Source organism: Papaver somniferum, chromosome 1 (genome assembly GCF_003573695.1).
Source record: "Papaver somniferum cultivar HN1 chromosome 1, ASM357369v1, whole genome shotgun sequence".
Lineage (NCBI taxonomy): Eukaryota > Viridiplantae > Streptophyta > Magnoliopsida > Ranunculales > Papaveraceae > Papaver > Papaver somniferum.
The window spans coordinates 23,157,808-23,229,896 of record NC_039358.1 but is presented as its reverse complement, the minus strand read 5'-3'; the positions used below and the strand labels follow the sequence as shown (position 1 = coordinate 23,229,896).

The following is a 72,089-nucleotide window of genomic DNA, read 5'->3' as shown; positions in this document are numbered from 1 at the left end:
TTTTGACAAAAACAGGTGTTATCAACACAAGTATCCAGAAAATACCAAGAACTTATAGCTTACATTCCGAAAGCAAGTTCCACATTCTGATACAAGTCATAAAACAACCACACCTTCAGAGAACCATTTTGACCTCAACACCTTCTTCGCTTCCCTCCCTAAGATCAACCCTTCTTCTTTATTTTGTGACAGAAGCAAGACTGGAACAACCATTTCTTGGTTTAGGCCAGAATTGTACAGATTGACCTCTCTAATCTAAAGTACTCACGTGCAGTGCATTTTTTTAGAGTTTAGATTTGTTTCTCGGCAGCACACCCAAATTTACCATTTCCAGCAGAATCAGTTTTTACCCCAAAACACTAGTACATAAACGATAACACAATAAGCTATATTTTCTAGACTCTTCATTGGTATTTAGACCCTTGAATTGGTCATCAACTGTATGCACGATCTCTTTAGAAAAAATATCCTCATTGAGAAGATCACAAACATGTGATTTCACGAGAACAAGGTCAGCCAACTCAGTTCGTAACATGTTTAGACCTTTTAGTATTTCAACAAGTTCCAGCTTTGCTTCCTCAATTTTTTCAACAAATTCATAAACAACATTAGCAGAGATCATCTCTTCACGCTCAACATCTTGATGATCATAGGCGAAACAACAATTCACAACAGGAAGATCTTCAGATGATTCAACCACTTCGTCATCAACCAGAGTTCTCCTCTTTCCTCTTGTTTCAACACCACCGCTAATTACTTCTTCCATACTTTCCAGGATTCGTAACATAGAAGACACGCTTTGTTGCGGAACTCCTTGGATGAGAATTTCTCATCACAAGTTAGGGTATATAAACAAGTTTGTAAGAGGTATTCTCCGGGATGAGGGTCAGTTCGTGACCTTACCTAGAAAATGGGGTTTTTATATGGAAACCCTAAAGGACAGGTTATTGCCTAGGGTACGCAACTGATGTCCCTAATTAATTTAAAACAAGGATTTTTTCAAGGAGAAAAAAAATCTTTAGAGAGAACGAAATATTTTTCAGTACTGCAATTTTCTACCTTTTTCTATGATATATATTCCTTCTTGAATATAAAACAAGGGTTATTTGGTTTTTGGTACCTGGGTTTTGACCAAAACCTGGGTTTGGTCTAACATTTGTCTAGCCTTTGTGTTTGGTCTAAAGACCAACGTTGACTAGTTAGATGTTGAATTCTAGTTAGTAATTAAAAAAAGGGAAAATTAGGCTAACGCCCCACTCATGGATTACCCATAATATGAGTCCCTTAATTAAAAGAAGTTTAAATATAGGCCTCAAGTTATCAAAAGACATCCATACCCTTACATATATTGTGAAGCCCCTATTGAATAAAATTTAAATTGAAGCCCAAAATTATTAAAATATAGTAACCATGATGTCACGACCGTCTTTATCACCGACCGCCACCACCACTCCGACGACCACCACCACCTCCGACAACCGCCGTCGCCCACAACCACCACCAACCGTCGTCGGCAGGTACCACAACCAGCATCAACCACCACCAACCGCCGTCGGCGGCACGACCACCACCAACCACCACCACCGTCTCCGACCACCACCACCGGCCACCGCCTCCCACCATCAACATATAGATGCGTAATCATAAGTTACACATGCACATGAAATGTGTATCCAGAAGTTACACATCAAAAAAAATAGACATCAATAAGAAAGCATACAAAAAATACATGTATTACTTTAATATTATATGAGACAAATCATTGCCAAATGACCTAAAATATGAGGATGACGGAGCTGACGAGATCATCAAGGTTTGAAGCTAATAGAGTACAGACAAATGGCTGGGATCTAGAATTTTAAGCTATTAGTGTTAGAGCACTGCTCGGTCGAACTCGCATGCGTTTCTATCTCAAGCATGTTTGTCAATGTTAGTGATCAAAACTATACGTCTTGATTTCTAGTCTACTTATAACTAAGTCTCGGACTAGGATAGAAAGTGTAGTTGTGCTAAAGACTCCATGGCGATCATCATACAAAGACGAATAACTACTCAAGGAACTGGTGGAACTTCATCGACTAAAAGGTATGTGGAGACTTGAACTTATCTGTCACTCAAAAGTCTATCTACTCTATCTCCTTTCTTGAGACAAAAGTCGTTTTGCTATATAGACTTAGATTATACACATTTGCTATTTCGAGCCGAGTTTATCTCGCTTATCTATTTCTCGAAATACATGTTGGCAAGCTTTCGCATTGGCCAAGTTCATCTTTACTAGTGGCGAAAGTCATGTTAAGTTTCAATTACTTGAAAATGGCTTTGACGAAAAATGGTTTGTGAACAACAACTATATAACGTCCTCTAAAAATGTTTCAATGATTGAAATGAGAGTTTAGATTATATAACCATGGTTGGATATAAGAATTGTGTGGTAACTCATACATGATAAATCCTTATTCCTTGAACCAAAGTATGCGTACTTTGCTGCTCAGGAAAACCGGAACTAGAGTCCGCGTACCCAGTCCGCGTACTGTCAGAGGTTCTCATCCCGAGAATTTCTGCTGGAGTTTGTGAATTGAAAACAAACTTATTCCGGGTACTTAATTCCACGTACTTAAGTTGGTTATTTTCTAAAAACGATTATTCGTGAACTTAAACTTATATAAACTAAGGAATGCAAGTTCGCAAACCGTGGCTATAAAGTTCATGAATCGATTCGAGTGAATCAAACCGTTTTTGTTTCAATTATGTCTATTATAAAGATCTAAGCAATTGAAAAACTCTCTAACTAGTTCATTTGATTCATTTGAACTAGTTGTGGTACGGAAGAATATGGTTGATATGAAAGTGCTCATATGGCTAACCATTTGGTTAACTATTGTTGAACCAACTAGATGTACATGTTTGGGTACGGTTACACAAAACTAGATAAACGTGCATTTCATTTGTGTGTAACAAGCTAAGTTTCGATCCAACGGTCGAAAGATATTAGCTTGAATCTAATCAGGTTTTCATCTAACAGTGAATATTGAATGCTTTGTTACTGAGCTAACATTGATTGCAAACCCTGATTTGAAAGACTATATAAGGGAGAACTCTAGCAACTGGGAAACCTAATCCCCACACCTCCTGTGTGATACCAGTTGTAAGAGCTAGAGTCGATTCTCCTTTAACCTTATGTTTCTATCGAGACCCTGTAGGCTAACGACTTGAGGACTTCATTGGGATTGTTAAGCCAGACCGATACTACTTTCTCATAGTTGTGTGATCTGATCTTGTTGTTTCTATCGTACTAAGTACAATAGTAAGGATTGGCTTGAGATTGATATCTCCGATAGGCAAGATATAAAAGAAGTCACAAACATCTTCGTCTCATCGTTTGTGATTCCGCAATATCTTCTTTCGCTAGTCGATTAAGATTATTGTGAGGTGATTGATAATACTAGGCTGTTCTTCGGGAATATAAGTACGGGTTATCAATTGGTTCATGTTCACCTTGATTTATCAAAATACGGAACAAAACTCGTAGGTATTTCTGTGGGAGACAGATTTATCTATTCTCGTAGACTTTTCTGTGTAATACGGATTTGTTTATTAAATTCTTCGACTTTGGGTCGTAGCAACTCTTAGTTGTGGGTGAGATCAGCTAAGGGAATCAAGTGCGTAGTGTCCTGCTGGGATCCGAGACGTAAGGAGCGCAACTGTACCTTGGATCAGTGTGAGATTGATTGGGGTTCAACTACAGTCCAGACCTAAGTTAGTTTGTAGTAGGCTAGTGTCTGTAGCGGCTTAATACAATGTGTGTTCAATCTGGACTAGGTCCCGGGGTTTTTCTGCATTTGCGGTTTCCTCGTTAACAAAACTTCTAGTGTCTGTTTTATTGCTTTTCCGCATTATATTTTGTTATATAATTGAAATATCACAGGTTGTGCATTAAATCAATCAATTGGGAAATCCAACCTCTGGTTGTTGATTGAAATTGATTGATACTTGAACGTTGGTCTTTGGTACCGTTCAAGTGATTTCTCTTGTATTCAATCAGACTCGCAAATTTCTATTTGCTTGAGTAAGTATTGAATCGAGAAAGAGAGATATAACTCTTTGAAAAAGTGGGGGTACAACAACCACACCCAATATTTCGCTTAGCAATCTGTATGGAAAACTCCAATATACTTTCTATTGATCAACTAGACAGTCAGACTCAATCTAGATAAAAATTATATCAAAGAGTTTATATCTCAATCTCTCGATTTGATATATACTCAAGCAAATATAAATATGCGAGTCTTTATCAAATACTAGAGAGATAACTTGGATGGTACCAAAGACCAATATCCAAGTGTCAATCAATTTAAATCAACAACCAAAAGGTCGGATATTCTAATTGATTGAACAACGCACAACCTGTGATATTTCAATTATATAACAAAATATAATGCGGAAAAGAAATAACACGGACACCAGAATTTTGTTAACGAGGAAACCGCAAATGCAGAAAAACCCCGGGACCTAGTCCAGATTGAACACACACTGTATTAAGCCGCTACAGACACTAGCCTACTCCAAATTAACTTCGGTCTGGACTGTAGTTGAACCCCAATCAATCTCACACTGATCCAAGGTACAGTTATGCTCCTACGTCTCTGATCCTAGCAGGATACTACGTACTTGATTCCCTTAGCTGACCTCACCCACAACTAAGAATTTCTACGACCAAAAGTCAAAGAATTTAATAAACAAATCTGTATCACACAGAAAAGTCTACGGTAATAGATAAATCCGTCTTCCACGAATATACCTACGAGTTTTGTTCCGTCTTTTGATAAATCAAGGTGAAAAGGAACCAATTGATAAACCAAACTTATATTCCCGAAGAACAGCCTAGCATTATCAATCACCTCACAAGAATCTTAATCGACGCAGCGGAAAAATATATTGTGGAATCACAAACGATGAGACGAAGTGTTTGTGATTACTTTTATATCTTGCCGATCGGAGATATCAATATGAAGCCAATTATTACAATTGTACTCGTATGATAGAAACAGCAAGATCAGATCACACAACTACGAGAAAGTAGTATCGGTATGGATTCACAATCCCAATGAAGTCTTTAAGTCGTTAACCTGGTTTAGAAGAAGAAACCAAAGGTTAAAGGAGAATCGACTCTAGCTTAGCACAACTAGTATCACACAGAAGGTGTGGGGATTAGGTTTCCCAGTTGCTAGAATTCCCCTTATATAGTTTTTCAAATCAAGGTTTGCAATCAATGTTAGCTTGGTAACGAAGCATTCAATATTCACCGTTAGATGAAAACCTGATTAGATTCAAGCTAATATCTTTCAACCGTTAGATCGAAAACTAGCTTGTTATGCACAAATGAAATGCACGTTTCTAGGCATGTGTAACCGTTCCATGGTGAGCGTCGTTCACTCAACAAAATAATAAGATATTTCCCACTAATTAAATAATAATATAGCGGTAGTAAGGATCGTTCCCGCGAAGAGTAATGCAATTGATATGTTATCTAAATCAGCGAATATATAATAGAAGGATAAAAAGGATAATAAGATAAAGATGATGAAGAAATCCTTCGCCGTTACTAACCGTTAACTCAACATTGTACCCGTTTATCTCTTGTTAGAATCAATTGTCACCAATCGTAGAATAGCAGGTACGCTTAGCTATCCTCAAAACTCCTTGTATCACCGGATACGGAAACGCTCGACTACCGGATTCTATTCAAAAGAACCACCTTGAGGTTCGCTTACAAGATGCAATTCCCCGAACACATTAAGATTTATGAATTTAGGTTTGATCCCAGCAGTTAAACTCGGTACGCTCGGTCCACTTACTGGTATTGTCTTTACTCGCAATTGCTCCACAGAATCCCTCCGCAAGGTCTTGCGATTTCTACTTATGTAGGAGGTAAGCGACAATTACGGATCGACTCAACTCTCTACTAGCATTAGAATGATTGATAAACTAATCTAGTAGGCCACCCAAACCCATCTAAGAATCAATCATAAACCTTCGATATAGTAAAAACAATCCACAATGATTAACTTTAAAACTTGAAACAAACTTGTAAATAATTGAGCTTTACAATTAGAACTTTGAATTCATCCTTAACAATAAAAAGAATATAGAAAAGAGATAGTTCTCCCCCCTAAGGGGGAGAAAAACGGTGAGTAGAAGATATCCAAAATTGTCTCTAAGCTTCCCTATATATAGAGTTTTGTAACCTCTTCTCGAAGAAACTAGGAAACCTAGCTAAGATAGGAAATTACACCTCCTTAAGATTGTGTCCTGTGCATCACACCCCGTGCAAAGTAGTCGCCAAAACTCTGGCCAAATTTCCAAACACAACTCACGGCTAAGGCTGGTCACGTCTAAATTCTACAAGCTAAACAACTGGGCTCACGTCATCCAAGTCCAGATCATTTTCTCGTTATTGGCTTGTCAGTTCCGTGGTTTTGACAGCCTATTCTCAGTTCCATCTTTCTCTCTCGTCTCTGGTCAACTCGAGCGTGACTGCCACTATCTTGCCGTGACTGAACCCTCAACACCTTTTACTGTCCAACTTGAGTTTATCATCATAACAACAACCTTCCTTGTTCCAGCTGCTATATTCGGCCTTCCCCTTTCACCGATCTTCATCTCGAGCTCGTCATCTATCTCCAACATCGTTCGTTTTCAGTCACAACATGATCACTAAATCATCTCCACAGACCACCAGCCCGTAAGTCCATCTTCTCATCGATGTCTTCATCTCGAGAACCAATTACCTGCTCAAGTTCGCCTCCAGCTTTCCCGGTTCTCACAGCGTCACTGACATCTTTATTCTTTCTCCTTCGAGCATTAACCTTGGCAGCAACATTCCATTAACCACCAACTCCATTAATAGCTTCAACCAAACTCACAGAAAACTCCATCAGTCACTCGAGCTTCATTTCATTCGTTCTCGGTCACAGCCATCATGCAGTCTTTACTGTCAAACCTCCCTTACTCCAGAATCCATTAAACCATCACAGGCTCAACCTTCTACTCATCGTCACCATCATCAAAAACCTGTGTCGTTCAGGACTTTTTACGAACACTTACAGCACCAACTCGGTCACTTCCTCTGCTGATTCTTTCTTTACTGAATTCTCGATTGAGATTTCAAATTCAGCAAAACCCATTCATCCTAACCTTTCACAGACGCATATAAGCTTACTAATCTCCTTCATTCATCTTCAACAATTGACGGAAGCAACTCCATTAATCACTGGCAACCAATCAACCCAACTCAGTTCTCAGCTCCATCGAGAATAACAACATCCATTATTATCACTTCTGATCACTACTGACCACCATACACAGCGAGTTCCACCATCACCCATCCTTCTCAGTTCGTAACCATCTTCATCTCTCGGCATTGGCAGCAGTTCGACTCAGTGTTCATCACTTCCATCTCATCTTGTTCTCATATTCGACCCAACAGACCGCAACTCCATCGACTACCAGCAACACCTCCATCTCTGCCAAGATCCATTCTCGAGCTCTATCATTAGTCACTGCTCTGTCTTCTGAAACTTGATTACCGTTGCACTACCATCTCCCAAAGACCACGAACTTTTAGCAGCTCCCATTCAATTAACATTTCGTGTCTGCCCTGAGTAGAAACTCGGGTGCCTATAACAGTTCTGTAGGTTTTCTAGTTTTCAACAACTTCGGCTTGCTTCAAATGCCTCCAGATTCTTCGTATGACGTCAGATTGACTCCATTCTTTCACCATTGTCTTCACCTTTTCGTGCTCTTCGAGATGATATCAAGGACTCCTAGATAATTCTGCCTCTTTTATGGCCAATTGGATGATTTCTTGTTCTTTTCGGGAATAAGCTCCAAAATTCCCATAAAATATAAAAGAAAGCTAATAATACAATTTCACACGAAACTAGCTAAGAAAGCATTATCAATCGATACTTAAAGAGGTCTTTTTAAACACCTATCATACCCAAACTTGGACATTTGTTGGTTCAACAATAGTCAACCAAATGGTTAGCCATATGATCACATTCATATCAACCATATTCTTCTTCACCATAACTAGTTCAAGTGACTCAAATGAACTAGTTAGAGAGTTGTTCAATTGCAAGGAAATCTTATGTAACTACACAAGACACAATCGAAGCAAAAACGATTTGATTCACTCGAATCAGTTCATGAACTATATAGCCACGGTTTGGAATTTGCATTCCTTAGTTTATATAAGAATAAGTTCACAAACATCGTTTTTAGATATAACCTACTCAAGTTCGCGGACTGGGTTCGCGGACTTAAGTTCCCGGACGGAGTTCACAAAATCCAGCAGGAATTCTCGGGACGAGAACTTCTGCCAGTTCGCGGAATTGGCTCACGCCACCATGCCGGTTCTCTTGATCAACAAAGTTCGCAAACTTCGGTTCAAGGAATAAGGACTTATACATATATGTGTTTCCACAACATTGCTTATATCCTCCAATGGTTATATAATCTAAACTCTCATTTCAATCATTGAAACATTCTTAGAGGACGTTGATATTCTATAGTTGTTATTCACAAACTATTTTTCGCCAAAGTAAGCAATTTTCAAAGTGATTGAAACTTGTCATGACTTTCGTCACTAGGTAAAGATGAACTTGGCTAAAGCGAAAACTTACCAACACATATTTCGAGAAATAGATAGGCGAGATAAACTCGGCTCGAAATAGCAAATGTGTATAATCTAAGTCTATATAGCAAAACGACTTTTGTCTCAGATAGGAGATAAATAGACTTTTGAGTGATAGATAAGTTCAAGTCTCCACATACCTTTTAGTCGATGAATATCCACCGGTTCCTTGAGTAGTCCTTCGTCTTGTATGATGATTTCCATGGAGTTCTTGAGCTCAACTACACTTTCTATCCTAGTCCGAGACCTTAGCTATAGTAGACTAGAAATCAAGACTTATAGTTTTGATCACTAACATTGACAAACATGCTTGAGATAGCAACACATGCGAGTTCGACCGAGCAATGCTCTAACAATCTCCCCCTTTGTTAATTTTAGTAACAAAACTATCAATACATATGGAATATAAAAAATAAATAAATTAACTTTTGTAACTCCTATTCCATACGCCTAATCTTCAACATTACTTGAAATCTTCGTCACTTCCAAGTACTCCAATGATCCCAAAGGTTGTAAGTTCAGCATCATCGTTGTTGAAAATCCATAGCTATAACAACGAGAAAACAAGAGTTCTCAATCATTGTTATACAGTGTCATAGTATCATTACACAACGTCAAAGTTCAATTGTATCACAACTTCAACAACAATACTATGGTGATATGTATCACTCCCCCTTAGTCGATACTCTATCTCACATGGAAACCACTCCCCATTACATAATGATCCGAAAACCATATGTATTTGTAGTGTGAACTACATATTAATTCTCCCCCTTTTTGTCAATAAAATTGGCAAAGGTACAAGAACGGGATCCTAACGAAATTTCCGAAAGAGACATTTCTTGACCAAAAGAAAGAAAAAATATATCATCTTATTTAGATGCAATCATAAAGCCGAAGATAAATGCGTTCATCAAGGAGAAAGATACAAGATAACCCCTATAATATTCCACAGTCGCACTCCCCATAAAGATTTGGAAATTAAGCACAAGTTCAATTAAGAACTCTCCCCCATAAAATGTCATTCCCGAAAGAACAACAAGAGCTACCTTAATTTCGAAAGAAAAGAAGGATTTCTTTGGACATAACAAATCACATACAAGTATGGATTTGAATCCAAAAAAGAATCAATTAAACTAACCACAAGAGAACCCATGATTAATTTAACCGAAAAATGCTCAAACATAAGTGAACTTATGGAGACTCAAAAACATACAATTAGATTAATCACATTTGATGAGTTTAATCATAAAGATTAATACTGCAAAAATCATCTTCCCAACAAATTTAGAATTTAAACCAATAAATATAAAAACATGAAGATGAAAACGTTGGACATAGCTGTGTGCAATCACAATAATGGCTATTCCAAACTCTAGTTATTCTTCTAACAAAAACAAGAAAAAAGAAGATTTACTAGGCAATAAGACCTTTGAAGAATTCTTTATCGTCCCCGAACTCCTTGTCGTCAACAGCCATTGGGACATAAGGTTAACTAAGGTAGGAGTTTATATCAATAAACCTTCTCGGTTGATGTTGTCGAACCAGGGCCTTCTGAATCTCATGAGTCTTATACACAAAAGCCTTTATTTGTTGAATCTCCTTTCGCATCTCCTTCAAATCTTCAAGAACACCATAAAACTTCTGAGAGTTTGAAGGAACTGCTCTTGGCTTCCTCACATTCCTTCCTTTTCTTTTCAAGGTAGGAGATAACGGAGATTTCTCTTTTTCCTTCATGATTGATGGCTTAACAATCATATTAACGTCTTTTCCATCAGAAGACATCATGCTTGGAGTATCCATAACGTATGGGTTTGTGAGAGGAAATCACAAATTGAACTCCACAAGTAGTTTTGAGATAAAAAGAGGTTTTGAGGAAGGAAAAAGAAATGTAGGGTTTCGAAACCTTTAAACAGGTTCGTACACGTCCAACTCACAACCCTATAAATAGTAGAATTGTCGATAATAACCCTCCTTTGTTGATAGACAGGGAAGAACAAAAACTAAGAAAAGAAGAAAGAAAACTTTTCCTAAATCCTGAGAGGTACAAAATCATTGTCTCTTTTGATCAGGCACATGAGACAAGAATTCCAAAACAATACAATCAAGTTGCGTTGTGGTGAACAACAATTTGTCCACCATTTTCCTCTTGAGAGGAATCCACAGACCTCTGTCTATCAAAACGATTCGACCATACTCTCTTCTCTAATGGCCTTGGTTTATCCTTGGAAACTAACTTCTTAGACGAAGATAAAATCCTACATAGCTCAGCGGTCTTCTGAGCAAGTGTAAGCTTATTTGCTAATTGATTTGCTCTTCGTTGAAGTTTGTTGACGTGCCTCAATTGGTGTTTGTACTTGTAACACTTTGAAAGTTCATGACCTTTTAAAGAACAATACGAGGACATCAAACTAGGATAAAATTCAGGCTTCTGAGATGTGCACGCAGCTAGACACATGGTGGAACCTGAAACATTACAAACAGAGTTTCCAAGAAATGGGTCAATTTTTTCTTCCAGATTAGTTGGGTTCTCTTCTGAAAGAATATTGAGATTGATGTATGTATTGCCGCAATTATCAAAATCAATATTTTCACCAAGAAGTGCAACACTTGATTTCTCGTCTTCATTGGAATCATAGTTTCAGACATTTCATCAAGAGTTGCAGCAAGACCTTTGTTCCCGGTGTATTTTCTATGATTTGGGCACTCGTTTGCAAAATGACCAAGTCCCTTACACTTAAAGCACTGAGCATATCCTCATCATCAGTTTCATCTGTTTCCCTGTTTTTACGAGGAATATGATTATGAGGTTTAACTGATGCTTTAGGCTTATCTCTAGAGAACCGTTTACTTCTCTTCAACAGAAGATCCCTAAACTGTCTTGTGATCATCGAGACTGACTTGTCAAGATCTTCATCTGATGAATCTGTCTCACAGTGATCATCTTCAGAGATATACACTTTTTTACTCTTATCAAGTAATTTAGTGTCCTTTTGTGCTTTGAACGCAACATCCTTAGTTTTGGATGAATGTTCGTGATCAAAGATCTTAAGCTTCCCAACCGGCGTATTTCTGGAGACATTATCAAGGTTATTTCCCTCAACGATGTCATGCTTCTTAGAGTCGTACCTAGATGGCAACGATCTAAGAATTTTCATCACAATGTCCTTTTCAGGAATAGTCTTACCCAATGCAAAAGATGCATTAACAATTTCAGACACTTTGTGATTAAACTCATCAAATGTTTCTTCATATGGCATACAAAGGTTTTCCCAATCGGAATTAAGGTTTTGAAGCCTAGCTCCCTTTTGACTGAAGTTACCTTCGAATACGGTTTCTAAGATATCCCACGCATCTTTAGACCTCGTGCAATTTGACACATGGTGCTGAAGATTTCGGGTAATGGCATGTATAATGGCATTCAAACCGTTAGAATTTTGCTTTGCAGCATTTATCTCGGCAGGGGTGTATTCACCAATAGGCTTGGGAACGTTTACATCTCCAACTGACACGACGAGAGCATTATAGCCATTAACAACATATACCCATGATTGAAAATCACGTGCTTGAAGAAAAGCTCGCATCGCAATTTTCCACCATAAGTAATTAGAGCCATCGAAGACTGATGGTACGTTAATTGACATAACACCGCTGTCCGTAGAGTCAGATCGCTACAAACACAGACTTGTGAGGTCTTGAACGTGTTTGCCTGCTCTGATACCAATTGAAAAAGTGGGGGGGGGGGGGGTACAACAACCACACCCTCCAATATACTTTCTAGAGAATCAACTAGACAGTTAGACTCAATCTAGATAAAAAGTATATCAAAGAGTTTATATCTCAATCTCTCGATTTGATATATACTCAAGCAAATAAAAATCTGCGAGTCTTTATCAAATACTAGAGAGATAACTTGGATGGCACCAAAGACCAATATCCAAGTGTCAGTCAATTTAAATCAACAACCAAAAGGACGGATATTCTAATTGATTGAACAACACACAACCTGTGATATTTCAATTATATAACAAAATATAATACGGAAAAGAAACAACACAGACACCAGAATTTTGTTAACAAGGATACTGCAAATGCAGAAACACCCCGGGACCTACTACAGATTGAACACACACTGTATTAAGCCGCTACAGACACTAACATACTCCAAATTAACTTCGGTCTAGACTGTAGTTGAACCACAATCAATCTCACACTGATCCAAGGTACAATTATCCTCCTACGTCTCTGATCCTAGCAGGATACTACGTACTTGATTCCCTTAGCTGATCTCACCCACAACTAAGAGTTGCTACTACCCATAGTCGAAGACTTTAATAAACAAATATGTATCACACAGAAAAGTCTACGGTAGTAGATAAATCCGTCTCCCACGAATATACCTACGAGTTTTGTTCCGTCTTTTGATAAATCAAGGTGAACATGAACCAATTGATAAACCAGACTTATATTCCCGAAGAACAACCTAGTATTATCAATCATCTCGCAATAATATTAATCGACGCAGCGAAAAAAGATATTGTGGAATCACAAACGATGGGACGAAGTGTTTGTGACTACTTTTATATCTTGCATATCGGAGATATCAATCTCAAGCCAATTATTACAATTGTACTCGTACGATAGAAACAGCAAGATCAGATCACACAACTACGAGAAAGTAGTATCAGTCTGGTTTCACAAACCCTAATGAAGTCTTTAAGTCGTTAACCTAGTTTAGAAGAAGAAACCAAAGGTTAAAGGAGAATCAACTCTAGTTTAGCACAACTAGTATCACACAGAAGGTGTGGGGATTAGGTTTCCCAGTTGCTAGAGTTCTCCCTTATATAGTCTTTCAAATCAGGGTTTGCAATCAATGTTAGCTTGGTAACAAAGTATTCAATATTCACCGTTAGATGAAAACCTAATTAGATTCAAGCTAATATCTTTCAACCGCTAGATAGAAAACTAGCTTGTTACACACAAATGAAATGCACGTTTCTAGGCTTGTGTAACTGTACCCAAACTTGCACATTTGTTGGTTCAACAATAGTCATTTAAATGGTTAGCCATATGATCACTTTCATATCAACCATATACTTCTTCACCATAACTAGTTCAAGTGACTCAAATGAACTAATTAGAGAGTTCTTCAATTGCAAGGAAATCTTATGTAACTACACAAGACACAATCGAACCAAAAACGATTTGATTCACTCGAATCAGTTCATGAACTATATAGCCACGGTTTGCAATTTGCATTCCTTAGTTTATATAAGAATAAGTTCACAAACATCGTTTTTAGATATAACCTACTCAAGTTCGCGGACTGGGTTCGCGAACTTAAGTTTCCGGAAGGATTTCACAAACTCCAGCAGAAATTCTCGATACGAGAACTTCCGCCAGTTCGCGGACTTGGCTCACACTACCATGCCAGTTCTCTTGATCAAAAAAATTCGCAAACTTCGGTTCAAGGAATAAGGACTTATACATATATGTGTTTCCACAACAATGCTTATATCCTCCAATGATTATATAATCTAAACTCTCATTTCAATCATTGAAATATTCTTAGAGGACGTTGATATTCTATAGTTGTTATTCACAAACTATTTTTCGCCAAAGTAAGCAATTTTCAAAGTGATTGAAACTTGTCATGACTTTCGTCACTAGGTAAAGATGAACTTGGCTAAAACGAAAACTTACCAACACATATTTCGAGAAATAGATAGGCGAGATAAACTCGGCTCGAAATAGCAAATGTGTATAATCTAAGTTTATATAGCAAAACGACTTTTGTATCAAGATAGGAGATAAATAGACTTTTGAGTGATAGATAAGTTCAAGTCTCCACATACCTTTTAGTCGATGAAGATCCACCGGTTCCTTGAGTAGTCCTTCGTCTTGTATGATGATTTCCATGGAGTTTTGAGCTCAACTACACTTTCTATCCTAGTCCGAGACCTTAGCTATAGTAGACTAGAAATAAAGACTTATAGTTTTGATCACTAACATTGACAAACATGCTTGAGATAGAAACGCATGCGAGTTCGACCGAGCAATGCTCTAACACTCTTTGATATACTTTTATTAAGATTGAGTCTGACTGTCTAGTTGATTCTCTTAAAAGTATATTGGAGTTAGTCCATACAGGTTGATAATCGAAATATTGGGTGTGGTTGTTAGACCCCCGCTTTTTCAATTGGTATCAGAGCAGGCAAACACTATAAACCTAATAAGTTTGTGTTTGATTGATCCTTAAAAATTTCCCTATGGGAAATTTCTTTGGAAAACTCGCTCTTGGCATCTGTAACGCACGCCAGAGCTCCTTAAAGATTGTTCAAAAATTATTATGGACTAAACCTCTGGTTTCTCATGATAATCTCTGTTCATCTAAGATCTTGGAAAACTTAGATGATAAGGAACAATCTAAAGGAAAAATTAAAAAGAAGGAAAGATTGAGAAAACGTTCGTTGCGCTCACTCTCACTAGATTAACTCTTAATCTTTTTGAGAAATACTATTGTAAGACCCTAAGTATTTCTCGGGTTTAACTAGACCCATTGATCATCGATCGAATTATGCACTTAAAGTGCCTAGAACTCTGATACTCAAGTGTCTTTGACACTTTTCACAAGCCTTAATAATAAATAATGGTGCCTTAATAGAAATATCTGCCCTTATTGAAAACCTAGGTGCCATAATAAGCTGGCATGCATTAAGACACGTCAGACACATACATATTACACACATGTCTAATAGAGAGGGCATTAAGGGTATTTAAGTAATTGACTTTAGTTGTTAAAAAAAATAAAATCAGATGAGCTCATTCTTTTCATCATTCTTCTTCTCCTCTTTTCTTACTAAAATCCTTTAGGAAGAACATTAGAAAATTCATTCATGAAAGTAAAGAAGTTATCTCAATTTGGTCCTTTGAATTATTGTTGGAGGGGAATTAAAGGTAGGGATCATCTTCTCTTGATTGTATCAAGTTGATTTTCATCCAAATGATATTCTTCACTGTTTTGAAGAAATTAAATACTAATTTTGGTATTTTACTTGATCTAGAACTTTGGGTAAATTATAATGAACATCAATTTCATGTATAGATGTTTTGACTCAAGTGTTTTGAAATTAGGGTTCTTCATGTAATTTTAGGGGTTTCATTATAAATAATGTGCTTCTGCAAATATATGAATTGGGTCCTTCAATTTCTTGCTTAATTTGTGTTTTACAAGCTCTTGGTAAGAAATTTCGTGATTTGATTCAACTTTGTGAGCCCTAGAAACTTTTTTTTAGTTTTAATTATATTTTTATATTCAGCCGTTGGAATATGATAAAATTTTAGTAGGTTGTTAGAGCAAGTTTTATGGTGGAATACAACCTATTCCAAGTGTGGAAAAACCATGGAATGTCAAGTCTAATGGCTTCCAAGTTGGGGTTTTCCACAGAAAATCCAAGCAAGGTTCCACCGTTTCGTGGAATCCATCTGAACCCAATAAGAATAGCGTTAAACTCTATTCTTAATAGCGCTAAGAAAACGCTATTAAGAATAGCGTTTTTTTTTTGTCCGTAGATTTAGGATGAGTTGTTGAAATCTAACGGCTGAGAAAAAAACTCTATTCTTAATAGCGTTTTCACTATTCCACCACTACACTTGCATTTCCATCCACGGTTCCAAATGCTGAGGTGGCGTGGAAGATGGAAGATGGAACTCTTCCACCATAAGACTTGCTCTTATTACTTATGTCATAGAGATACCATAAAAAATTTATGAAAATCAGGTTTTGTTTACTACTGCATAGATCATATAATCCAGGACTGCATTCTACAGATTTTGAATATTGAACAGCTGACTGATCTTAGTGTTTCTCATAATCCGTATATCGGATAAAGCTGAAATTTTGATATATTATTTGCTACTGTGTATGTAACTTACTGTAAAATTTTCATAAATTTCTGACCACTTTAGGCACCCCAAAGTGTGGGAGAACCGTGACTGAATTCTGTGTGCTGATACTGAAAGCAGTCATGTTGTAATGCGTTTATCTTTTTGATCAACCGTTAGAATGTGCTTATTTTTGGTTATGTTGTGGTTACCTAAGTTATAAGGTGACTGTAAAAATTACAGAACAATCCAATAACATTAGATACTGAAAATGTTGAATATACTGGGACTGCTTTCTGTACAAAGAAAATCTTCTGCAGCCCCGCCGTCCTTCATTATCTATTTAGGTGATCATCGGATTGAGATAAAACTTTCATAGTTTGTTTATATGTTATAATAGTGTTCATTGGCATTCTTCGAGCGACGGGACCTTATCTATTCAACTGATTCGTCTAATTGGTGGGTAAATTATGTTTTCATTTATGGTTATTCTTTTATATGGAACACATGTTTCAATCATGTTTGTCATGGAAATCCAAATTCGTCTTAAGTCTACTGTGTTCAATGAAATGATTTCCTATCCCCTTGAATATAGTTATTTGTATAATTGATTATGCCAAGGTCGAAGGGTCGACATTTATCATAAAGGAGTTGACTATCCTGTTACTATACAAGTGATGTATGTGTGCAGTTACGACATGCACAAAGAATGCTTATTGATATTGTTGTGCTGATAATCATTCGGTGGGTTTATCTGATGTGGATATTATGAATTTCAAATGGGGAACAAATTTACATTAGGATTTAGGATACCAGATTTATCCAATGAATATATATGTGGTCCTTATGAATTGTGTTCAAGATTTAACATGGAATTCTCATAAGGGGAGTTTTGGAAAGCGAAGATAGTATATGTGAAGCAAATAGTTAGTTTTGAGGTGACGGCATAATTTATGATGCTAAACAGTAGTAAAATTTGAGATGAAAACTATGTACTATCTATTGCTCTTATGTTAGAGGATTCAAGGAAATGTGTAGTCATCCGTCATAATGGCATGCCCATTTTGCATTGGCCTCACAGTGTTATACGTTTGGTCTCTATCACCATTAGGCTTAGTACTTGTTGGACTGAACTATATATATAATATAACGAGTTCAGTAAATAACGCTAATGATTGATCTCGCGATCTTTTATTACTTGTGGTAGCTTCTGCATATTAGTCTAGTATAGTAGTCTAGTATAGTGAATTGCTTGGATTAATTTTATTTCTAAATGTATGTACTTTGATTATTAAGTAATTGGTAAATACTCATATAGGCATAAGCTTAGATCAGATATACAACATAGTTAGTTTGTTTTGACCTTTAATGGTACATGTATGATATATGCTGATATCTTGTCATTAATGGAATAGTTGTTACTGTTAGGGATAGTTGTTGCTACACAACTCAAACTATCCATACTATCTAATGCGAAGATAATTACTGCTAAGTTAGAGATAGTTACTCTTACGATAAGAAGTTCATACTATCTAAAGTGAGAGTTGATTGCTACCTTAAACAAGTAGTTCATATCAACTGATAAGAGGTAATTGCTACTAACAAGGGTAGTTCATATTATCTATATGACGAACTATGGTCGTGCTTGATCCCTTCGAGCAACGGAGAGGGTACGTAGGCAGCCGCTATGGGTTCAGCACAACTCCACAAGGTTGTTCATATCATCTGAAAGGGGTTGGTTGCTGCTTTGCAGTTCACACCATCTATTCGGAGATGATTGCAACCTTGACATCGGTAATTGGCCATATAAAGTATTGGAAGTGGCAACTGACCATGGAAATATTGGAAGTGGCAACTGGCCATGGAAATCGTAGAAGTGGCAACTGGCCATGAAACTGGTAGAAGTGGCAACTGGCCATGGAAATCTTAGAAGTGGCAACTAGCCATGGAAATAGTGGAAGTGGCAACTGGCCATGGAAATCTTAGAAGTGGCAACTGGCCATGGAAATCTTAGAATTGGAAACCAGTCATGAAAACTATTAGATGGCAACTGGCCATGAAAACTTGGTGGCAACTGGCCATGAAATTCTTAGAATTGGATTTATTTTAGGCAATTGGCCGATTCTTCTATTTATTTATTTTTGGAAATTGGAACCCTCGTGGAATTTTTATGAGTATCATGGTACGTGACATATAATTGTAGAATTCCAACCTTGAGACTAATAAGATTTTTGTTGAGCAGGATCTCAAGTTTGTTGTTCTTGGGATAATTCAATGAACATTTTGCCGGTTAAATTAGAATTTCTTTGCAAAATTTGAAAGTCTGCTTTCTTGAGTGGCGTATCAGAGAGTCGGAGCTTGCCAAGCGGGCCGAAACCCGGTTCGTTGGAAGTCCAGATTCTCGGGTCCGTCACAACTATCATAATGGATCAATTGACCAAGATCTATTTAGAGCATTTGAAAGCATTTTCAGGTTCTTAGAAAAACTTAATTCTGTTAAGTATAAGAATCGACCCGATGAAAGTTCTGTACATGTAAAACTATGGATTAACAATGTACGGACTGAACACTCTATCAACGCAAGTAGATCCAATGCAGATTCTCATGTTTTTGACACAGGGTCAAGGAATCGGAAGAATCTTCTTTCCATTCACATTAAAAGGAAGATAGAAAGCTCTTACAACCCTGATTATCATCATTACTTTGATTATATCACTGGGACTGCTCACAAATATCAACCAGAAATGTTGCATGAGGATTCCTCTGGACATCATGCCTCTTGGTAACAAGCCTGACACTACCCCATTTGTATATATCTTGAGATGGGGCAAGAAATGGTTTGATTTGTGTACAGTTGGGTTAAGAATGTTATTCGATCCTTTTTGGAATGTCGAATAAATCTTTCTACTGCATATGTCTTCTCTCACAAATTGTGTTGTTACGAGATGCACAACCTTGATGTGCGAACTTCAAAGAAAAACCCACATTCCCTTTATGGGTCGCGGTTCATAAACGGTTCCAAGCTCATTAGTGGGTCTTATAAAAAAGAAGTATGCGCACTTTCTTCTTCATCCCGTCAGCCCACGTACGTGAACACCTTAGGGTTCTTGTGTTTTCACTATTGAAACTTCTTTGGAGGAAGACTAAAAGGAAGGGTGTTCAAGGTTCATTCCAAGTAAGTAATTTCCTCTTGGTTTCTTCCAATTTCTAGATCTCATGATGAATTTTAAGGTTTCAAAAAGAATTTCAAAAGGCTTGAGTTCTTCTAGCATGAATCTTCCCTTGGACCAAAATTCTCTTAGGATTAGGTTTGTCAATGATTCTTGTGCTAATGTTTTTGAAAGGATTTCATCTATGAGTTTTATTGTAGAAAAGAAATTGGATTTTTCTAGTGGACATAAAGAGGATTTAGTTTGCTTTGAAAAATTCAATCTTGGAAACATCTTTGATGGTCTTGGTCAAGTATTTGATACTTTCACAAGAATTTTCTATGCCAACATTCATGATGTTGATCTAGGAAAAATGAAAGTCAAAACCATGATAAATAGAGAAAGGTTTCTTGTTAATAGAGAGTTGATTTCGAAAATTACCAAAATTCCGTTGGGTAATTTTCGTCTACCTAGGCCAAGTGATGAACGACCATCACATGAAGACATATTTCTTGGTCTTTGTGGTAAGAAAGTTACGTGGAATCAAGGAAAGTTTCCTACTAATGTTCTTAGTGTGAACTTAATGGCTTCCGGAAAACTCGGTATCTCTAATCTTTGTCCCTCCACAATTAAGAATTCTTGGTGGAGTCGTGAGTTTGCGGAATTGGTCCATTTCCTTGAATTGTGTGTTCCAAGTCTCGATATTTGTGGCTTCATCATTTATCAAATGACATCGATGACTTCACCCAACAAGAAGTTAGGCTACCCTTGCTTGATTAGTCAAATTTTCCTTGAACGTGGTTTTGATTCAATTGGCAATTCTCTTGGGGTTCCCAAACCTGTTCGTCCCTGTACTTTCAAACGTATAAGGGAGAATGTGTGCAAAAGACAAAGAGATGTTTCCCTTGACGATTCTTGTGGTCCTACCACCATGAGTCTTCTTCAGAAAATTCACAAGGGTGTGTGTAAGGTCAATTCAAGGGTGAAGTGCATGCAAGAATGAAAAAGCGGGGGTACAACAACCACACCCAATATATCGCTTAGCAATCTGTATGGACAAACTCCAATATACTTTTAAGAGAATCAACAAGACTCAATTTAAAAAAAGTATATCAAAGAGTTTTCTCTCTCTTTTTGGATTCAATTCTTTCTCAAGCAAATAGAAATCTGCGATTCTAATTGAATACAAGAGAAATCACTTGAACGGTACCAAAGACCAATGTTCAAGGATCAATCAATTTCAATCAACAACAAAAAGTCGGATTTCCAATTGATTGATTCAAACGCACAACCTGTGATATTTCAATTATATAACAAAATATAATGCGAAAATAACACAGACACAACAAAATTTTGTTAACGAGGAAACCGCAAATACAGAAAAACCCCGGGACCTAGTCCAGATTGAACACCACACTGTATTAAGCCGCTACAGATACTAGCCTACTACAAACTAACTTCGGTCTGGACTGTAGTTGAACCCCAATCAATCTCACAATGATTTAAGGTACAGTTGCGCTCCGTACGTCTCTGATCCCAGCAGGATATTACGTAATTGATTCCATTAGCTGATCTCACCCACAACTAAGAGTTGTTACGACCCAAAGTAGAAGACTTTAATAAACAAAATTTGTATCACACAGAAAAGTCTACAGAATAGATAAATCTGTCTTCCACAGATAAACCTACAAGTTTTATTCCGTCTTTTGATAAATCAAGGTGAACAAGAACCAATTGATAACCCGGACTTATGTTCCCAAAGAACAGCCTAGTATTATCAATCACCTCACAATAATATTTATATCTGAGGTCCGCTAAGCTAAGGGGTATGCGACGCGGCGGAAGAAGATATTGTGGAATCACAAACGATGAGACGAAGATGTTTGTGACTACTTTTGTATCTTTCCTATCAGAGATAAAGATCTCAAGCCAATCGTTACGATTGTACTCAAAACGATAGAATCGGCAAGATCAGACCCCACAACTACGAGAAAGTAGTATCAGTCTGACTTCACAATCGCAATGAAGTCTTTAAGTCATTAACCTGGTTTTTAAGAAGAAACCAAAGGTTAAAGTAGAATCGACTCTAGCTAATACAACTAGTATCACACATGAGGTGTGAGGATTAGGTTTCCCGGTTTCTAGAGTTTTCCCTTATATAGTCTTTGAAATCAGGGTTTGCAATCAATGTTAGCTTGGTAACAAAGCATTCAATATTCACTGTTAGATGAAAACCTGATTAGATTCAAGCTAATATCTTTCAACCGTTGGATCTAAAACTTAGCTTGTTACACACAAATAAAATGTACTATTTTGGGTTTATGTAACTGTACCCAAACATGAACATTTGTTGGTTCAACAATAGTTAACCAAATGGAAGCCATACGAGCACTTTCATATCAACCATGTTCTTCTTTACCATAACTAGTTCAAATGACTCAAATGAACTAGTTAGAGAGTTGTTCAATTGCAAGGAAATCTTATGTAACTACACAAGACACGATTGAAGCAAAAACGATTTGATTCACTCTTATCGGTTCATGAACTATATAGCCACGGTTTGCATTTAGCATTCCTTAGTTAATATAAATAAGCTCACAGACAATCGTCTTTAGATATAACCAGCTTAAGTTCGCAAACTTAGTTCGCGGACTTAAGTTCCAGGAAGGAGTTCTCAAACTCCAGCAGATTTTCTCGGGTCGAGAACTTCCGCCAGTTCGCGGACTGGGTTCGCAGACTGAGTTCACAGCTTGTTCCGGTTCTCTTGATCAACAATTTTCGCAAATTTCGATTCAAGAAAAAAGGACTTATACATATATGTGTTGCCACACAATGCTTATATCCATCATTGGTTATTTAATCAAAACTCTCATTTCAACCATTGAAACATTCTTAGAGGATATTTCGTCAAAGTAAGCAATTTTCAAGGTGATTGAAACGTGTCATGACTTTCGTCACTAGGTAAAGATGAACTTGGCCAAAGCTTACCAACACATATTTCGAGAAATAGATAGGCGAGATAAACTCGGCTCGAAATAGCAAATGTTTATAATCAAAGTCTATATAGCAAAAAGACTTTTGTCTCAAAATAGGGGATAAAGTAGATAAACTTTTGAGTGATAGATAAGTTCAAGTCTCCACATAACTTTTAGTCGATGAAGATCCACCAGTTCCTTGAGTAGTCCTTCGTCTTGTATGATGATTTCCATGGAGTTTTTGAGCTCAACTACACTTTCTATCCTAGTCCAAGACTTAGCTATAGTAGACTAGAAATCAAGACTTATAGTTTGATCACTAACATTGACAAACATGCTTGAGATAGCAACGCATGCGAGTTCGACCGAGCAATGCTCTAACAATCTCCCCCTTTGTCAATTTTAGTGATAAAATTATCAATACATATGGAATACAAAAATAAATGAATTAACTTTTGTAGCTCCTATTCCACATGCCTAATCTTCAACATTACTCAAAATCTTCGTGACTTCCAAGCACTCCAATGATCCCAAAGGTTGTAAGTTCAGCATCATCGTTGTTGAAAATCCGTAGCTATAACAACGAGAAAACAAGAGTTCTCAATCATTGTTATACAGTGTTATAGTATCATTATATAATATCAAAGTTCAATTGCATCACAACTTCGACAACAATCCTATGGTGATATGTATCACTCCCCCTTAGTCAATACTCCATCTCACATGGAAACCACTCCCCCTTACATAATGATCCAAAAACCATATGTATTTGTAGTGTGAACTACATATTAATTCTCCCCCTTTTTGTCAATAAAATTGGCAAAGGTACGAAAACGGGATCCTAATGAAATTTCCGAAAGAGACATTTCATGACCAAAAGAAAGCACATATCATCTTATTTAGATGCAATCATATAGCCGAAGTTAAATGCATTCATCAAGGAGTTTATAAAGATACAAGATAACCCCTATAATATTCCACAGCCGCTCTCCCCATAAAGATTTGGAAATTAAGCACAAGTTCAATTAAGAACTCTCCCCCATATTATGTCATTCCCAAAGGAACAACAAGAGCGACCTTAATTTCAAGAGAAAAGGAGGATTTCTTTGGACATAACAAATCACACACAAGTATGAATTTGAATCCAAAATACTCAATTAAATTAACCACAAGAGAACCCATGATTAATTTAATTGGAAATTTTCAACATAAGTGAACTTATGGAGACTAAAAAATACACAATTAGATTAATCACAAGAGAACCCATAATAAATCTAATCGGAAGACACAACCAAATTAACCACAAAACGTAATCAATTTAATTGGTCATGCTCGACATAAGAGAACTTACAGAGCAACAACTAAATAACCAAACGAGAATGATTAATTTAGTTGAACAAGCTCGACATAAAGTACCTCACGGATCAACAACTAAGATAAGAATAACTCATTCGATTGTGCTCAACATAAGACACCTTATGGAACAACACAGTATGTACACAAAAATTGTGGATCGGAGGTCGACCTTATACTGTGGAATAAACAAGGATTCGTTCTATTTTCCATCACCATTTGCACAATGACATACAATAGACATAATCCTTGAAAACAAAAGATTTTATCCTATCTTCCATCAATAATTGACGTAATAGGCTTAACTTTTGTATTTGTCAAAAGTTCATTCCTTCTTTTATCAACACGTGCATATCGACGTATAAAGAACTTAATTTTCGACAAGGTATGGGACAATCACGGTTCACGGATGCAAACACATATATCCCATAGCAAATTGCAATATATAAAACCATAAAGATTAATACTGCAAAAATCATCTTCCAAACAATTTTAGAATTTAAACCAATAAATCTAAAAACATGAAGATGAAAACGTTGGACATAGCTATGTGTAATCACAATAATGGCTATTCCAAACTATAGTTATTCTTCTTAAACAAAACAAGAAAATAGAAGATTTACTAGACAGATAAACTCCTATTGAAAACACGATCTGAAAAACACTAAACCCGGTCAGCAAACAAAGATTGAACATGGACGGGCTCATCAGTTGCTTTCTTCAGTTCGTTTTTCAAAAAATCAAGATTCCTTGTTGCAATTCCGAGTTGTTCACGTACGACCTCAAAATATCGAAGAACATTTCCTACTAGTTGTGATGACATCTGAACTGGTAGTTTGTTTTCATGATCAATGGCATGATAGCATGTTATGAAAATAAGATTCTTGTGAAACTCGATAGTCTTCCCTTTCTTGACTTCATCATCTTTGTTTCCTCCATTTATTGTGCACACCGAAAATTGGTAAAACCTTTTGACCTTACAGAACTATGTACCAAGAGATTACACATAAGTGTATATAAATAAGTTCCATGGAAAACCCCAGGAAGGCTTGTACACGTTCGTGTGGGTTAGGTGTTCGTGCAATGGTGGTCACGACCCTAAAGTGTGACCAAGAGGAAATAGAGTGAAATTTGTGTGTCAAGACTAATAGTTGAGAACCAAGAATTTGGAGGAAGCACACACAACAGGGAAAATTTCTCAACGGATAATGATCAGATTATCTTCAAGAGAAGAACTGGAGCGAAGCTCAACAGATTTTAAGATCAGAGAAAAACAAAGAAGGAAAGAAATACATACAACCTTGAAAACACTTCTCAAGACACTTCTTGAGTCTATGAGCATCGATCCTTCTTAAACTTACAAGAAGAATGTTGCATTGTGCATCTATCATGTTGTGTTTAGATGAGCATTTTGCTCACCAATACTGACTGCTTCTTTTTCTCCTTCAAGAGGATTTACAAAAGAAGAAAAACTTGACTTACTTGAGAAAGTTTTATGAAGAAAACAAGAAGTACCTGAGTCATCCGCTTTCCTTGTCTTTTTGATGCTCCGTTTGAGTCTGTTTATGCTGATCTTAAGCTCTGAGATTCGATTATTGATATGAATGATATCTGGAGCAGAAGACTTGGATCTACAGTCTTCTTTAGAGAGAGAACAAAGACTCAACTTTCCTTTCTTTCTCCTATGCCTTTTTCTCTTTTCTGAGTTAGTTGCCCTTCTTCCACTGTTGATATTTTTTGTTTCAAAAACACAATTGAGAAAAGTCTTATCACGAAATTTTTCTTGATTGTCGACAATGCCTTTTACTCCAACAATATGAGAGACATGTTTAATAACTTCTTTTGACATCCATGCAAGAATGTTGTGAAGTTTTTCATTCCTTACACGAAAATGACATCTTCGCTCAGAATGTCCTTTATTTCCGCAATAATAACAGTTAACGGAATTGTTCTTAACTATTCTCATGTGAGTAGATTTAGATGGGGGAAAATCCTTGTTTCTAGAAACATTACATGCTATAAAGGGTTTCTCACATGAAGAATTATCATTAGCTTTAACAAAATTGATCTTACTCGTTTTTGGAGCGTTTATTCCTTTATAGCCCAGACCACGTGTATCACGATGTTCTTTACATGCTCCAATCATAAAGGATAATTTTGTAGAGCTAGAATTGAATCTACTCAAATTCTCTTCCAGTGATTTCACTTTATCAAGTTCAGCAGCAAGGTCAGTCTCCAAGGATTTTTCTTTGGCGAGAAGACTGAGTTCTTTGTCATTAAAACATTTTTGTTGAGAGTCATATCTTGCTTCAAATTCCGCAAGTTTTTCTTTCAACACAAAGAGATTTCGCAGAAGATTGTCACATTCGGAACATTTTGAGCGTACATCTTCATCACGATCTTTAACAATAGATTGTAAGAGTTTATATCCACAATCATATCCCTTTAAGAGTTTTCTTAATTTTCTGTTTTCTTGACAAAGAGGAGCCATGTATTTTCTCATGCAAGTTGTTGACTTTTTTTCTTTCAAGTCACAATCAAACAACTTGATATACTGAGAGACCTCCTCATCAAGGCTTTGTCCTTCTTCTGAATCACTGTCATATAAAAGATCATCCAACTGATCATCAAGAGATTTCTCCCAGTTGAATGCAGATTCAGACAATGGACAAGAGACAACGTCCCTTTTAGGAGCTTCACGACTTTGAAGCTCACGAGGATGACTCTGAACTGATGTTGCGTTATTAGAGATATTCTGATTATCCATAGAGTCAGATCGCTACAAACACAGACTTGTAAAGTCTTGAACGTGTTTGCCTGCTATGATACCAATTGAAAAAGCATGGGTACAATAACCACACCCAATATCACTTAGCAATCTGTATGGAAAAACTCCAATATACTTTTAAGAGAATCAACAAGACTCAATCTACAAAAAGTATATCAAAGAGTTTTATCTCTCTTTCTCGATTCAATTCTTTCTCAATCAAATAGAAATCTGCGAGTCTAATTCAATACAAGAGAAATCACTTGAATAGTACCAAAGACCAATGTTCGAGGATCAATCAATATCAATCAACAACCAAAGGTCGGATTTCCAATTGATTGATTCAAGCGCACAACCTGTGATATTTCAATTATATAATAAAATATAATGCGAAATAGAAATAACACAAACACCGGAATTTTGTTAACGAGGAAACCAAAAATGCAGAAAAACCCTGGGACCTAGTCCAGATTGAACACCACATTGTATTAAGTCGCTACAAACACTAGCCTACTACAAACTAACTTCGGTCTGGACTGTATTTGAACCCCAATCAATCTCACACTGATTTAAGGTACATTTCCGCTTCTTAAGTCTCTGATCCCAGCAGGATACTACGCACTTGATTCCCTTAGCTGGTCTCACCCACAACTAAGAGTTGCTACGACCCAAAGTCGAAAATTTTAATAAACAAATCTGTATCACACAGAAAAGTATACAAAATAGATAAATATGTCTCCCACAAATAAACCTACAAGTTTTGTTCCATCTTTTGATAAATCAAGGTGAACAGGAACCAATTGATAACCCAGACTTATATTCCCGAAGAACATCCTAGTATTATCAATCACCTCACAATAATCTTAATCGACACGGCGAAAAAAGATATTGTGGAATCACAAACGATGAGACGAAGATGTTTGTGACTAATTTTCTATCTTTCCCATAGGAGATAAAGATCTCAAGCCAATCGTTACGATTGTACTCAAAACGATAGAATCAGTAAGATCAGATCACACAACTACGAGAAAGTAGTATCGGTCTGGCTTCACAATCCCAATGAAGTCTTTAAGTCGTTAACCTGGTTTTTAAGAAGAAACCAAAGGTTAAAGGAGAATCGACTCTAGCTAATACAACTAGTATCAAACATGAGGTGTGGGGATTAGGTTTCCCAGTTGCTAGAGTTCTCCCTTATATAGTCTTTCAAATCAGGGTTTGCAATCAATGTTAGCTTGGTAACAAGGCCTTCAATAGTCACCGTTAGATGAAAACCTGATTAGATTCAAGCTAATATCTTTCAACCGTTGGATCGAAAACTTAGCTTGTTACACACAAATGAAATGTATTATTTTGGGTTTATGTAACCGTACCCAAACATGAACATTTGTTGGGTTCAACAATAGTTAACCAAATGGTTAGCCATATGAGCACTTTCATATCAACCATGTTCTTCTTCACCATAACTAGTTCAAATGACTCAAATGAACTAGTTAGAGAGTTGTTCAATTGCAAGGAAATATTATGTAACTATGCAAGACATAATCGATGCAAAAATGATTTGATTCACTCAAATCGGTTCATGAACTATATAGCCACGATTTTCATTTAACATTCCTTAGTTAATATAAATAAGTTCACAAACAATCGTCTTTAGATATAACCAGCTTAAGTTCGCAAACTTAGTTCACGGACTTAAGTTCCCGGAAGGAGTTCTCAAACTCCAGCAGATTTTCTCGGGTCGAGAACTTCCGCCAGTTCGCGGACTGGGTTCGCGGACTGAGTTCACGGCTTGTTCCGGTTCTCTTGATCAACAAAGTTCGCAAACTTCGGTTCAAGGAAAAAAGACTTATACATATATGTGTTGCAACACAATGCTTATATCCATCATTGGTTATTTAATCTAAACTCTCATTTCAACCATTGAAACATTCTCATTGACTATGAATTTGATTCTCTTAAGAGTATATTGGAGTTAGTCCATACAGATTGTTAATCGAAATATTGGGTGTGTTTGTTAGACCCCGCTTTTTCAATTAGGTCTAATTCAAGTTTAAGGTAGTCCTTTTGTGAGAAGAAATTCCATGAAATACGCATGCCTCGATAATTGAATGCAGGAATGTACCCTCCATGTGGGATCATGAAGCATCTCATAGTGTTGATCAACTTTCTTCTGGAACTCAAGATGCTCGTATCTCTCACCTCCATAACCTCCTCTTTCTGTATCTTTCTGAAATAATGTTTCAGTTATAAAAACACATATGATATGTATCAAATATCAAAATGATTCTTACAAGGGGAAATAGAAACTAGCAATAGTTAGGAACCACCTGGGGTGGTATGTCAAGGTATGCTTCTAGATTTGGAGCCAGCAAACCTTTCTTTGGACCCTGTGACATATAATGAGTTCTGCAGTCATCTCATAAGTAAAAGAACCTAAAGCCTGTGTATGTCGAGTTTCTAACGAGAATCATCTTACAACATTTAATATCTAGACCCTTGGCAGATGAAAAAGCCACCCCGGAGTAAGAATAACGGTCTATAATTAGGGTTGTCTCACTCCTCAACTTACTCTCCATCAGCATTCTGCACATCAAAAGTACTTTTGACTAAGCACTACTTTTTTAACTACCTCACGGACATATTAGTTACTAGAACTTCACCCGTGCCGTAACGACACGGCCTCCATAATAAGTAAAGAAAAATTATGTCAATTTTAATGATTGTCATTTTTTGTTGGCTCTCTATATATTGCCAATATTTTTCCGTGTTTTTGTTTTTGGAGAATTGCTAGGTTGACTGTGATAGTTGTCTTGAAGAAACCACCTAGTGAAACATGTAGTGGGATCAACTGAAAACCGACCCACCCAACGTAACATGTAGCGGGACCAACTGAAAATGCCACCAAGTGAAACATGTAGTGGACCAATTGAAAACCTTTACTATCTCAATAGTAGATCCATTACCCAATCATCATTGAATTTTTCTCGGATTGTTCTTAAGGAAAATTGCGGTCAGCCTGTACAATTGTTTCTTTTGTATTATAACCTACTTATTTTCACAACTGAAAATCAAAAACAACTACCATAATAATTTACTTGTGTGCGCTAACAACATAGAATATGATTATCCACTACCTGACTGCCGCAATGACCAACTGCATTACCACCACCAGAACCCTCCATCACCACTACCTCATCATATTATCGTCACCGGCTCTATGGACCACCACCCACAAATACCATCCGGTTGATATGAATATTAACAAATTTATTATTTATTTAATTAATAATATAATCATAAAAAAATTATAAGAAAACATAAATAATATTGATTTTTATTAAAAGGAGAGCAAAAAATGAACCGAGGAGAGCGAAAATCGTGATCGATTCGCTTAATCAGATCTAGTCAATATTTTGTCTTTGAACAAATCAAATTATCCCTACTAAAACCCCAAGGATTTCATCGTCGACGCCACCAAACGGAATAAAATGGAAATGTTTCACCATCCTTTTTACTTCGAAGTCCACATCAAATCCTAATTAAAACGAAAATATTATGAATCAAATCTAGTAAAAAGAAACTAAGAGGTCATTAACAAACTTGTTTTAAATTGCATAAACAGATAGTACATAACCATTTTTTCCCCGAGGAAAGGTAGTACATAATCAAAGGTGATTGGAACATCAAACATATTTCAATTGTCCAATGTTATATAAACAACGACATCTACAAGATAGGAAGCAAAAATAGTTCGCGCAAAAATTTCAATCAGAAACCCTGTTTTAGCTATCATTTTCCCTGGAGAAAGTGGATTCCAAGATACCCTTCTACTCCTACACTGTTATTTATTCCCTTTATTGGGTTTCTTTGAAAGCTTTAGGTAATAAAGATATCGTGATCAAGAAAATTAGTGTTCAATTATCAAATTGGTTTTATTTTGATATAAGTAACCAAAAGGTGTTGTATGTCTAATAACAAAATTCAGAAATATCGTTTAAGTAATTCAGGACACATTGTGAATCAGGATATTTGGTTTTGATTGAGTCGTTGGTAGAGATGAAGAAATGACAATGATGGATTTATTTGGGAAGGGTGTGCGTTTGTATGGTTAGTGGGTTTTAAGGATAGTTTGGTCCGAGTTAGAAAAAATATATTGAATAAGCCCTAGTTAGCGAGTCGACTATGATTTTCGTTCTCCTCATATCATGTTTAGTTAGCGAGTCGACTATGATTTTCGTTCTCCTCATATCATGTTTTGCTCTCTCTTTAACAAAACTCAAAATATTTAATGATGAAAGTATATTTATTAAGATAATTGTAAGACATTTATAATGAAAGATCAACAAAATATTTAATGATGAAAGTATATTTAATAATAAGATAATTATAAAATATTTATAATGAAAGATTAATAAAATATTTAATGGAAGTTCACTTAAGAAGATAATTATAAGATATTTATAATCAAAGATTAATAAAATATTTAATGAAAGTTTATTTGTGAAGATAATTATAAGATATTTATGATTTAAAATTAATAAAATACTTGTTACGAGAAATTAATGATCCAATAATGATGTAAGCAACCACAACCATTGATTTAGCTTCTCCCTCAACAAATCTTGACCGCTATTTATCTTTCCTAAGTTGTCCAAACTATGCTTTATATTCTTGATTTGATGCTCATGATATGGCATCGAACAACGACTCTCTGAGCCCAGCAATCGATAATAACAGTTGTTCAATTGGCATGTGTATCTACAAGTTACACATCTAATTAGCATGTGTAACTAGTAGCTACACATCCATTTTAGCTTGTGTACCTAAAAGTTAAACATCTAATTAACATGTGTAACTAATAGCTGCACATCCAAAAAAATGTTAGTAAAGACACCTCAACTGAATAGGGATGATCATGGCCATTAGTCATAACAAGGGGGAATTATATGATTATCCTTACCTATGAATACAATTTTCACTTTAGTCTTAGTGACTACAAATGGCCATCCAAACAACTTTGTATTCATGCATTAATGAAGCCTAATACCAAATTTTGTGATAGTGGTACTATTAGCTACAAAGTTGCAGGTAGATTATAGAGCTCGAGCAAGCACATCAATAGTAGTTGACAAGCTGAAGCTTCTGGCCTGTTGCAGGCAGTTCATTTGGTATTGGAGCTAAAGCTCAATTCCACATCTACAGTGATTATAATTGCCTAATAGACGCAGTCTACTCTTTTGCACAATTCTGCCGCTGACTATATAGCTAAGAAGGACAAAAACTTATTTCACAAACACCCATGTGTACCATCTAAGATTCTTAAGAAAAATAATGTAATGGTTTGTATCGGTAATGAGGTTCAGCTTTCTTTTCAGAAAAACAAAAAAAATAAATAAACTAAATTCATTTTTCTTCTTGTTTTGCACTATGTAAAGGCAGAATTCACTTACCCGTTTGCTTGTAAAGATATAATTCATTTACCAGTTTCCTCCAAGACAGTAAGCCCTCATCTTGCACTTCAAAAATAAATCAAAACGTCCCAAGAAATTCTTCTAATCATTGTACAAGAAAAGAATTTCCTTGTATCCTATTCAATTCAATTGGCATGTGTACCTATAAGTTACACATCTAATTAGCATGTGTAACTAGTAGCCACACATCCATTTAGCTTGTGCACCTAGAAGTTACACATCTAATTAGCATCTGTAACTAATAGTTACATAATCAAAAAAGGTCAGATAACTTACAACAAATCAGTAGCCAACCTGATTAAACTCCGCAAGTCCCCAGCTTCTAGAGCTAAACGACCATGGTTTCATATACCTGGAACCACAAGAAACATGTCGTGAAATTAGGGAATCATAAACATTTTAGAAAGGGACGTATATATAAGAAATTTGCTCTTTGAAACAAGTAATGCTGATTATTGCTGGTTTAAATCATGATAATTTTATGATACAAAGTATCAGAAATATCAACAGGTGCATGAGAACATAAGCTAGAAGCTAAAAGATTTAACTGGAATTGTCACAGCAATTTCAACTCTTTAGAGTAAGGACGTACCTTGACTGTGAGCTCATTGATAATCCATTGAACTGTCAAATATTGACTGTGAGCTCATTGTTCAACTTCAAAACCCGTTGCAGAATACCCCTCCTACACAACGATTGAGTTAGGTCTATAACAACACATGACCTATGCAAACCATTGGTGTCTCCAATGTTTTCTCAGTTAACAACACCACTTGACTTCTTCCCATTTTGTTTACTCGGATAGTTCAATGACCTTCACTAGAAAGTCAATAAGCACATCAATTGCAGAATACAAGACCCAAAGTAAGAAGATATGTATTATTTACCTTTTGAAATGTAGAGCTTCAGAGCAGAATCATCTAAGGAAGTGTATTCAGCAGATACACATACTTAAATACATGTGTAATCAGCAATTACACATCCAAAATGCAAGTGTTACCAGAAATTACACATCATAATGCATCTGTAACTAGAAAATACACATGTTTTATTTTGTATTTGTAACTAGTAGATACACATGTTGATTGCAACACAATTTCATCAAAAGATGGGTTTCCTACCAACATAAGGTTCATGACTTTTCCTAAAATTCTATGGCAATTTTTAAACAAATAGTGATGTAAACATAAGGAGTTTAAAAGAGAGCTTCCCTCGGTAAGTCTATCTTTACCTCCAGTTGGTTGGCACAAAACAGTTTGACAATTTCCACATACAACCACTGTTTATGAGTGACTGAATACAATAGTTTTGCAGAAGATAATTCAGTCACACATCTACTTTAGGTAATTCAGTCAAACCATTTCATCTTCAACTCCAGCTGCAACAAACATCTACTTCAGGTAATTCAATCAAGCCATTTTAGCTGCAGCATATACATCCATTCTTGCCTCCGTACCACCCGTACCACAAGCCATTAGCTAGACACAACAATTATTTAGCTTCACCTCAACTGCAGTTGTAGCTCAACTATGCCATTCAGTCACTCAAACCTAAACATTCATCTAAAGTTCGCAATCCCTGTAAATGCAGCTATAAACAACCAGCACCAGCCTTCTGCATTCAGCTACATGACCACCTGAGCACCTCCAGAACTACTAACTCCATTTTTGTATCTTCTGCACACAGCCACACCAACAAAACCTGCAGAAACCCATTTCTTCCTCTCTTCTACAGTTTTGAAAAAAAAATAACGAAATCAAGATAAAACTGCTATAAATAACTACATCAAAATTCAAAAATCCAGATAGTAGAATCCAGATTTGTCATCGCTTCAAACACATCTTCTTCTTCTAATAACAAATTTATTATCGTTTTTCCAGTTCTAAAAGAGAAGATGAAAAATAAATCAAATCGATTGAAAACAAGAACAATTCAATCAAATACACGAGGTATCTTTGAATCAACTGAGAAATCCAGATTAAATGACTTAGATCAAATCGATCGGTTGATTAAGCTGTTAATCGTAATCTATAAATCAATTGAAACAAAAAAGAAGTTGGAGCTTTGAGATGTAATCTATGGAGAAGAAAGAAAACCCTAGAAAAGATAGAATTAAAATGATTGCAACAGAATAAATTTACTTGTTCATCATTTCCGGTGATGAAGTCTTCTCGATCTTTCTCTGCTGATGATTTTCTCGATCCTCTTTAACACAAACAAAAAACTCATTCAAAACAGATTTCCTCGCTCATGAAACAAGTATGATGATTTCCGGTGATGAAGTCATCACGATCTTTCACTGTTGATGAATGAATCTGAATTAATCTGAGATTGAATTGAAGAAAAATCGATGAATAATTTCGACGGAGCATAGAGAGAATGAATGGAGAAGAGAGAGAAAAAGAATAGAGAAATGAAAATATCTTTTGATATTCCTCTTGTATAAATAGGAAAGGGTAGTTTTATCAATATCAAAATACATAATATAAAATTATAGGCCAGATCTAAAGAAAAAAAAAGATATTTTGGGCCTAGTAATAGCATTTTCCTAAAGTATGGAGTTGATAGTGAAGGATTCATTTTGTGGGGCTTATATATGTTGAACCCATATAGTAGTGGTTATAGTATTTATGACATTAAAAAAAGAAAAAGAAAAAAAAAATCACTTAACGCCGTGAGCACCATTAGACACGTGGCTTTCTCTTATATTTGATCGAATTAAACATAAAAGATTCATCAACCTAAGTTCGCATTCTTCTTCCCCTTTATGTGGTAATCATCTTCTTCTTCCCCTGCTTCACAAAAAAAAAAATTCTTCTTCTTCCCTTTACGTGAGAATCATAAAGCAAAACCCCAACGCGGACAATTGGTTTGTATCTTCATCTTCTTCTTCCCCTTTACTTAATAAAAACCCCCAATTTAAGAATCTAATAAAACCCTAACTTACTTAACCAAATCAAAACCCAATTTCATAAAATCAAAATTCCAAATATCTGAATTGAAACCTTAGGGCCTGTTTGGTACAGTTTTGAAAAACAATTTTCGAAAATAGTTTTCCACTGTTTTAAAAACATACCCTTTTTTCCTTGTTTTCATTTTCTAAAAATTGTTTGGTAAACTGTTTTTGAAAACAAGGAAAACCAACTAAATCGGATCAAATGTAAAGATTCGTCTAAGAGATAGTGATATTAGCCATGACTCACTTGCAGTCATTCCCCATCTCTTACTTTGTTCTGAAAAGAAGAAAAGAATAAAGAAAAGAAAAAAAGAGAAAACACAGAAACAATAATTTGTTGTTTTCATTTTTTTGTTTTTAACAACAGAAAACAGATAGAAAACATTTTCTGAAAATGTCCTTACCAAACGCGTTTTCTCCTGTTTTCTGTTTTCTCTGTTTTTAAAAACAGAAAACTATACCAAACAGGACCTTAATTTCTGAATGAAACCCATAACTTCACTAAATGCAAATCCAAATTTTTGTAGTTAACTTTTCTTCTTTTTTTTGAACTGGTGGTGTTGGCTATGGTGGAGTGGTGTTACAGTGGTGGTGGACATGGCGATATTAAGGAAGGAAAGGATGATGGGGATTTGAATAAAGTAATATTTTCGTCTAATTGATGTGTTTGATGTTAATGGTAAGGTTCGGAACTGTATCTGTATCAATTGGAAGAGCGATTACAAGGGTGTTCTTCTTCTGCAGGAATTAGGGTTCGTTTGTCGGTCTGAAATTGGGTGATTGCAGTGGTGGTTGTCTCGATTGCCTATGGTGGATGTTTTCTGGAGTTGTGCTGAGTGATGGTGGTATGAATAGATCTTAAAACATGAATTAGAGATGACATTAAAAATCTGTTTATGGGTGATATCTATTATGGGTACATCAACCATGGAAATGTAAATTGGGGGTTCTGTGTGTAATCCAAGATTGAATCTAAATGGAGCTGTGTTTGTGAGAAAGAGATAGATTAACAACATCGACAATAAAATTTGTGGTAGTGGCGGTGCGGAAATCTTAATTGAAGTGTAATCAATGGGAGGGTGTGATTCAGAGGGTTGATGATTAGGGTTCTTCAATTTGAATTCGGGGAAGAACATAATAGAATAGGTTTCTCTAATCTTAGCCCTTAATTTTTTTGGATGGGCGAATACCGTACACGTGTAAGATGTGTTAAGGACTTAGCTGGTCATTGTTAGTGAAGTCAAATACACTTTTGCAAGAGCCTCTCCAATAGAGTGTGAAAATTTTATTTTTCACTAACACATAGGATTTTAGACCCTCATTTAACAAAAATCCATCCTGAGTTTCTCCAATGGTGTTGTGTGTGTTTCCTAGGTGGAATCACAAACAAGACATCCTTATTCCAATGTTAACCTAAATTTAGGGGAAAAAAATAATTCATCTCCAATGGTGTTAATTGTGATTTTTTTTTAATTAAATGTAAATTTTACTTTTAGTAATTTTAAGATTTTATTAGAACTAAAAATGGTTATTTAATATATTGGAATTAATTTTAGTTAAGTAAAAGCTTACTAGGATAGCTTGACATTGTCAAGGTGAATGTCTAAAACTTGACATTCACCTTGACAATGTCTAACAAAAGTTAAGCCATGTCATCTTCACATTGATTTAAGAAATTGGGTTGGAGAAGAATTTTAGGGAAAATCAATGTGTATCCTATGTGGACTTAGACATTTATCATCACATACATTCCATTGGAAAAGCTCTTAGTTAGGTCCTAAAAATTAGGAGGGATGAAATACTAAATATGGAGGTGTTAAAAGAAAGTCTTAACTACACCTTCGGATGCACCTCCACGTCATTAATTTTATTTAAATATATCCATATTTGATATAAAACTATACTAAAAATAGATAATATTATTTTTATCTAAATCTAAAATGCATGGTATAATCTTAACCACTGGAGATGAGTTTCAAGACAAAGGTCTTATTTGGACCAAATTATAAAAAAAAAAGCCCCGTAAATGGAGGATTTTTTCGACCCACTATTGGAGATGCTCTAATTAGCTATTTAGTTGACATAAATAAAACACGTCATTACTTGACACAGTCAACGCGGATCAACGTTGGTCTTTAGACCACACGTAAAGGTTGGACAAATGTTAGACCAAATCCAGGTTTTGGTCAAAAACTGAGTACCAAAAACCAAATAACCCATAAAATAATTCTTAGCTCAATAAACAAATGAGGTTAGAGCACAGGAGTATTAACATTCATGAAAGTAAAAACATTGAATGCTTATCTTTTCTGGAGCTTGGCTCAACATAAAATTTTAGCAATCTTGTTAGATAGGAATGATCATAGAAATACGTAAAGACTGCAATATGAAAAAGATTATAGCTCATCACTCATAGCACTATTTGACAAATAGTACACCTGTCACATAACAGTTCCTTATCCAACAAGATTTTTATGGCTAAGGTTCCAAGAATTGTGACTAGTTTGCACAAGGGTGAGCCGAACTCTCACCGTAGGGATTATGTTAAACTTACCCTTGTTTTTACCTATTCCTTTTGCTGATAAAATTCTTTTTGGACAGGAAAAGTGATCATAGAAATTACTATCATCACGGAAAGAGACAAGATTAGAATCCTTACCTGAGGCTGATTGTCTGGAAGATGATGACAGTTTATCAATAAGATCTTTTTATCCCGTAATGATCAAATTCATGTTAGCTAGTTGAATCGTTTCATTGATGAAAACACCAATTTTGTTAGGAACCGTATGAGTATCCGTACGAACCCGTATTTGTGACAGATTTTCTAAGTTCTTCTTTAACCGATTTTGCAGACTACCTTTTTGACTTGTTCGAATATTCGTGGACCAAGCATAACTGACATTCCTGGAAGAAAATTTATTTGAATGTGTTTTCACTCCAAGTGGTTTAGACATCCCCATATCAGTCACACCTTTCAAAATTAAATCTAAGGTGTTTTGGAGACGACCAAACTGATAGTTTTCCAACCTCAGTTTACGATTTCTTTAAACATATCTGAAAAAACCGGGGGTCTAACAACCACACCCAATATTTCGTTTAGGCAATCTGTATAGACTAACTCCAATATATTTCCAAGAGAATCAACTAGACAGTCAGACTCAATCAAGGAAAATACATCCAAGAGTTATATCTCAATTTCTCAAATCAATCTGCAATCGAACAGACAGAAATCTGTGAGCCGGATTAATAGGAGAAATAACTTGAATGGTACCAAAGACCAATATTCAAGTGTCAATCAATTTCAATCAACAACCAAAGGTTGGATTCACCAATTGATTGAACTACGCACAACCTATGATATTTCAATTATATAAAAATATAATACGGAAAAGAAATAACACAGTCACCAGAAATTTTGTTAACGAAGAAACCGCAAATGCAGAAAAATCCCGGGACCTAGTCGAGATTTGAACACCACATTGTATTAAGCCGCTACAAACTCTAGCATACTACAAGTTAACTTCGGAATGGAATGTAGTTGAGCCCTAACCAATCTCACACTGATTAAGTTACAGTCTCGTTCCTTACGCCTATTGAACCACGCCGGATTATGCGCACTTGATTCCCTTAGCTGATCTCACCCACAACTTAGAGTTGCTATGACCCAAAGTCGAGACTTGATAAACAAATATGTCTCACACAGAAAACTCTACTGAATAGATAAATCTCTCCCACAGAAATACCTACGAGTTTTTGTTCCGTCTTTTGATAAATCAAGGTGAACATGAACCAATTGATACATCGGACTTAAATTCCCGAAGAACAACCTAGTAATATCAATCACCTCACAATAATCTTAATCGTATAATAGCGAAACAAGATATTGTGGAATCACAAAAGATGAGACGAAGACGTTTGTGAATACTTTTTATCTTACCTATCGGAGGTTAAATCTCGAGCAAATCTTAGAGAAGATAGTACTCAATACGGTAGAACAAAGTAAGATCAGAACACACAACTACAGAGAAAAAAATTGGGTATGGCTTCAGAATCCCAATGAAGTCTTTAAGTCGTTAACCTGTAATGGTTTTAAGAAAAACCTAGGTTAAAGGAGAATCGACTCTAGTCACAACTAGTATTACACATGAGGTGTGGGGATTAGGTTTCCTAGTTGCTAAAGTTCTCCCTTATATAGTCTTCAAATTAGGGTTTGAAATCAATGCTACCTTGGTTACAAAGCATTCAATATTCACTGTTAGATGAAAACCTAATTAGAGTCAAGCTAATATCTTTCAACTGTTAGATCGAACTTAGCTTGTTACACACAAATGAAATATACATTCATTTAGATATGAGTAACCGTACCTAAACGTGTACACATGGTTCGATGAACAATAGTTAACCGAAGTTAGCCATATGAACACTTTTATATCAACCTTGTTCATCTTAAACACAATTATTTCAAATGACTCAAATGAAACTAGTTCTAGAGTTGTTCAATTTTTTATATTCTCATAGAAGTATACAAGACACAATTGAAGCAAAATCGACTTTGATTCACTCGAATGAATTCATGAACATTATAGCCATGGTTTGAAAAAGATTGCATTCCTTATTATATCAATTTATTTGTTTATGAACAAACCGATTTTAGAACTTAACCCACTCAAGTATGCAAACGGGTATGCATACCTAAGTAGACGGAATTAGTCTGGGTTCGCCAGTATGCGAACGAGTACGGATACTGTCGTACATGACCAAACTTAGTTGAATTCCCAGACTTGAACTTTTAAGCCGGTACGCATACGGGTGTGCATACTAAGTTCCCTAACTTCAACTATCAAACCAGTACGCATACGGGTATGCATACTATGGTTCCCGGCCTTGGAATAACTTGCAACAGTTAGCATACAAGTACGCATATTGTGTTATATCCAATCAATGGTTAATCGTTCTAAACTCCATGTTAATCATTGAAACATTCTTGGAAGACGGGAATAGATGTTTCACACAAACTATTAGCTTCAAAGCAATTTTCAAGTGATCAATAGATCAATACGAAAAATTCCGAGTCAACATCAAATGACCGTCTCACACAAATCATGTAAGATGTTACCAGGAGATTTTCACATGATCATCTTTTGACTTTCATCAAGAATAAAGATGAACTTGGTTAAAGCGAAAGATTACCCACACATATTTAGAGAAATATGTAAGCGAGTTAAACTCAGCTCGAAATATCAAATGTGTATAAAGTAAAGTCTATATATCTATACGATTTTTGTCTCGATAGGAGATAAAATAGAAATAGACTTCTGAGTGATAGATTAGTTCCAGTCTCCACATACCTTTTGTTGACTACAATATCCCCTTAGTAGTTTTTCGTCTTCAATCGATGAACGCCGTGAAGTCTAAAGCTCAACTACACATTCTATCCTAATCCGAGACATAGCTATAAGTAGACTGGAAATCAAGACTTATAGTTTTGGCAACTAAACTTGAAAAACAAGCTTGAGATAGCAACGCTTGCGAGTTCGACCGAGCATTTTTTTTTTGGTAAGTCCAAAATTGTATTAATAAATATCGTAAGAATACAACTAGTTTGCAAGAAAAGAGGCAGAAAACCCCAAAAACTTACACACTATTTAAAACAAAAATAAGATACATTAGGTAATTCAATTAAATGAAGAAAAACAGGTCTTCCATCATAGTTCATTCCCTCCTCCTCTTGCAAAAAGCAACCTCTCTTAGCCATAGTGTCCGCTGAAAAATTGGTTTCTCTAAAAGAATGCACAAACCTAATTCTTGTATAATTCTGCTTAACAGCCACCCATCTTGATCTAATAAACCAAGGAACATTAGAAATACTACCCGAGAAAGCTTGCATTGCTTCCATACTATCAGTACGAATACAAACACGTTGTATATCAAATTTCATAGCTCATTCCAGCCCAACAATAACCACAAAAACTTCTGCAAGATAGTTTGTTGTTGTCCCAAAGCCTATGCTCATAGAGCCAAGAACACTAGAAGAAGTATCTCTCCTCCACACCACCACCTGCCAAACCCGGATTACCCCTAGAGGCCCCATCGTAGCAAAGCATCAATTCATCCACTTCTGGAGGCTCCCAAAAACACTACACCGGTTCAATCTGTTTAATTTTCCTATGAATAACTCTGAAAAAATTCAGAATATTCAACTCCTGAACATTGTTGCACATAAAACCCTTCAATCTTCTTGAGTAATCATGAACTTGATTAAATACTCTCTTTTGAAAGAAAATCCAGCTAACTTGTTGTTATTATAAATAAAGTTGTTTCTCATCATCCAAAATTCAGAACGGACAACTAAATAGATAATAACCATAAATATTTAACCATTCTACTCATGCCTTTGGCTGCCTTGTACAATGTTGTCACATTTTGATGCATTTTGATGCCAAACACACCCTCAATCCAACTCCAAGCTTTCATAGCAAAACTACAAGACCATAAGATATGCTCGAGAGACTCTTCTTCCAACTTGCACAAACAACACCTATTCACAACTGGAATTTCGAATTGCTCTTAACCTTGTCAAGACTAGCACACGCAACACGCAAAAATTTCCAATTTTGAGCAGCAAGGGACGGATGTATTGCTGGCCTCCAAATCAGATTAGCACCCTCCAACTTCGTATATCTTACTCGCACCAGATCTTTGGCAGATTTTACCGTGAAATCACCTTTGTAAGATGGTTTCCAAACTATGTATTCATCTCCTCCCATTGGCTTGGAAGATTATTCACATCAACACCTGCAGCAAGCATATTAGAAATACAAGGATCTGTTAAATCCCAATTACCATTGACTAATATATCACTAACCAGCACCGAACGATCCAAGTTTGGGTTGTTTAGAACATCAGCAATAGACGCATCTGAACACCAAGCATCAAAATATAGTGACGTTACCCTGCCATCACCTATGAGCACAGGAACATTTTTTTTCAACTTCATTATAGACCCATTTGATCCCCGGAAGAATGGAGGACTTAATGTACTTGCGCAGCTGACCATTACGGCTAAAATACCTAGCCCTGAAGAATTTCTCCCAATTCTTCTTTGAAGTTTTCATATTCCACCAAAGATTCATTAACAAAGCTTTATTAATTGAAATCATGCTCGAGATTCCAGGCCACCCTCTTCATACGGAACACAAATTTTGTCATACGCCACTGTAAAAGATCTTTGCACACTTGAATCTTCAGTCCAAATAAAGTTGCGTATAGCAACTTCAAATTGATGAACAAATTTTTTCGTCCAATGATAAACTGCCATATTGTGAATCGAGTAGCTAGCTATCACAGTTACAAGAACTACTCTGTCTTGAAAAGATAAATATTTCCCCTTCCAACCTGAGAGCTGCTCTTTTATCTTCTCTACCACGTTACTAATATGATGATACCGCACCGTCCCTGGCATTATTTTAACACCTAAATACCTATCTGGGAAGGAAACAACTTCCATAACAAGAAAATTAGAAATAGATGTTCGCCTAGACAAAGAACCCCCTCCATAATACAACTTGCTCTTTTGCCTAATAACCGTCTGCCCAGAAGCACGTTGATAGGACCCCAACAAATCAACTAAATTTTGCAGACTTTCATGTTACCTTTACAAAATATCATAATGTCGTCAGCAAAAAATAAATGGGTTGGAGAGATGCCTTTCCTAGTAACCATGTGAGTCATTTTTCGATCTCTAAAAAACTTAGCAATGTTTCTGCTCAATACATCCTCAATTAAGACAAAACTTAAGGGTGAGAGAGGATCACCCTGACGAAGACCCCTATCAATCTTGAAGAATCCCTCCGGACTACCGTTGAAGAGAACCGAAATCCTTGCCGACTGAAGAATATGAAGAATCCAAGTACACCAACCTTCAGAAAACCCATACCTTCTAAAGACCTCCATGATAAACTTCCAGCTAACAGTGTCAAAAGCCTGAGTAATATCAAGTTTTAGCCCCACATTACCATCTTTCCGCTTGATTTGCAGCTCATTAACCATCTCAGACGCCAAACTAATATTTTCATGAATATTTCTTCCCTTGATAAAAGCAACATGTTCCTCAGAAACCAAGTTACCCAAAACAGTACCTAATCTTGTTGCCAAGATTTTGGTAAAAATCTTGAAGAAAAAATTGCTTAATCCTATCAGACGAAAGTTGGATAGAGTATTAACTCCTCTTACCTTTGGCAGCAGCATAAGAAGGCTGGAATTGACTCCATGGGGAATATGCTTATGTTCCCAACAAAAAATGATAGCCTTCACCAAATCAGAACTAATAATATCCCAACAGTGTCTATAGAAAAATCCAGCAAAACCATCCGGTCCTGGAGAACTATTAGCACCCAAAGAAAAAACGGCTTTATGGTCGGTTGTAAGCCAAGCAAAAATAATTTAAGTTATTTCACTGCACAATTAAAAATAATAGTATAGTTATAAGAACAAACTCGTTCCACAGGGAGATATGAGTTGCTATTCGTATTTGAAAACTTAAGTAATTTAAATTAAAAACAAAAGATAAAAGTGTTTAAGAAAATATCAGAGGAAAAAGCTGGTTAAGGAATTCGCCGTCCATCACCACACATGTTAATCAATCAAGCATCATTCACACAATCATTCACCAATAACCATAAAGTATCCCCAATCGGTGTATATACTTCGTTACGTCTCCAAAAATCAACAAATAATGCAATCTCAATTATATGAACTCTTTTCCAACAAATAACCTAATGCTTATCGCTAGAAGATTCAACTCGAGGAAAGCTTTAAAATCTATGAGACGGGTTATTCAAAGGCAATACAAACACAATCGTGGTATATTCAACCTATGCCACGTTTTACTTGTGACTTCCTTCACGATTCACACCGCTAGTGATCACAAATTACTACTAATTATTATAATCTTGATAAAATTACCTAAGACTTCTAATTAGTGATAGATAAGTTATTATGATATTTAATTCGCGACTTAAACATGCAAAATAACTCACCATATTACATGAACAAAATCATATAATTATTATACTTAGTAAAACTTGAACGATAAATAAGAAGGTGAATAAAAAATCAATGCATTAATCAAATAACATGTTTGTGATTTTAGGTTACATCCCTGTAGATGGTGGATTTTCGACAAAGGCTAAAATCGTAAAACCATAATTGTACATGCTCCTGATCCAGCAATTAGATGAGTATTGAGGCTCATATATCTCATTGAAGCATGAAAGCTCATGCCACAAGAATCTCTGACTGAGTATATTGTCTCTCAGAGCATACGTGAATATGCAGTCTCTCAAATGAGGCAACGACATATCTCATGAATACTGAGCAATTTAAGTAATTACTTTTGTATAGAATCGAACGATTGGACGACTCCTAGACAACTTGCCTTGCTAGTATAGAGCAATAACGTCTTCAGGATGTAACAATGTTTTCCCTGACTATATAAAAGACATGTGTATAGAATCATTATGATTGGACGGCTCCTAAACAGCTTGCCTGCTAGTATAGAGCGACAACGTCTTCAGGATGCAACAACGTGTTTTCCCTGACTATACTATACATAATAAATATGACGCTTCAACTAGCTCATATCACTCAATCCTCTAATAATTAATGCTCCTATACAACATGCCTGCTAGTATAAAGCCATCAATTAATTATTTCTAATCTTTAAATTCATTAACTGAATATTTGGAAACATTATACGTTCTTCATAATATTTTATTACTTCAATTCGTGGATCTTCCCAGCAGAATTCCATGGGTTAGTAATAAATATTCAACGTACGGGCATCTGAGCAACTATCGAGTAAGCCCCGACTAAAATGGTGCAAGTGTACTCAGCAATAATGCACAAACGAGCACCTGAATGCGCAAACGAGCATTTCAAAACACGAAGGAATGATGAACCTATGCAAAATAGGAAGAAAATAATAAATATTAAAATATTAATTGAGGCGCTTGGGGACTGTCCCCACCGGCCGGCCAGTCGTGCCGTGGCCAGTCCCACGCTCAATTTTACATTTTATCATATTTTCATTATTTTCCTTGATTTCATGAAAATCTCTTCATTTGAGCAAATATCCTTCGTTTCATGAAAACTTCCTGATTTCATGATATTTTCTTAAACCCGTGAAAAATAATATAAAATTAGGAAAAAGTCATGGGACTGGCCCCTAGCCGGCCTGTCATGCCCTAGCCGGTCCCATGATGTATTTTTGAAAGTGGTAAGTAGAGTATCCTTCAAACTCGGACTTGTAAGATTCGATTTCAGACTTAATAAAATATATATACAATAAAGTTGTCACAGTATCGAGAGGTACTGAGACTCAGGATTCCACCAAATTCCATTCATGTGATTCAAATAATAATTCCAATCAATTATAGATCAAATATTAAAAATATGGACTCTTATTCTTTGCCAAAAAGTAGATTTTTGAAAAGCAATGATTGTAAATCAAAAACATGATGTATCAAAAATACATAGACCAAGCATAAACCATCAAACGAAATCACACCCATTCAATAAAAATCATAAATCGATTAAAAATCAATGCAAATAGTCATAAAAGAATTATTAGAATTACCACATGCGTGAAATAGGGCTTCCTCCGTCATCCCAGTGTTGGGGTTTAGCTTCTCATATCAAAAACAGGCTCAAAAGAATAAATCATGGCTCAAAAGTTGTTTTTATTGAAGAGATGATATGATTCAGTGAATATGCAACGACGTACTGGCGTTACAGAGTTCACTGTTACATGAGGTGTGGCTAACTGAAGATAAATGTGGTTGTTCAACTGTTACAGAGAGAACACTGTAGGAGTGTTGCGAATTTGAGACGTTGTTCTTCGTTCTGCAACGCTTGTTCTTCTTCAGCAGCAGCAGAGACAGGCTTCGTGTAATCTCTGATTCTCGCCTCCTGAGCTCTCCTCTCGACCCCAAACTCTCGACAGACCTCGATTCTGATTTATGGGACTCGACCCATCCTTTTATATCACTCAGAAACCTCCCGAATTGAATTAAATTCCTTTTTTTGTTTCTTGGCAGTCACGGCAATAATCTCTTCTAAAAATTGTTTCACGCGTTTCTGGGATTCCAAACTTATATCAAACTCTTCCTTAGATACCAATCTTTGGGAAGTTTTGTAGCACTTTAATCTCCTTAGAATTCCAAAAATAGCTCCAAACAGGGACCCGTGTGTAACTTAACCTTGATTTCCTTTTTCCGGCTATTCTAGCCAAATTCAGCCGATGAAATCACCCATATTAGCATTCTATATCCATATCACGTCCATCCCATGAAAATAGGCCATTGAATCTCATTAAAACACGTCCAATAATCCAACCCTAATCTGCCAGAACTGTTGTAACTTTTTCCCGCCATTATTTGCATTTGAATTTTGAAGAAGATGACCTCCCCCTATCCAGTTCTGGTGTCCCTTTAGCACATGCCCGAAATGGGTTACCCCTTATCCAAGGTGATAGTCCGTATAGTAATTTTCTCCCACGATCTCAAAAACCGCTTTTCGAGCCAATTTCGCCGCAAAAGCTTATTTCTCCAAAATACCTATAAAGATATAAAATAACCAAAATAAGTACAAAATCGAGCACTAAAAATATATACAATTGAGATCATATTAGACACAAAAATGTATTTATCAAATACCCCCAAACTTATTATTTGCTAGTCCTCGAGCAAAAATTAAATCCTAACTCACTAACGCAGGCACCGTCGATTGCATTTAGCGTATGCAACAAGCCTTTAAACCCCTAGGTGGCCCTAGTGGCCGAGTTATAGTCTCAGGAGGGCTTACAAGAGATATACCCACAAAACCTTTATACTCCAGACCCTAGCTATCTATACAGAACCTTGAAAGGCACTAAAGAATCTCCTTGGTTGGCATACTTATTGACTACAGGAGGAAGTACCCTGATGCGAAATTCCAATTGTTGTACACGAGTTTGCACTCAAGCATACTAAAATTCATAATAAGTGACAGAGCTCTATTCAGATAGTCGCACTATGGACATCAATATCCGGAGTCAAAACTAATCACATGGATAGATTAAGAGATGGATATAGAAAAACGTAGATGGTTTTGATGTTTACTAAGTGAACGGCGTTTCCCATATCTGTCTGAAGGTCTCCGCCAAAATGAACCTATCCTAATAGATTGAGATACTAGTCTGACTAATATCAACACACTGGCATATATAAGGGAACCAATGGTCGATAACCTAACTCTAGGTCAACACAACTGGCATATACAAGGGTACCAGTGGTCGACTTTATTGAATTTATTCCTTTTGGTCAAATGGTCTGGTCTCAATTTTTTTATTCTTTTTTTTCAACTTTTTGGTAACTACCATTTTTTTTTCATGGTATCTCAATCACTCTAATTCACCCTAGCATTGGTAACAACTTGAATCGTGGGCCCCACCTATCACTTAGAGAAACATAGTTTAAAAACAAAACAAAATAAAAATAGAAGTGAAAAAGACTCAACGAGATATGGTGAAACTATCATGTTATTTCTAACACCTGAGCTCTGTGCTTTTATGAATAGACTCTTCTAGATGTTGCCATCTAATCAGATTGGTTCCTCAACTCCTACAACCAAAATGCTTCCATCCACTTAGATTGGTTAGTGCAATCCTAAATAGGCATAAATTTCTAAGCTCTGGAGTTTATTTATTCATACTGCAACTAAAAAGTTCCTCCCATACCCCCAAACTTAAATCTAACATTGTCCTCAATGTTCTAAAGATGAAATTAAAAGCATGAACAAGGAGAAACTGTTACCATTTGAAGCAAAAGAGATAAGGAAAGATATTACCATGTCGCATGAATGTTGGGTTACCTCCCAAGAAGTGCTAAGTTTAAAGTCTTCGGCCAGACTAAGAAAGGATTAGTCACCTCATAGAATAAAGTAATAACCGAAATTTCTGTGGGTCATCAAAACCAAATAGAGCTATCACAAATAAAAGGAATCTGCAACCTGCCAAGAAAATTAACAAATAAAGCGCACCCTTGTCTAGTTTCCTGTTTAAGACAACTACATCTAGCTGTGGTTCAGGTTCAGGTTCTATAACTGGGTCCAAATAAGATATTTTCATGGGTTGGAATTCCTCAAAGCTAAGATCCGGTTCAGGTATTAGAGTCTGAAGAAACTCAAGTAAAAATTTAAAAGCACATAATAATAACCTGAATAATTGAGGATCCTTAAAGTCAATCAGTTTTGACTCACACAGCTGACCACAATGAGAGTGGTGGTCTATCTTAAGCAAATGTATCGACCCTAATCTCTTAAAGTAATTAGGTTTAGTCTCTAAACTAAATAATTGACACATTTGAAATTTATACGTTCCCACAATTGGTTGAAAAATATTTGGTGGGAAAACAAAGTCGATCTTGGTATCATAGCCTGGTCTAACCTCATCAACCAGAGGATGGGTTTCTAACATCTGAACTTCCTTATGGACATCACTAGGTTCAGGAAAACGTGTGTGAAGATAATCTTGTAAAATGGTTGAGGCACATATGTCAAGTCCCAAGTGAGGGACCTTTCTAATAGTTAAAGCACATGGAGAATGATAATCACCCCCAAACTTAGAGTTTTCAGTGTCTCTAGAAAGACTAGTCACAACTTCCCTAATTTCAAGGTCATTAGATTCCTGAAAATGGTCAATTGATTCTTCTAAGTATGGTTCATCCTCACTCATCTCTACGAGTTCACTTTCTTTGTCTAAGACTAATGTTTCTAAATCGCTAGACTCTAAAACAATATTCTCAGAAAAAACTCGTTCCTCTAAACCATCGTTGGCTTCGTAATCATAAGGAAATACTACATCGTCTAAAACGGGAGTATCTCTAATCAAATCCTCGTCCTTTTGAATAGGTGAATAATTATTAAAATTATTTGGATTTGAACTAGAAATAATATTATTATTAAGCTCAACTGGAGTAACAAATTCCTGATCGCTATGCCTGCTTATTTAAAATTCTTCATCAACACTATCCTCATCATAATCATCATTATAATAACATGAAAATGGTTGAACCTCATATAAACAAGTAGTGTTACCAATTTTATCCTCGTCATCTTGATTATGAAAATCACTATCCTCAGTTTCAAGGGTATTATTGGAAACACTGTATTGGAAATTAAGATTATTCGAGCAATTATTTCGTTCGTCTCAGCTATCAGCTTGAAGGATTCCTCTATAGAAAGTTCTCTTTCGTCATAAACTAAGTTATTCATCTCAGCGAACTTACGTGTCGACTCCTCTAATTTCCTGAGGGACTCTTCTAAAGGAGAAATATAAGAATTTTGCTCGTATGACCGGTGCGTGTGTGGATAGTAATTGGGCTCATCAAGGTATGAGCCATAACCTTGAAAAGGCTGATGTTCCCAACCACTATTCACATTATGGTCAAAGTAGTAACGTCCATTTTGAAACTCAGTCGGATATTCGTTGTATTGGCTATCGTAATACCAGTTCGACATTCTATTGCAGGGGTGTGAGTTGTCACACAAAATAAAACCCACTGACAGGGGATTCGTGGGTGGATAGAGTCTTACCTCCCGTACCAGACGGGCGATGAACCGTTGAAGTCGACTCCGGCTACCAACTCCGATGTCAGTGTACGAACCCGAGGGGCCGAGACAGTATCGTAACTGTCGTCCTTCCTTGCAAACAGTTTATATTTAATCTTAACCCTTCCGTAGGGTTTTAAAAAATAATGTCCAGTCCAAAAATAAAGTCCAAAAAGTGTCCAAAAATAAAAAGAAAAATTACAAAAACTAAAACCCTATTTACAGTTTCAAAAAATAAAACAAAATAACTATATACAATATTCTTCTTCACTCCTTTCGGATTCCTCTTTTCTTTCCTTCTTTGGCGATGCTTTCCTTTTATAGCACTTTTTCTTTCCTTGTAGCTTCGCTCGAAGTATGAAAAGAATCAAAAAATACCAAAGGCGTAAAAGAGAACAAAAATTCTGAAAGAAATAAAATAAATCTAAAACCTAATACCAATCCGCGTCGGCGGAGCAAAAAATTGATGTAGTTTTGAAAGTGGTAAGTAGAGTATCGTTAAAACTCGGACTTGTAAGATTCGATTTCAGACTTAATAAAATATATACAATAAAGTTGTCACAATATCAAGAGGTACTGAGACTCAAGATTCCACCAAATTCCATTCATGTGATTCAAATAATAATTCCAATCAATTATAGATCAAATATTAAAAATATGGACTCTTATTCTTTGCCAAAAAGTAGATTCTTGAAAAGCAATGATTGTAAATCAAAAGCATGATGTATCAAAAATACATAGACCAAGCATACACCATCAAACGAAATCACACCCATTCAATAAAAATCATAAATCGATTAAAAATCAATGCAAATAGTCATAAAATAATTATTAGAATTACCACATGCGTGAAATAGGGCTTCCTCCGTCATCCCAGTGTTGGGGTTTAGCTTCTCATATCAAAAACAGGCTCAAAATAATAAATCATGGCTCAAAAGTTGTTTTTATTGAAGAGATGATATGATTCAGTGAATATGCAATGACATACTGGCGTTACAGAGTTCACTGTTACAGGAGGTGTGGCTAACTGAAGATAAATGTGTCTGTTCAGCTGTTACAGAGAGAACACTGTAGGAGTGTTGCGAATTTGAGACGCTGTTCATCGTTCTGCAACGCTTGTTCTTCAGCAGCAGCAGTGGAGGCAGGCTTCCTGTAATCTCTGATTCTCGCCTCCTGAGCTCTCCTCTCGACCCCAAACTCTCGACAGACCTCGATTCTGATTTATGGGACTCGACCCATCCTTTTATATCACTCAGAAACCTCCCGAATTGAATTAAATTTTTTTTTTTTTGTTTCTTGGCAGTCACGGGAATAATCTCTTCTAAAAATTGTTTCACGCGTTTCTGGGATTCCAAACTTATCTCAAACTCTTCCTTAGATAGATACCAATCTTTGGGAAGTTTTGTAGCACTTTAATCTCCCTAGAATTCCAAAAATTGCTCCAAACAGGGACCCGTGTTTAACTTAACCTTGATTTCCTTTTTCCGGCTATTCTAGCCAAATTCAGCCCATGAAATCACCCATATTAGCATTGTATATCCATATCACGTCCATCCCATGAAAATAGGCCATTGAATCTCACTAAAACACGTCCAATAATCCAACCCTAAATCTGCCAGAACTGTTGTAACTTTTTCCCGCCATTTTTTGCATTTGAATTTTGAAGAAGATGACCTCCCCCTATCTAGTTCTGGTGTCCCTTTAGCACATGCCCGAAATGGGTTACGCCTTATCCAAAGTGAGAGTCCGTATAGTAATTTTCTCCCACGAGCACAAAAACCGCTTTTCGAGCCAATTTCGCCGCAAAAGCTTATTTCTCCAAAATACCTATAAAGACATAAAATAACCAAAATAAGTACAAAATCGAGCACTAAAAATATATAAATTGAGATCATATTAGACATAAATTTTTTTTTATCATCCCACACGTCCCTTACTTTATTATTATTACTTTTTATGTTTCCCTCATCCCATGGAAACTCCTTGATTTCAACAAATTCCTTGGTTTCAACAAACTCCTTGGTTTTATGATATTTCCCTAAAATCATGAAAAATATTATAAAATTGGGAAAAGTGCCTTAGGACGGGCCCTTTGGCCGGCCGGCCATGCCTTGGCCATAGCCGGTCCCACACTTCATGAGTCCCTATTATTTTATTATTATTTCCATGATCTCATGGAAATTCCCTAACTTCATGAAATTCCTCAGTTTCATGATATTTCTCTCACATCTAGAAAAATACATAAAATTATATAAAATTGGGAAAGGTGTTGCGGGACTGAGCTTGCTAGTTGGACGACCATGCCCTAGCCATGGCCGGTCCCACACCTTGCGATCCCTTATTTTATTAATTATTTTCATCATCTCATGAATTTTTCCTAGTTTCAGCAAAACCCTGAATCCTTCATATTTTCTCGAAATATTGCTCAAACGCGCATTAGAAAATATCGAAACTCTCAGTACTGAGACGCTGACATTATGGTGACACAGGCATATCTCCTTTACCGACCAAGGTCGGCCTTAAGGCTTGCAAATAGCCGGTCCCATATGTTTTAATAATTTTGACCTAATTTTCTCAATTGCTCATATTGGGTCCAAACTCTTCTCAAACAACTGGGAGTTTGCTCAAACGACCATCAGCTGGTCCCACGACCACCAAGAGCCGGTTCCATGACCTCTTGGTTGGTCCCTCATCTCTCCATAATCAGGTTTTACTACCTAACACTCACACGAGCATTATTATAAAAAATGATTAAACCAGCATTTAATCATCCTTTCACCAACTGGTCTTCAGGAGACTTTGGTATTTTACTCATCTGAGCATCTGGGCGTTAAATGGTCGACTCATCATCCCGTATATCCGGTCCCTCCTTCACTGTGTGATCGATTGTCAATAAATCATCAATTGATCAAAATTAGGGTTTCGAATCCAGAGCTCTGCAACAACATAATTCTGAGCAGATGCAAACACTAATAATTTTATGTTGATCCTGTGATCTACACCTTTATTATTATGCTCGGCCTAGCCGCCAGTATTTTAAATAAATATTTTATTTGGTCCTGCCACCAACAATTCATCAGATGAGCAACATTTGCTCAGATGAGCAGTATTTGCTCAGACTAGCACTATTTTCTCAGACTAAGGAATATTGGTTCAACTATCAATATTCAACAATTCAGCATCACAGTTTGCTCGTCTTAGGTTATCAACATTTATTCGACAATGAAACCTTTGTCTCAACAGACATGTTCAGTTCATGAGTCTCAAAACATTTGCAAATCACGTTCAACTCAACAATACAAGGACTCATCTTCCCATAAAGTCAGCAACTGACTCCACAATCGCGAGATGTCAATCGTATCACATGGGGGATATTAACTAGGGTTTTGGTCTGGCGGTCTACGGAACGTGTGTGCATACACTCGACGAGAATGTGAGCAAGTCGTGCAATAATTTGGAGGAGTTAGCAAAGTAGTGGGTGGAAAATTAACCAAGTCTCCGCACTCTGAGCAACTGGTTTTAACATGGTTTCCCACTTCCCCACTCTTTGACTCCAGCAACTGCCATACTTCATGGGATCATGGTGTTTTCAATTCAACAATATAAAAGGCCTCTGAATCATGATTGAAAGGGACAACATTCGTCTACACAAGAATTTCTCGACAAGTTCATACAAACAATCTTTCATCTACACGAACTCACCGTCTGAGCAATCACTCTCAACTGAGTAAATTCAATCATTCAGAACTTTCCTATGCAGAACACACGACACACCTACAACCTTAGATCATCATTGATCCCACACATTTCTCAGCTTCCCTCCTATATATCAACCTATCCTCTCTTGTGACAGAATTGACTCTGGAACGACCATTGTCTTGGTTTAGGATGGAGTCCTACCGATTGATCTCTCGAACTTAAAGCAGTCCCTTCTTGCAGTGCATCTGTGTGAGGTTCAACATTTCGCTCGGTTCAAGGAGTCTTCGCACGGTAGTCTCCTCAATTCCGTAAAAACCAGCAAATCTATTTTCCCCATCTACAGATTGGCGACCACAGTGGGAGATTAATCTCTCGGTTGAAATCTCAATTCTCACAAAGATGGTCGGTCTTAGGTCTGGTTCAGTTACCAATCCGGGTTCAACACCCGACTCTAACATCGCAAGTTCTAGTGGTACTGCCACTGCAAGTACTACTCCTCTCAATGTTGCAGGCTCCAGTGGTACCGCTAATACCGCTCCTCCGGCCAGCAATGTCACGCCACATGCCAATGCTACTCCTTCAAACGCTGCTGCTCCAATGGTCACTTCTGCAAGCGACGATATTGGCACCATCAATAATCCTCTTTTCGGACAGTCTCCTGGGGAAATCAGAAGGGATCCATCTACCATAACTGATCTCATGAAGATTCAGGAAGTTCTCGCCTAGAATCAAATGAACATGGATACAACACAAAAGGAGCTATGCACTCACCTCAAGAATCTTACAGACAAGTTGTCGCCTGAACAAACTCAGACCCAGCGTCAATCAGATAAAGAGAAAGGGAAATCCAAGGAAACATCCTCGGCTGCTGATCCCGAAATCTCTCCAATTCATGTTGTGGGTGACGATGAAGTCCACGAAGCCGCAGACAATCCGCCAGTGAAAGAGCCATCGAATTTCATCACTCATGAAGATCTGGAACGTTTTATGGAGACTCAAAGAAAATAAAAGACATCATCGGCTCACCGCCACCAACCTCCATATCCCGCTGCTACACAAAGGATTCCTATGCCAAAAGGTTATACCTCTCCAACATTCACTCTCAATAATGGAACGGGAAATGCTCGAGAACATGTTTCTCGGTTTCTGGAGGCATTGGGTAAACATGAGCACAACCATGTCCCCCGTCTGAAGGAATTTTCAAAGTTTCTGAAGGGCAGAGCATATACTCGGTACAACAACATCGCACCAGGAAGTATCACTAGTTGGGGAGAAATGGTTAATGCTTTCTAAAGAAAATACTTCTTCGTTTCAGGGAAAGTCACCCTCTCTGGTTTTGGAAGGATGTTGCAAAGGAGCAATGAACATCCTAATGATTATGTGAAAATGTTCAGAGTTCATGCCCTGGACTGTCATGATCCAAATGTCACAGAGAAGCAACTGGTGGACTTATACATCAACGGAATGATCCCGGTCTACAAAGACTTGCTGGAAAATATTTGGTTCCAAACTTTTTCAGAGCTTCATGAAGCATCCAAACGGTCAGTGACTACTACACCTGCTTTACTGGAGAGCAAAGTCTGCAAGGTCGAGGAACCTCGGAGCAGCCGACGCCTAGTCAACAATCAGTACAATCTCCAGCCTTCAACAAACGTTGTTGCTGAAAGGAATGAAAGAAAAGCCGAGATACAACATCAGAGCGCTTCTCTAATATCCCAGGATCATCTGAAGGCGCAAAGAAAAGATACCAATCCTGAAATACACAAACCTCGACCCGGCATCAACGAACGGGGAAATGATCGGACAAAATCAAACTTCTGCCTTCTCATGAAGGAGTGATCGAATTACTGGAAGTTTGGGTTCAAGATGGTGCAATCAAATTGTCGTTCATCAGGAGAGAACCAACTTAAGAAGAAAAGGAGAATCCTAGGTACCGTCACCTTCATAGGTTCATCAATCATCCAACAAGTAACTGCAATATTTGGAAGCACATCTTCGAAGAGAAGGTTGATCCACAATAACTTCAACTGGGGACTGAAGGAGTACACAAGAATCCTCTCATAATCAGAACCTTTACACTCTCTGAACAACCATTCAAATAAGCAGTTCAATCGTTGATCGAGCATATCTGTGAAATTGCTCTATCTGTCTAAGGCACAAAAGAGGAACATGTTCACGGCACTGAACCACATCGTGTCAAGAAGTCCATTCCGGAAATACTTCTTGAGCCTCCAGCCACAGACTAAGAGATGTACGACTGGGGGGACTTCTTACCACAATCAATCTCAGAAGAAACAAATTTGGAAGAACGTTGATCGATGCTGGCACCACCATCAACAACATTCCACTGAAAACCATCGGATCCACAGGCATCACTCGACAAGAATCTACTCATGCTCCCATCTCAATCAGAGACCTTGAAGGAAAACTCGGAAATAATTATAGCTACATCACTCTCAAAGTGAACATAAGTTCAACCTGGATAGAAACCAAGTTTCACATAATCAGGAAGATCCATGATATGACATGTCCTTCAGACGAGCGTGGATCCACGCTGAAAAGATTGGTACTTACAAAGCGCCTTTGGTTATATATCTCTCCAACGAAGAAAGTTCTGATCCAGAAGATTTGGAGGACGTTCCATCATCGAAGCACTTGGAGGAATTTCGAACTTTGACGTGGTTGAAAAAAGAACCTGCAAAAGATGCATAGACATTCATCAAAAGATCCTACACTCAGGCAAGTCTCATTCCTCCCATGTCTATATCATTTATTTCCTCACATGCTATTCTAGCATGGGGACTCAATTTTTCTAGCATCTCTGCTATTGCAAGATGGGTAATCTCACTTCAGCAATATTTTACCAAGTGGTTGAATCTGTCATTTCTCCGAATCGAGCATCTCACTGAGACATTCATTACTGAGATGATGTTCAAGCACAGAAAAGAAAAATTTGGGAATTTCTCCATAGCCTTGCAGGAGTATTCATGTGTGCCACAAAACCAGAAAGCTCTGATGTCTGCACAAGTGTTGAATCCCACTACCGCGACTAAAGGAATGCTGAATCAGCAGAAGATAGTTGGGACCTAAACGATCAAACCTAAGACATGCTCAAGGGATATGACGCTTCAACGCTCAAGCATCTAAGAAGCCTTCAAATTGTACTCCCAATCAAAGAGTACACCTCCTATAACGACACATCTAGCTTCAACACAAATATCTCGACGATGACGCACTGATTCAACACTAGCGCAATCAAAGTGTAACTAAATTACAATCGCTAATTCTTCATTATCCCATGATAAGACTTCTGAAGCAGATGCAACATCATTCATCCATGGATGACACAAACTCCTTCAACATACACTGGGGACTTGATCTTATTGGAATTTTCAATCTGATGTGATTCCATGAAACTTCATCAACGGAACCTCTCCATATCACAAGCCCTGCACGACCGAGGAACTTCCTCTCTTCACCGATCACATCCAAAATGGAAACTTGCGCTGCTATCTACCGCAACAACATCGATTCCCTGACAAGGCACTTCACAGTAAAGGTTCGGGAGAATTTGGGTTAAACCCTACACCCTCATCTTATGGACGCTCAACTCATCAATTAGTTCGTGAATGTAAAGGCACACTGGATGAAGGAGTAAAGACTATGTCGATAATCATGGATCTAGCCTTTTCGGTCTCTGGAGCAACTCCGACCATAGTATCGGCATCAACAAGCATTTATGGAGAAAATTCTATCGTGGTCCAGCATCCACGACGGTCTCAGGGGCAACGTCCTCATGACAGGGCATCATCAATTAACCATTCTCTGAAGTATTGCTCCACGAAGCGGACTTCTCCAAGCACTAATGATTCATATCAAGGTGTGTAAGCATGAAATATGAAAGTCTTTCCGAATCTTGCACGATGGGAGGGCACAATCCCAAGTCTTCTACAAGATGTTCTCATCACCTCTACAAATGAGATACAACACACTTCAGGCCATGGGTTTAGAAAAACGTACCAATGGGTGAGGAATGGGACAATTATTCCTGAACGAAAGATGTTTGTATATGTCTCTTCTACAACATATCAAAAGGGAACCTCAACCAAACATACGAGCTGAAAAATATGGCATTTACCGTCAGGTCTACGAAAACTGAAAAATTTGTAGGGATTACAAATTACAAATGTGCACGCTTCGTTGGTTGACCTCTACAACTCCAAATTGAGTGATTCTTTTCTCATGTGATAACTCAGTCTCTTAGCTTCAAAATTTGGGGTCAAGCATCGAATTCCGACGTCGTATGAGGTTCCTACATCTTCCAGAGCATACAACATGCAAGCAGCGATTTTTAGACGGGATTCATAACTTCCACAATCGATCGGTGTCCACCAGGTATTTCCACTAAGTACTTCATCAAGGTACATCCAACTTCGACCACCTAGGTCTTTACATCAATTTTTATACATGGGTCCTCTATCCAAGTCTTGCCAGAAGAAGAGAAAACGAAAAGGAGAGATTTAACAAAATACTGGGGACTGACGGTCCACTGATCATGACGATCATTTTCACAGTCCAAGACCTGTGTCACCAGACTTTCATGTGCTAATCATTCATCATAAAAGGAATTATACCACCGGGACATGAAACCATGGTCATTACACCACCCCCTCTTGAGAGCAACCTCAGTTATGGTCCCATGACCAAGGTTTTGAGAAGTGATGTTTGACAGAAGCAAGATGGCTGCAAGCACCATTCTCATGTATCAATCAAGGGGTCCTGATCTCAAATGAATCAATGACATTGAAATACTTCACCAACCGTTCAAGACACAAGCGAATGGTCCAAAGACACAACAAGAGTGTTTTACAACAAGCTCGTCTGAGATGATTTTACACTGTCCCGCACAAAGAAGCGATATGCGAGAAATTTCTGAAGAATATAGGGATAGGTCATATACCATTCTCTTCGTATGGATGTCCTCTACAACATATCCAAAATTTACAGCAATTGGAGAAACGAGCAAAGAGATGTGTCCAAAACATTGGACTACATGCCAGTTGAAAATTTTCTGGAAATCTCCTGGAAGTTTACTGTTTCGTCTATTTCGGCCCCTAAACATGCTCAAAACTCTAAAAGCTTCTTTCCTTAAGCTTGGAAATTTTCTGAGGATGAAAAACCATGTGTAGACCGCGAAAATCCGACACCGGACGAAGATTCTACAATGGTTTTACTGAAAGACCGACTTCTGAATTTCCTGATGACGAATTATGAAAAAATTCTTCGTTCATCCACATCTGAATCAGGATCTACACCATCAACGCAAATCCTGACTTCATCTTCCGCCGATAGTCTCATTTGATGAAGTCGGCGGTGCTTCTACTGATAAGATATGAGCTTTTCATCTTCAACTATTTTCTGTGATATTTCATCACGTCCCTGCTTTCTCTCCGCATTTGCTAATACCAAGAAAACATATGTCTTAGTACGGACGACTCCCAGATGATCGAGAGACATACAAAGTACCAGCTTTCCAGCGTCTCTGAAAGGTTGATTCACCTCGGCATGAACATCCGCAGAAGTCTTCATCTTTGACTTGATATTTCTGGAGCGTTCGCCGGAAAAGCCAGAAAGGTGGTTGTAACCAGAAGTCACCACTATCTGAGGCGAAAGACATGGAGTCATGGATATACCAATACCAAACACGCAACAAAAACGGTAACAATCCAACTCTTACCTATTTACAATTTCACTAGTTGTAATGATTATAACGTCAGAATTTCGAAAAACTTGCTCGTTCCTTCAAACCTGCAAAGACGAGCAAGAATCATTATTCAAAATCATGACTTCATTTTCATAAAACCATGAACAACCCACGTGAATTTTAACATCCACTGGTTTTTCAAAAATTGGACAGACGTCCATTCTACAATTGTGAAAACTCACATACAGACATTATTTCAACGATTGTTCAAAACCAAAACATTAATTTTACAAAAAATACGTTTTTAAACGTGAAACTCATGTAAATTTGAAATATATATATATTTTTGCTCTCTCGAGAGTATATTTACAAAAATTTGTGAAAGCTTACATATTGAAAATAAATTTTTCACGAAAGCTCAAAGACAATTTTTTTACTAACAGACGCACGTCTATTAAAAAAAAAAACTTTTTCACTCGTACAAGCATCCACCTACGAAATGAGAGTTTATTAAAATCTCACATATTTAAAAAAAATCTCTCCTACATTAGGGATTATTGCTAGTTTCTTAAACTAACGATCGAACGAACGTTTGTTCCTAAAACAAGGGTTTTTACAAACTCATGTCTATACATGCATATGTATATATAATTTTAACATGAACAACTCATGAACAAGTTATCAACTTCTGAAAAGAAATTAAAAAAAAAGAGCGATGTTATACCAATTTACGCTCGTTAGACAATGCTCTGTCATGCTACTGGGATCTTCGTTCAATCCATGGTTCACTCGTACAATTGAAAATCCGGTAACATTCTATCTTACGACTAAGTTCAATTACTTATTTCGTCTATAACTAAAAAATCACCATCCAGTGCTGATTGAGGAACATGACTGTCCCTCACTAAGCAGGGGACTTAATGTAGATGGTGGATTTTCGACAAAGGCTAAAATCGTAAAACCATAATTGTACATGCTCCTGATCCAGCAATCAGATGAGTATTGAGGCTCATGTATCTCATTGAAGCATGAAAGCTCATGCCACAAGAATCTCTGACTGAGTATATTGTCTCTCAGAGCATACGTGAATATGCAGTCTCTCAAATGAGGCAACGACATATCTCATGAATACTGAGCAATTTAAGTAATTACTTTTGTATAGAATCGAACGATTGGACGACTCCTAGACAACTTGCCTTGCTAGTATAGAGCAATAACGTCTTCAGGATGTAACAATGTTTTCCCTGACTATATAAAAGACATGTGTATAGAATCATTATGATTGGACAGCTCCTAGAAAACTTGCCTGCTAGTATAGAGCGATAACGTCTTCAGGATGCAACAACTTGTTTTCCCTGACTATACTATACATAATAAATATGACGCTTCAACTAGCTCATATCACCCAATCCTCTAATAATTAATGCTCCTAGACAGCATGCCTGCTAGTATAGAGCCATCAAATAATTATTTCTAATCTTTAAATTCATTAACTGAATATTCAGAAACATTCTACGTTCTTCATAATATTTCATTACTTCAATTCGTGGATCTTCCCAGCAGAATTCCATGGGTTAGTGATAAATATTCAACGTACGGCATCTGAGCAACTATCGAGTAAGCCCCGACTAAAATGGTGCAAGTGTACTCAGCAATAATGCACAAACGAGCACCTGAATGCGCAAACGAGCATTCCAGAACACGAAGGAATGATGAACCTATGCAAAATATGAAGAAAATAGTAAATATTAAAATATTAATTGAGGCGCTAGGGGACTGGGCACACCGACCAGCCGGTCGTGTCGTGGCCAGTCCCACGCTCAATTTTACATTTTATCATATTATCATTATTTTCCTTGATTTCATGAAAATCTCTTCATTTGAGCAAATATCCTTCGTTTCATGAAAACTTCCTGATTTTATGATATTTCCCTAAACCCGTGAAAAATAATATAAAATTAGGGAAAATTCGTGGGACCGGCCCCTAGCCGGCCGGTCATGCCCTAACCGGTCCCACACGTCCCTTACTTTATTATTTTTTTTTATGTTTCCCTCATCTCATGAAAACTCCTTGATTTCAACAAATTCCTTGGTTTCAACAAACTCCTTGGTTTTATGATATTTCCCTAAAATCATGAAAAATATTATAAAATTGGGAAAAGTGCCTTGAGACGGGCCCTTTGGCCGGACGGTCATGCCTTGACCATAACCGGTCCCACACTTTATGACTCCCTATTATTTTATTATTATTTCCATGATCTCATGGAAATTCCCTAACTTCATGAAATTCCTCAGTTTCATGATATTTCTCTCACATCAGGAAAAATACATAAAATTATATAAAATTGGGAAAGGTGTTGCGGGACTGAGCTTGCTAGCTGGCCGGCCATTCCCTAGCCATGGCCGGTCCCACACCTTGCAATCCCTTATTTTATTAATTATTTTCATCATCTCATGAATTTTTCCTAGTTTCAGCAAAACCCTGAATCCTTCATATTTTCTCGAAATATTGCTCAAACGCGCATCAGAAAATATCGAACTCTCAGGACTGAGATACTAACATTATGGTGACACGGGCATGTCTCCTTGACCGACCAAAGCCTCCCCTAAGGCTTGCAAATATCCGGTCCCATATGTTTTAATAATTTTGACCTAACTTGCTGAATTGCTCATATTGGGTCCAAACTCTTCTCAAACAACTGGGAGTTTGCGCAAACGACCATCAGTTGGTCCCACGACCACCACGAGACGGTCCCATGACCCCTTGGTCGGTCCCTCATCTCTCCATAATCAGGTTTTACTACCTAACGCTCACACGAGCATTATTATAAAAAATGATTAAACCAACATTTAATCATCCTTTCACCAACTGGTCTTCAGGAGACTTTGGTATTTTGCTCATCCGAGCATCTGGGCGTTACATGGTCGACTCGTCATCCCGTGTAGCCGGTCCCTCCTTCACTCTGTGATCGATTGTCAATAAATCATCAATTGATCAAAATTAGGGTTTCGAATCTAGAGCTCTGCAGCAACATAATTCTGAGCAGATTCAAACACTAATAATTTTATGCTGATCCCGTGATAAACACCTTTATTATTATTATGCTCGGCCTAGCCGCCAGTATTTTAAATTAATATTTTATTTGGTTCTGCCACCAACAATTCATCAGATGAGCAACATTTGATCAGATGAGCAGTATTTGCTCAGACTAGCAATATTTGCTCAGACTAAGGAATATTGGTTTAACTATCAATATTCAACAATTCAGCAGCACAATTTGCTCGTCTTAGGTTATCAACATTTATTCGACAATGAAACCTTTGTCTCAACAGACGTGTTCAATTATTGAGTCTCAGAACATTTGCAAATCACGTTCAACTCAAAAATACAAGGACTCATCGTCCCATAAAGTCAGCAACTGACTCCACAATCACGAGATGTCAATCGTGTCACATGGGGGATATTAACTAGGGTTTTGGTCTGGCGGTCTACGGCACGTGTGTTCAAACACACGACGAGAATGTGAGCAAGTCATGCAATCAGTTGGAGGAGTTAGCGAAGTAGTGGGTGGAAAATTAACCAAGTCTCCGCACGATGAGAAACTGGTTTTAACATGATTTCCCACTTCCCCACTCTTTGACTCCGGAAACTTCCACACTTCATGGGATCATGGTGTTTTCAATTCAGCAATATAAAAGGCCTCTGAATCATGATTGAAAGGGACAACATTCGTCTACAAAAGAATTTCTCGACAAGTTCATACAGACAATCTTTCGTCTACACGAACTCACCGTATGAACAATCACTCTCAACTGAGTAAATTCAATCATTCAGAACTTTCCTACGCAGAACATACGACACACCTACAATCTCAGATCACCATTGATCTCACACATTTCTCAGCTTCCCTCCTACAGATCAACCTATCCTTTCTTGTGACCGAATTGACTATGGAACGACCATTGTATTGGTTTAGGCCGGAATCCTACAGATTGTTCTCTCGAACTTAAAGCACTCCCTTCTTGCAGTGCATCTGTGTGAGGTTCAACATTTCGCTCGGTTCAAGGAGTCTCCGCACGGTAGTCTCCTCAATTCCGTAAAAACCAGCAAATCGTTTTTCCCCATCTACAATCCCTAACCAATTAAAAGAATTAGCTACTCATAATTTTTAGCAATCAAAATAGAGAAAAGATAAGAAATCAAACTACAGTAGTCGCAGAAGATCTTTAGCTACTGCCACTGCTGCTACAAGAAACTTTCAGCTACTGCTGCATAAGTTGAACTCCAAAAGCTTCTGTGTTTCTCTGGGAACTTTCTGCGAACAAATTATGGGCGTGAAAACTAGGGTGAGGAGGTCTCTTTTGGTTGTGATTTGGACCTATATTTATAGCAATTGAACCCTGAAAATTCGAATCTGATAACCACACAACTATCTTAAACCGCCATAAACACTCAAACGCGCTTTAATCTTCACCATTCATGTCCAAAATCAACGACAAGAAGGGTACTTGGTGGCTGTTTTGTAGGCTTAAAACTCAATCCAATTCCAAGTAAATCTTATCAATTCTCTAAATTCTTGCCTAAGTCTACGAATTCAACACAAACCCAAGTTCCCTAACCGTCTTAGACTCTCAAAAATACCACCTAATCTCCTCAATTCGTCATCCAACCAATAGAAGCAACCCAATCCTTCTTCCACTGAATTTTCGTCCAAGTTTTAAATCCTAAAATGAATCAAACTCCTCCGATTCATACCCATCTATTCCTTCTTTATCTCGAGTTCAAAACACCTCTGAATCCATTCCATTCCCAAGAACACTGCCCGTAGAATATGAAGAAAAAGAAGTTCTGGTCGTGAAATTTGAATAGAAACTGATAGCACCTTAACAGAAGTTAGAGTGCCTATAACACCTGCCCTTAAAACCAAATAAATCTTGGGAAAAATATCGTTTGGTCCTTTTTTAGGTGGGCCCATGTCTGTTTGGTCCTTTGGGAAAACGTCTTTACTGTTTGGTCCATAATTATTTAAAAATATTAAATGGACCAAAGTACCCTTCCGTGTTGATTTCAACATATTTTTTTTTTGTAGCAGTTCATTCTGCCTGATGAAAACTGTACACTTCATTATATACTATAAAACAGACTTCGTTCCAGAAATGAACTTCGTATAAAACCTATAGAAATGAACTCCATATAAAACCTATACAAATCAAACTTCATTCCAGAAATTAACTCCATATAAACACCTAAAAAACAGACGTCAATCCAGAAATGAACTCCATATAAAACCTATACAAATCAGACTTCATTCCAGAAATGAACTCCATATAAAAACCTATACAAATAAGACTTCATTCCAGAAATGAACTCCATATAAAAACCTAAAAAACAGACTTCATTCTAGAAATGAACTCCGTATAAAAACCTAAAAAAATAGACTTCATTCCAGAAATGAACTCCATGTAAAAGCCTAAAAAAAAACAGAGTTCATTCCAGAAATGAACTCCGTATAAAAACCTAAAAAAACAGACTTCATTTACGGAATGAACTGCAGCATCATCGTCGTCTTCAATAGCAGCAGAAATAAATTCTTCATCATTCAACAACAGCAGCAACATCGAAAATCTTCTTCATCATCTTCGTTTCAATCTTCATCTTCTTTGATAGCAGCAACAGTAACAGATCTTCATCTTTTTCATCATCTTCAAAAGCATCAGCAGGGAAAAATGACGAAAAAACGAAAAATCATCGTCGTCTTCATCATCATCATCTCCATCTTCATCTTCTTCATCATCAACAACAGCAGCAGAGACAAAAAAATCAAGAAAAATTCATTAAAAAATCGTCTTCATCATCTCCACCATCTTCAACAGCAAACAACAACAAACACAAAGAAAAAAATATACAAATCTTCATCGTTTCATCATCATCTTCATCTTAACACACCATCGTAAACAGTAGTAGAAGAAAAAAGAAGAAAGAAAAAAGAAAAAGAAAAAGAAGAAGAAGAAGTAGATCTAGAAAAGAAAAGAAAAAAAGGAGGTGAGAGAAAATAAATCTGAAAATTATTCTCTTCTCTCCTAATAATGAGTATATATATGGTCCCCATTAAAAGGGTATTTCTGCCACTACCATTTGAAAATTACATCATCAATGACGTCACCCTAGGACCAAACCATAATTTTTAGGACCAAACAGACAGTTGATTCAGTCAACTGGACTAGACTCTCTCTAATATATTATTCCTAGGACCATATGGTATTTCCTACATAAAGCTTCCTGTACGTGTATTTCAAGAGAGAAATGTGATCCCCCCTTAGCGGATGCTGGGGTGGAAATAATTACGAGCATCCCTTATCATTTCCTGGACTCCCAATAACAATTTCTGCTGAATTGATCATTTTACCCTTTTGGCCTTCCAAGTTCTTGTTTTGATCGTAACTTCTTCATACGATGTCGGAATGACTCCATTCTTTCGTCGACGGCTTCGTCTTTTCGTCCTCTTCAAGATGAAAAGTATAAATTATGTACTTGAACGAGCTCCACTTGGTATTTGTCCCTTCTCCACTTGTAGCTAGCTTCTTTTATTGCACAATTAAGTGCCTAATTCACTTCTTTTGGATGATTCACCTAATAAAACACAAATAAGAGAAAACAAGCGTAATATACAATAATTTGCAAGAAAAACAACAAATACTAGAATGGAATTGACACCAAATATATGTGAAATATGCACTTATCACTTCACGAATTTCATCTTGCATGGGAATGAGGTCCATACCAATACTCTCCTCAGGAGAAATAGTCGCATGATCAATGTCAAATAAGGAATCATCCAGCACCGAATAATCCCCATTGAATTTAGCTTCATAAAAACTAACAACATGCTGCAACATTTGATCAACATTCGTAATCGTCTCACCAACTTCATTCACAAGTTCTGATATAGTATTACTACTTCTTCTAATGTGAATACTATTGTGAAAGAAGCTTGTGTTACTAGCCCCCCAACAAGCCACTTATTACGTGACTTTTGTTTGAGCATAGTAGCAAGCTACAATCTAGTATTGTTAAGTTCCACGGCTATACTCTTCATATTATTCAGCTTACCAACATTACTAGGGTCCTCATCAGTTTCACGTAAAGCATTCTCCATTCTCAACTGATCTTGTTTTAGCCGAATATGCACATTACCAAACACCCGTTTATTCCACTCCTTCATATCTGCCTTAAGACGCTTCAACTTAAAAGGAAAAACATAGGTCGGAGAACCCACAACTGGTTTATCCCAGCTATCTTGAACCATCTTCATAAAATCAGGGTGACTAAACCACATTTTTTGTACTCGAAAAGGAGCACGTTTTGGCCGAGAATTAATAAAAGGATAACCAATGAGCGGAGAATGATCGGAAACTTCTCGAGGAAGAGCTTTACCCGCCAGTTCTCATACTTCTCCAACAAAGCTTCATTAATAATAACTCTATCCAGTTTACTAATAATTCTCCGATCCCCTGACGGACGATTAGACCATGTAAAACTACTGCCAAGAGCTTCAGCTTCAAACAACCCGTTATCGTCTAACCAATCACCAAACTCATTAACAACTGAAGTACAAGTAAAAACACCACCTTTTTTCTTTTCAAGACGAAGGACACAATTAAAATCTCCGACTACTAGCCATGTAACCTGACTATTACCCAAACCCAGTTGTTGCCATAAACTTCTCCGCGTCACCTGTAAATAACTTGCATGAAGGAAAGAAATTTGAACACCATCTACTCCAACTGTGATAGCTTGACGAGAAGTATTACCACTACAGGATCAGGCAAACTAGAAGACCACATGACCCAAATATTCCCAACTGTATCGTTATTTGAATTATGAATAATATTGCTACTAAAACCAATAATATTAAGTTTACGCTTAAATCTTGGGGAACAAGCAAACCTTGGCTCAGCTAAACCAATAATATCAGGTTTATGTTCTTTAACTAACTCATAAAGTTCAACTCTATCATACCTACGAGAAACTCCATTAATGTTCCAGAATAGAACATGCATTAATGTCTAGTTGGTTTAGGATTTGATAATTGCACCCTGGATGAAACAAGGTCATTAGCTTGTCGCAGTAAAGTTGATGATTTCCTATTAGAAGGCTTACCAACAGAAACATTGGTATTGGGAACCAAAACTCTACCAGGTCCTACACCATTTTTTCGGAATAGCAACAGCTGCGTGCAGTTGCAAAAGGGACTTGCAACAGCAGCAAGCCATTGCGAAACGTGGCGTTGCATATTTTTCGCAACGGTTTTCGGTTCACCCAAGTGTTTTTATCCCTGCTTTGCAACGGGTTTGGCTGTTGCGAAAAGGTTTAGCAACTGCTGGTTGTTGTTGCTACATTATTGTCGCAACAGCTTGAAGCAGTTGCGAAATTTAGAACCAAAAAAACTTAGAACAACTAAACTTAACCGGACCGAGATTTATTATTCTGGTTCTAAATTTAGCAACAGTTTCTGGCCGTTGCTAAATTTTTGCAACATGAAAAAAAGTCAAGTCAACTTGTCGCTGACCTAGTCAAGAGTTCCATGTAACATTTTCAGGCCAAATCCAGGCCAAAAGATATAAACATAAGTAGCTAAGAGAGTCGTTCATTGAAATAAAAAAACCTAAATGTATGAAATTCAAATCACACTGCTTTGGAATAAGTTCAGTGGAGGTTAGTCCGAAAAAACACCAAAATTATTGATTCAACAACACATCGCAGGTATTGAACATTCTTCCCCGAGTAGTTGTACTAAATTATCAACTTCTACCTGGTAGACCTAGAAAATATATGTGAAAGGATATCACTTACTAAAGCTAGCTCTAATTGCCTCACCGGTTACCAGCACAAGGATGAGTTAGTGGACGTTCAACTTCCTCTTTAATTTCTTGAATTTGAGCATCTAGTCCACCAATGTCTGCATATGATTCCAGCGGTGCCTTCTACACCTTCATAACAGACACCATGGGATCAACATCATCTTGAAGAAGCCCGAGGAGAGGGCCTGGACAGAAAAAACACACAAAATTAAATTGACTAATATTTCAGAACATAGATGAGATTCAAATAAACACAGATCAATTAACAAATCAAGAAACGATCAAATTGAGTAATATTCATGGGTTTTCAATGAGTGGCTAAACCTCACAAATCTATTTCTATAGATGAGATTCAAATTTTTAAACCACTAAATCAATTTTAAGCACCATCTTATAGCAATATAAAGCAAATTTGATATACTAATCCCACGTGGTGAACAGAGTTAAGAACCATAAGAGGTTACACACCACTACAATTGCGACTTAAAATAGTTCATTTTATGTATTTGTGAATTAGTCAAGATTGGATTACTTACTTCGATGAGAAGGATGAGGAGAACGATCTATCGCTTGCAGCCTTGAACATGCCAAGAGTTGGAGTGTTGCATACGAAGCACCTATTGTTTCTCGAACGATGTTGCTGGCTAAAGAAAATCAAGTAAGACTCATAAGCTTTCGATAAAGAACAAACAGACATAGAAATACATGAAGCAAAACTAAACAAATACTTGCAAACACTGAAAACTCTCAATTTACACCTCCAATTCCTAGTTCCTCAAAGCTACATCAGAAAAGATTGAAAAATTGCAATTGATCAATAAACAACAACCTATTCACTTCTCAGAGTTAGTGTGGAGGAAGAAAAAACACCAAAATAATTGCTAAGACTAAAAGTCTAACCTTATGTTTGTATAAAGCTTGCTTGCACTCAGAAGATTATGCTCCATCATCAATCGATCCATTACAATAAAGAAAGAACTGTTAAATAATTTAACAAACAGTTTGTTTGGTATATCAACTACGCTGGAAAACGGGACAAGTCATCATAGGATATACCCTAAGCAAAGGCAAGGCCATAGTCTGAGAAAACTTCCCATATACTAAGCAAAACTTACCTCTATACGCTTTTTTCCTTTTTCTGCACGACCACATCATAAGCCTGGTGTACTGCCTGATAACAAAATTAGTCAGGATTAATTTATTATCAGCGAGAGAAAACAAGGAATACAAACTTCCTGTATATAACTCCACAAACTCCTTGCATTCTTTCACAAGACCATAGGAAAACCAATATACATCCACGTGTAAAGTTTTCTCAAGAGATACAGATCTAAAAAAAGGCCTACATCAACAATGGCAAGAACAGACTCTCATTGAAAGTAATTGTAAGTCAGGGAGAAAAGCTCAATTTTTTTCGCAATATTGCTAACTTACCAGCAAAGATTTCATAAAGTCTTGACAGAGTTTTAAGCTCTCCAAGTACCTAGAGCAGCAGCATTGGAGCTTATCTCCACCTAAACAATAATGAACTTGAGTTATGTAAACTTCATTGAATTGCTATGTAGGGGTCAAAGTAGAGATAATATGTGTCATTAGTCCAATTTTGATCGACTAAGGATCAGTAAATAAGGACTTACCCCAATGTGCTTCTTCTGCACGACAACATAATAAACCTGATGCATTGCCTGAAAAACTAAATTGGCCAGCATTAAGCATACCATTTAATCTTGCAAGACAAGAGGGGAAAAGACATGAAGTTACTGCAAGGAAGTACGAGAAGTGGAGAAGGGATCTTACCGCACAGGAATGCTTTCGCGAAGGATGAATTTCGATTGAGTGTACCATCCCCAAACACTAGTCACCAAGCACAAATCATCTCCTAAGCTATCCTTGCAGCATTCTTCATCTTGTTCTCCATAATCCCTGGCTTTAAGTTCATAATTCCCAACCTAGACTACACAAAAACAAACCAAAATCATTTATAAGAATACCAACCAAGTATGGCTACCAAATTTTATTTAAACAAGTTCCGTACATTGTAATCTCAGAATTCTCAGATTAATGACTTGTGTCATGAGTAAGTTGACAAACATAATTAGTCTTCTGAAACTCGTAAGCATGTAAACAATAGAGAATATTTAAGATCTTTGTAAACATATGACAACTTGATTAGAACATATTAGTTTAAGTATGTCTATCGACTTTACTGTCACTTAGCAATAGTGATCATTACCTCGCAAAAAAGTATACTGAAGGGTAGTATTCAACCATGTAAACATGAAAGCATAAGCATAAAGAAAAGTATGTACCTGCAAACGTAATGACAGTAAGTCAATAAAAACATAAGCTGCAGAATTAAACAAGTGGAAAGTCACAATTCTAATAGTACGGTCTCTAATACTCTAACAAGTGAAGGCTGCAAAGCTAAGAAGAAATGAGTAAAAAAGCAGACTACATATTTTCAAAATGAAGGACTACAAAACAGTCTATAAGGAGCACCTCATCTCCTGGCGAACAAACTAAAACCAAAGATTGCAAAATACACCACTTGGCACCATTACTAACAACAACCTGATCAAGAGTGTATGTGAGGCCATTCTCCGCTAATAGATTTTATCCCAGCCTAAATATTCAAAGCCAGGTCAAATTGTATATATGTCTAAAGATTGCACTAAAAAATGCCAAGAAAATAATTCATACTAAAATTGCACAAGAAAACAAGAAATGAATAAACAACATCGGTAATAACAACTGGGGTATCAAAATAAGATTCACCAGCAGCTGATTTTATATCAGGAACACCAGCTTGATCAGTTATAGTCACAGTTTTTGAAGCCATCACAAAACTGACCCTCGGGATAAGTGAGATATCAACCTGCTTTCTGCTTTTACTTCAGTAGCGTTTGTTCTAAGTGACTGACCTTTTCTCCCTTTTTCCAAAAATCTTCACTAGAATAGAACCCATTCAAATTAGTCTAAAAATTAGGGTTTCCAAGAAAGAGATAAAACAAACTTACTTGAGAGAGGAATTAAGAAGTTGAGAAACAAACACTGGATTTGTTGATTACGGATTCTGAGGTATGAAATATGTATCTTAACAGTAACAGAGTCATTCAATGTATCTTAAAATATCATCGGACAATTATTTTTTAGCAAAGAGAGGTGCTTCCTTAGCAGGCAGACTAGGTTGACGAAAAAAATGGAGGCATATGAAACTCAATAGCTAAGTACCCTCATCAAGTGAAGCTGATGATGGCGTCATAGCTTCCATTTGATACCAGCCAGCATACTTCTACTGTTCTACATATAGTACAAGTCATTTCATCAAACAACATATGTTCATTACAAAAACAGAGAGAGGGAGTTAGCTATCCATACAGTAAACCAATCTCCGCAAAGGCTTAAGATGAAACAGTCCCATATGTTCCTGAGAGCAACCGAGCATAGTATCCTGCAGAAAATCACCATCCCTTCTGCTAACAACACCTCCATGACCTTCTCCACCAAGACCCCATCCCCGATCTCCTCCACCACCACCTTCCAGACAGTCCAAGAGCAATAAAATCCTAAAATTCAAAATAATTGATAAATCAAAGGAAGATTTCATCAGAGGAATCAATAAACAGATCAATCAAGAATATTACTAACCTCGAATCTTGAATTCCCACATCCACCTCCTCCAGCACCACCGCTTCCTTCTCTCCTACAACCAACCAACGTCAATCCACCAATAAAACTACCATAAGAATAAGAGAAGGAAGAAGATACTGATGTCAGTGGTGTCATATTGCATCGATCTAAGAACCCAAATCTCGAATTAGGTCAAAACGCAAGCTTTTTGCAAACCATAACTTTGAAATTGCAGCTGGTTTTCAGCGAATGATGGAAGAGAAAATGGTATGTGTTGATATTGTTCTCTCAATCTTAG

At 36.9% G+C, this 72,089-nt stretch overlaps 1 protein-coding gene across 1 annotated transcript; it reads right to left on the bottom strand.

Moving 5' to 3' along the window:
• Positions 1–42,406: 42,406 nt before the first annotated feature.
• Positions 42,407–67,360, bottom strand: LOC113358992. The gene is made up of 6 exons (XM_026602712.1): positions 67,112–67,360; positions 66,735–67,034; positions 66,359–66,606; positions 66,082–66,275; positions 42,970–43,442; positions 42,407–42,838 (listed from the first exon to the last, which is right to left on the bottom strand). The coding sequence occupies exons 1-6, from the start codon at positions 67,358–67,360 to the stop codon at positions 42,407–42,409; spliced, it is 1,896 nt and encodes a 631-aa protein (XP_026458497.1).
• Between the last annotated feature and the right edge of the window lie 4,729 nt (positions 67,361–72,089).

Bases quoted from the DNA above. Each gene is read 5' to 3' on its own strand.
- LOC113358992 (XM_026602712.1), bottom strand. From the start codon at position 67,360: ATGCATGTTCTATTCTGGAACATTAATGGAGTTTCTCGTAGGTATGAT. The intron at 67,035-67,111 runs GTAATACTTCTC...AGTTATTTACAG, and splicing joins GTTTGCCTGATCCTGTAGTG to GTGACGCGGAGAAGTTTATG. The intron at 43,443-66,081 runs GTATGGACCTCA...TTCGTCTGATAG, and splicing joins TTCTCCTGAGGAGAGTATTG to GATTAAGCAATTTTTTCTTC.